The sequence below is a fragment of the Hemitrygon akajei genome, chromosome 7, assembly GCF_048418815.1.
Source record: "Hemitrygon akajei chromosome 7, sHemAka1.3, whole genome shotgun sequence".
NCBI lineage: Eukaryota > Metazoa > Chordata > Chondrichthyes > Myliobatiformes > Dasyatidae > Hemitrygon > Hemitrygon akajei.
This window is the reverse complement of record NC_133130.1, coordinates 163858179-163930267: the sequence shown is the minus strand read 5'-3', so window position 1 is coordinate 163930267 and position 72089 is coordinate 163858179. Positions and strand designations below refer to the sequence as shown.

At 45.7% G+C, this 72089-nt stretch overlaps 1 protein-coding gene across 1 annotated transcript; it reads left to right on the top strand.

Moving 5' to 3' along the window:
• Nucleotides 1–27729: 27729 nt before the first annotated feature.
• LOC140731132 (tumor necrosis factor ligand superfamily member 6-like) lies at nucleotides 27730–67161 on the top strand. Its single transcript, XM_073052454.1, has 4 exons — nucleotides 27730–28484; nucleotides 50098–50140; nucleotides 55015–55056; nucleotides 62237–67161. Exons 1-4 carry the CDS (start codon nucleotides 28332–28334, stop codon nucleotides 62620–62622), a joined length of 624 nt encoding a protein of 207 aa, XP_072908555.1. The 5' UTR covers nucleotides 27730–28331; the 3' UTR covers nucleotides 62623–67161.
• The last annotated feature ends 4928 nt before the right edge of the window (nucleotides 67162–72089 follow it).

The following is a 72089-nucleotide window of genomic DNA, read 5'->3' as shown; positions in this document are numbered from 1 at the left end:
ATCGGTAGAGGGAGAGGGAAGGTTTAGATCGGTAGAGGAGGAGGGAAGGTATAGATCGGTAGTGGGAGAGGGCAGGTTTAGATAGTTAGAGTGAGAGGGATAGTTTAGATCGGTAGAGTGAGAGGGAAGGATTAGATCGGTAGTGGGAGAGGGAAGGTTTAGATCTGTAGTGGTAGAGGGATGGTTTAGATCGGTAGAGGGGGAGGGAAGGTTTAGATCGGTAGGGGGAGCGGGAGGGTTCAGATCGGTAGAGGGAGTCGGAAGGTTTAAATCGGTAGAGGGCTAGATAAAGTTTAGATCGTTAAAGGGAGAGAGAGCGTTTTGATCAGTAGAGGGAGAGGGAGTGTTTAGATCGGTAGGGGGAGAGGGAAGGTTTAGATCAGTAGAGGGAGGGTTTAGATCGGTAGAGGGAGAGGGAGGGATTTGATCGGGAGAGGGAGGGATTTGATTGGGAGAGGGAGAGGGAGAGTTTAGATCGGTAGAGGGAGAGAGAAGGTATAGATCGGTAGAGTGAGAGGGAGAGTTTACATCGGTAGAGGGAGAGGGAGGGTTTAGATCGGTAGATGGAGAGGGAAGGTTTAGATCGGTAGAGGGAGAGGGTGGGTTTAGATCAGTAGAGGGAGTGGGAAGGTTTAGATCGGTAGAGGGAGTCGGAAGGTTTAGACCGGTAGTGGGAGAGATAAGGTTTAGATCGGAAATGGGAGAGAGAGGGTTTAGATCGGTAGAAGTAGAGGGAGGGTTTAGATCGGTAGGAGGAGAGAGAGGGTTTAGATGGGTAGAGGGGGAGTTAAGGTTTAGATCGGTAGAGGGAGAGAGAGGGTTTAGATTGGGAGAGGGAGAGGGAAGGTATAGATCGGTAGAGGGAGAGGGAGGGTTTACATCGGTAGAGGGAGAGGGAGGGTTTAGATCGGTAGATGGAGAGGGAAATTTTAGATCTGTAGAGGGAGAGGTTAGGTTTAGATCTGTAGAGAGAGAGGTAAGGTTTAGATCGGTAGATGGAGAATGCAGGTTTAGATCGGTAGAGGGAGAGGGATAGTTTAGATCGTTAGAGGGAGAGGGAAGGTTTAGATCCGTAGTGGGAGAGGGAAGGTTTAGATCTGTAGAGGTCGATGGAAGGTTTAGATCAGTAGAGGGAGTGGGAATGTTTAGATCTGTAGAGGAGAGGGTAGGTTTTGCATCGGTAGAGGGAGTGGGAATGTTTAGATCTGTAGAGAGAGAGGGAAAGTTTAGATCTGTAGAGGGAGAGGGAAGGTTTAGATCGGTAGATGGAGAGTGAAGGTTTATATCGGTAGAGGGAGAGAGTTGGTTTAGACCGGTAGTGGGAGAGATAAGTTTTAGATCGGTAAAGAGAGAGAGAGGGTTTAGATCGGGAGAGGAAGAGGGAAGGTTTAGATCGGTAGAGGAGGAGGGAAGGTACAGATCGTTAGATGGAGAGAGAAGGTTCAGATCGGTAGAGGGGGAGGGAAAGTTTAGATCTATAGAGGGAGTGGGTAGGTTTAGATCGGTAGAGGGAGTGGGAATGTTTAGTTCTGTTGAGGAGAGGGTAGGTTTTGCATCGGTAGAGGGAGTGGGAAGGTTTAGATCTGTAGAGAGAGAGGGAAGGTTTAGATCGGTAGATGGAGAGTGAAGGTTTATATCGGTAGTGGGAGAGAGTTGGTTTAGATCGGTAGAGGGAGAGAGAGGGTTTAGATTGTGATATGGAGAAGGAAGGTTTAGATCGGTAGAGGGAGAGGGAGGGTTCAGATCGGTAGAGGGAGTGCGAAGGTTTAGATCGGTAGAGGGAGTCGGAAGGTTTAGATCGGTAGAGGGCTAGAGAAGGTTTAGATCGTTAAAGGGAGAGAGAGGGTTTTGTTCGGTAGAGGGATAGGGAGTGTTTAGATCGGTAGAGGGGGAGGGAAGGTTTAGATCTGTAGAGGGAGTGGGTAGGTTTAGATCGGTAGAGGGAGTGGGAATGTTTAGATCTGTAGAGGAGAGGGTAGGTTTTGCATCGGTAGAGGGAGTGGGAATGTTTAGATCTGTAGAGAGAGAGGGAAAGTTTAGATCTGTAGAGGGAGAGGGAAGGTTTAGATCGGTAGATGGAGAGTGAAGGTTTATATCGGTAGAGGGAGAGAGTTGGTTTTGACCGGTAGTGGGAGAGATAAGGTTTAGATCAGTAAAGGGAGAGAGAGGGTTTTGATCGGTAGAGGGAGAGAGAGGGTTTAGATCGGGAGAGGAAGAGGGAAGGTTTAGATCGGTAGAGGAGGAGGGAAGGTACAGATCGTTAGATGGAGAGAGAAGGTTCAGATCGGTAGAGGGGGAGGGAAAGTTTAGATCGGTAGAGGGAGTGGGAATGTTTAGATCTGTTGAGGAGAGAGTAGGTTTTGCATCGGTAGAGGGAGTGGGAAGGTTTAGATCTGTAGAGAGAGAGGGAAGGTTTACATCGGTAGATGGAGAGTGAAGGTTTATATCGGTAGAGGGAGAGAGTTGGTTTAGATCGGTAGAGGGAGAGGGAAGGTGTAGACCGGGAGACGGAGAGGGAGGGTTTAGATCGGTAGAGGGAGAGAGAGGGTTTAGATTGTGATATGGAGAAGGAAGGTTTAGATCGGTAGAGGGAGAGGGAGGGTTCAGATCGGTAGAGGGAGTGCGAAGGTTTAGATCGGTAGAGGGAGTCGGAAGGTTTAGATCGGTAGAGGGCTAGAGAAGGTTTAGATCGTTAAAGGGAGAAAGAGGGTTTTGTTTGGTAGAGGGAGAGGGAGTGTTTAGAACGGTAGAGGGGGAGGGAAGGTTTAGATCTGTAGACGGAGTGGTAGGTTTAGATCGGTAGAGGGAGTGGGAATGTTTAGATCTGTAGAGGAGAGGGTAGGTTTTGCATCGGTAGAGGGAGTGGGAATGTTTAGATCTGTAGAGAGAGAGGGAAAGTTTAGATCTGTAGAGGGAGAGGGAAGGTTTAGATCGGTAGATGGAGAGTGAAGGTTTATATCGGTAGAGGGAGAGAGTTGGTTTTGACCGGTAGTGGGAGAGATAAGGTTTAGATCAGTAAAGGGAGAGAGAGGGTTTTGATCGGTAGAGGGAGAGAGAGGGTTTAGATCGGGAGAGGGAGTCGGAAGGTTTAGATCGGTAGAGGGCTAGAGAAGGTTTGGATCATTAAAGGGAGAGAGAGGGTTTTGTTCGGTAGAGGGAGAGGGAGTGTTTAGATCGGTAGGGGGAGAGGGAAGGTTTAGATCGGTAGATGGAGGGTTTAGATCTGTAGAGGGAGAGGGAGGGTTTAGATAGCGAGAGGGAGGGTTTAGATCGGGAGAGGGAGAGGGAAGGTATAGATCGGTAGAGGGAGAGGGAGGGTTTACATCGGTAGAGGGAGACGGAGGGTTTAGATCGGTAGATGGAGAGGGAAGGTTTAGATCGTCAGAGGGAGAGGGTGGGTTTACATTGGTAGAGGGAGAGTGAGGGTTTAAATTGGTAGAGGGAGTCGGAAGGTTTAGACCGGTAGTGGGAGAGATAAGGTTTAGATCGGTAAAAGGAGATAGAGGGTTTTGATCGGTAGAGGGAGAGGGAAGGTTTAGATCGGTAGAGGAGGAGGGAAGGTATAGATCGGTAGTGGGAGAGGGCAGGTTTAGATAGTTAGAGTGAGAGGGATAGTTTAGATCGGTAGAGTGAGAGGGAAGGATTAGATCGGTAGTGGGAGAGGGACGGTTTAGATCTGTAGAGGTAGAGGGATGGTTTAGATCGGTAGAGGGGGAGGGAAGGTTTAGATCGGTAGGGGGAGCGGGAAGATTTAGATCGGTAGAGGGAGGGTTTAGATCGTTAGAGGGAGAGGGAGGGTTTAGATCGGGAGAGGGAGAGGGAGGGTTCAGATCGGTAGAGGGAGTCGGAAGGTTTAAATCGGTAGAGGGCTAGATAAAGTTTAGATCGTTAAAGGAAGAGAGAGCGTTTTGATCGGTAGAGGGAGAGGGAGTGTTTAGATCGGTAGGGGGAGAGGGAAGGTTTAGATCAGTAGAGGGAGGGTTTAGATCGGTAGAGGGAGAGAGAAGGTATAGATCGGTAGAGTGAGAGGGAGAGTTTACATCGGTAGAGGGAGAGGGAGGGTTTAGATCGGTAGATGGAGAGGGAAGGTTTAGATCGGTAGAGGGAGAGGGTGGGTTTAGATCAGTAGAGGGAGTGGGAAGGTTTAGATCGGTAGAGGGAGTCGGAAGGTTAAGACCGGTAGTGGGAGAGATAAGGTTTAGATCGGAAAAGGGAGAGAGAGGGTTTAGATCGGTAGAGGGAGGGTTTACATCGGTAGAAGTAGAGGGAGGGTTTAGATCGGTAGGAGGAGAGAGAGGGTTTAGATGGGTAGAGGGGGAGTTAAGGTTTAGATCGGTAGAGGGAGAGAGAGGGTTTAGATCGGTAGAAGGAGTGGGCAGGTTTTGATCAGTAGAGGGAAGTTTTAGATCTGTAGAGGGAGAGGTTAGGTTTAGATCTGTAGAGAGAGAGGTAAGGTTTAGATCGGTAGATGGAGAATGCAGGTTTAGATCGGTAGAGGGAGAGGGATAGTTTAGATCGTTAGAGGGAGAGGGAAGGTTTAGATCCGTAGTGGGAGAGGGAAGGTTTAGATCTGTAGAGGTCGAGGGAATTTTTAGATCAGTAGAGGGAGTGGGAATGTTTAGATCTGTAGAGGAGAGGGTAGGTTTTGCATCGGTAGAGGGAGTGGGAAGGTTTAGATCTGTAGAGAGAGAGGGAAAGTTTAGATCTGTAGAGGGAGAGGGAAGGTTTAGATCGGTAGATGGAGAGTGAAGGTTTATATCGGTAGAGGGAGAGAGTTGGTTTAGACCGGTAGTGGGAGAGATAAGGTTTAGATCGGTAAAGGGAGAAAGAGGGTTTTGTTCGGTAGAGGGAGAGGGAGTGTTTAGATCGGTAGGGGGAGAGGGAAGGTTTAGATCGGTAGATGGAGGGTTTAGATCTGTACAGGGAGAGGGAGGGTTTAGATAGCGAGAGGGAGGGTTTAGATCGGGAGAGGGAGAGGGAAGGTATAGATCGGTAGAGGGAGAGGGAGGGTTTACATCGGTAGAGGGAGAGGGAGGGTTTAGATCAGTAGAGGGAGTGGGAAGGTTTAGATCGGTAGAGGGAGTCGGAAGGTTTAGACCGGTAGTGGGAGAGATAAGTTTTAGATCGGTAAAGGGAGAGAGAGGGTTTAGATCGGGAGAGGAAGAGGGAAGGTTTAGATCGGTAGAGGAGGAGGGAAGGTACAGATCGTTAGATGGAGAGAGAAGGTTCAGATCGGTAGAGGGGGAGGGAAAGTTTAGATCGGTAGAGGGAGTGGGAAGGTTTAGATCTGTACAGAGAGAGGGAAGGTTTAGATCGGTAGATGGAGAGTGAAGGTTTATATCGGTAGTGGGAGAGAGTTGGTTTAGATCGGTAGAGGGAGAGAGAGGGTTCAGATCGGTAGAGGGAGTGCGAAGGTTTAGATCGGTAGAGGGAGTCGGAAGGTTTAGATCGGTAGAGGGCTAGAGAAGGTTTAGATCGTTAAAGGGAGAGAGAGGGTTTTGTTCGGTAGAGGGAGAGGGAGTGTTTAGATCGGTAGAGGGGGAGGGAAGGTTTAGATCTGTAGAGGGAGTGGGTAGGTTTAGATCGGTAGAGGGAGTGGGAATGTTTAGATCTGTAGAGGAGAGGGTAGGTTTTGCAACGGTAGATGGAGAGTGAAGGTTTATATCGGTAGAGGGAGAGAGTTGGTTTAGACCGGTAGTGGGAGAGATAAGGTTTAGATCAGTAAAGGGAGAGAGAGGGTTTTGATCGGTAGAGGGAGAGCGAGGGTTTAGATCGGGAGAGGAAGAGGGAAGGTTTAGATCGGTAGAGGAGGAGGGAAGGTACAGATCGTTAGATGGAGAGAGAAGGTTCAGATCGGTAGAGGGTGAGGGAAAGTTTAGATCGGTAGAGGGAGTGGGAATGTTTAGATCTGTTGAGGAGAGGGTAGGTTTTGCATTGGTAGAGGGAGTGGGAAGGTTTAGATCTGTAGAGAGAGAGGGAAGGTTTAGATCGGTAGATGGAGAGTGAAGGTTTATATCGGTAGAGGGAGAGAGTTGGTTTAGATCGGTAGAGGGAGAGGGAAGGTGTAGACCGGGAGACGGAGAGGGAGGGTTTAGATCGGTAGAGGGAGAGAGAGTGTTTAGATTGTGTTATGGAGAAGGAAGGTTTAGATCGGTAGAGGGAGAGGGAGGGTTCAGATCGGTAGAGGGAGTGCGAAGGTTTAGATCGGTAGAGGGAGTCGGAAGGTTTAGATCGGTAGAGGGCTAGAGAAGGTTTAGATCGTTAAAGGGAGAGAGAGGGTTTTGTTCGGTAGAGGGAGAGGGAGTGTTTAGATCGGTAGAGGGGGAGGGAAGGTTTAGATCTGTAGAGGGAGTGGGTAGGTTTAGATCGGTAGAGGGAGTGGGAATGTTTAGATCTGTAGAGGAGAGGGTAGGTTTTGCATCGGTAGAGGGAGTGGGAATGTTTAGATCTGTAGAGAGAGAGGGAAAGTTTAGATCTGTAGAGGGAGAGGGAAGGTTTAGATCGGTAGATGGAGAGTGAAGGTTTATATCGGTAGAGGGAGAGAGTTGGTTTAGACCGGTAGTGGGAGAGATAAGGTTTAGATCAGTAAAGGGAGAGAGAGGATTTTGATCGGTAGAGGGAGAGAGAGGGTTTAGATCGGGAGAGGAAGAGGGAAGGTTTAGATCGGTAGAGGAGGAGGGAAGGTACAGATCGTTAGATGGAGAGAGACGGTTCAGATCGGTAGAGGGGGAGGGAAAGTTTAGATCGGTAGAGGGAGTGGGAATGTTTAGATCTGTTGAGGAGAGGGTAGGTTTTGCATCGGTAGAGGGAGTGGGAAGGTTTAGATCTGTAGAGAGAGAGGGAAGGTTTAGATCGGTAGATGGAGAGTGAAGGTTTATATCGGTAGAGGGAGAGAGTTGGTTTAGATCGGTAGAGGGAGAGGGAAGGTGTAGACCGGGAGACGGAGAGGGAGGGTTTAGATCGGTAGAGGGAGAGAGAGTGTTTAGATTGTGATATGGAGAAGGAAGGTTTAGATCGGTAGAGGGAGAGGGAGGGTTCAGATCGGTAGAGGGAGTGCGAAGGTTTAGATCGGTAGAGGGAGTCGGAAGGTTTAGATCGGTAGAGGGCTAGAGAAGGTTTAGATCGTTAAAGGGAGAGAGAGGGTTTTGTTCGGTAGAGGGAGAGGGAGTGTTTAGATCGGTAGAGGGGGAGGGAAGGTTTAGATCTGTAGAGGGAGTGGGTAGGTTTAGATCGGTAGAGGGAGTGGGAATGTTTAGATCTGTAGAGGAGAGGGTAGGTTTTGCATCGGTAGAGGGAGTGGGAATGTTTAGATCTGTAGAGAGAGAGGGAAAGTTTAGATCTGTAGAGGGAGAGGGAAGGTTTAGATCGGTAGATGGAGAGTGAAGGTTTATATCGGTAGAGGGAGAGAGTTGGTTTAGACCGGTAGTGGGAGAGATAAGGTTTAGATCAGTAAAGGGAGAGAGAGGATTTTGATCGGTAGAGGGAGAGAGAGGGTTTAGATCGGGAGAGGAAGAGGGAAGGTTTAGATCGGTAGAGGAGGAGGGAAGGTACAGATCGTTAGATGGAGAGAGACGGTTCAGATCGGTAGAGGGGGAGGGAAAGTTTAGATCGGTAGAGGGAGTGGGAATGTTTAGATCTGTTGAGGAGAGGGTAGGTTTTGCATCGGTAGAGGGAGTGGGAAGGTTTAGATCTGTAGAGAGAGAGGGAAGGTTTAGATCGGTAGATGGAGAGTGAAGGTTTATATCGGTTGAGGGAGAGAGTTGGTTTAGATCGGTAGAGGGAGAGGGAAGGTGTAGACCGGGAGACGGAGAGGGAGGGTTTAGATCGGTAGAGGGAGAGAGAGGGTTTAGATTGTGATATGGAGAAGGAAGGTTTAGATCGGTAGAGGGAGAGGGAGGGTTCAGATCGGTAGAGGGAGTGCGAAGGTTTAGATCGGTAGAGGGAGTCAGAAGGTTTAGATCGGTAGAGGGCTAGAGAAGGTTTGGATCATTAAAGGGAGAGAGAGGGTTTTGTTCGGTAGAGGGAGAGGGAGTGTTTAGATCGGTAGGGGGAGAAGGAAGGTTTAGATCGGTAGATGGAGGGTTTAGATCTGTAGAGGGAGAGGGAGGGTTTAGATAGCGAGAGGGAGGGTTTAGATCGGGAGAGGGAGAGGGAAGGTATAGATCGGTAGAGGGAGAGGGAGGGTTTACATCGGTAGAGGGAGAGGGAGGGTTTAGATCGGTAGATGGAGAGGGAAGGTTTAGATCGGTAGAGGGAGAGTGAGGGTTTAAATCGGTAGAGGGAGTCGGAAGGTTTAGACCGGTAGTGGGAGAGATAAGGTTTAGATCGGTAAAAGGAGAGAGAGGGTTTTGATCGGTAGAGGGAAAGGGAAGGTTTAGATCGGTAGAGGAGGAGGGAAGGTATAGATCGGTAGTGGGAGAGGGCAGGTTTAGATAGTTAGAGTGAGAGGGATAGTTTAGATCGGTAGAGTGAGAGGGAAGGATTAGATCGGTAGTGGGAGAGGGAAGGTTTAGATCTGTAGTGGTAGAGGGATGGTTTAGATCGGTAGAGGGGGAGGGAAGGTTTAGATCGGTAGGGGGAGCGGGAGGGTTCAGATCGGTAGAGGGAGTCGGAAGGTTTAAATCGGTAGAGGGCTAGATAAAGTTTAGATCGTTAAAGGGAGAGAGAGCGTTTTGATCAGTAGAGGGAGAGGGAGTGTTTAGATCGGTAGGGGGAGAGGGAAGGTTTAGATCAGGAGTTGTAGAGGGAAGGTTTATATCGGTAGAGGGAGTGGGAGGGTTTAGATTGGTAGAGGGAGAGGGAGTGTTTAGTTTGGTAGAGGGATAGGGAGTGTTTAGATCAGTAGAGGGAGAGGGTAGGTTTAGATCGGTCGAGCGAGAGGGATGGTTTCGATCTGTAGAGTGAAAGGGAAGGTTTAGATCGGTAGAGGGAGAGGGAATGTTTAGATCGGTAGAGGGAGAAGGAATGTTTAGATCGGGATGTGGAGAGGGAAGGTTTAGATCGGTAGAGGGGGAGGGAAGGTTTTGATCGGTAGAGGGAGAGGGAAGATTTAGATCGGTAGAGGGAGAGGGAAGGTTTAGATCGGTAGAGGGAGACGGAAGGTTTAAATCAGTAGAGGGAGAGGGAAGTTTTGCATCGTTAGAGTGAGAGGGAAGGTTTAGAACTGTAGAGTGAAAGGGAAGGTTTCGATCGGTAGATGGAGAGGGAAGGTTTGGATCGGTAGAGGGAGAGGTAAGGTTTAGATCGGTAGATGGAGAGGGAAGGTTTAGATCGGTAGAGGGTGAGCGAGGGTTTAGATTGGTAGAGGGAGAGGGAAGGTTTAGATCGGTAGAGGGAGAGGGAAGGTTTAGATCGGTAGAGGGTGAGCGAGGGTTTAGATTGGTAGAGGGAGAGGGAAGGTTTAGATCGGCAGAGGGAGAGCGAAGGTTTAGATCCAGTGATGGAGAGGGAAGGTTTAGATCGGTAGAGCGAGAGGGAAGGTTTAGATCCGTAGAGGAAGAGGGAGGGTTTAGATCCGGAGATGTATAGGTAAGGTTTAGATCGGTAGAGGGAGAGGGAGGGTTTAGATCAGTAGAGGGAGAGAGATAAGGTTTAGATTGGGAGATGGAGAGGGAAAGTTGTAGATGATATGAGGCTACCTAGGCCTGGAGGAGTTGTGTTGTCTTCATTCTGTCTCTCCCTTTGACTCTATTACCTACTCTTGGTGACCTTGCAATAGAAAACTTTCTGTGAATGTTTGATTTCATTTTGCACTGATCACTCTTTCATCTTCTCCAAGAGGATCGCAACCTGTGATTTTAAAGCTTGCATGCCTCCATGACTCAGAGAGCTATGCTGACTGGAGTCAGGGCTTTAGGCTTTGGCTTTGGTACGGTCACCCATGCTAAACAGGTCAAAGCGGGAGGCCAGAATATGGGTGGACCACTGGACCTCTTGGTTTGGTGGTTCAGCTCAAGGCTAACAATGCTCACTGGTCAAACACAATTGTTATGGAAACAGCAATGAGGAATCCTTCTACATCTGAGTGTGCTTGTGTTCCTGAGTCTCCACTCAGGACCTGCATGGCTGACAGTTGCGATAACTGAGAGGAAGCTACCGACAGAATGAAGGAAGCCCGGAACACCACCAGAGGTGGAGGACTTTCATTGCTGCCCTAAATGCCAATGGCATAAAGGGTGTGAGCAGAAGACCATCTCATTTATGTTAACTGTCTTCAGGTTAGAAGTTCCACTTGAGCTTGCACCTTTCTTTTCTTCAAATCACACGGTACAATGATCAATCCTCACCTAGTGTTCTTAATCTTCTGTCTGGTCTGCGTGGCCCAAAACCATTGAATGTGGACTTCAGGCAGGGTAAGTCAGGAGAACACACACCAGTCCTCGCAGATGGATCAGCAGTAGAAAGGGTGAGCAGCTTTAATTTTCTGTGCATCAACGTCTCTTAGGATCTATCCTGGGCACATTGATGCAATCATGAAGAAAGCATGACAGTGGTTCTACTTCATTAAGAGTTTGTGGAGATTTGGTACGTCACCAAGATCCCTCACAAATTTTGATTGATGTATGGTGCAGAGCATTCTGACTGGAAGGCTTCAATACACAAGACTGCAAGACACTGTGAAGGATTTTAGACTGTTGGTTCTGACTGTTTAATTGTAATTTCCTTTGCAGTTCAGCAATTAATTATTTGCTTGTATTTTATATAATTACTTTATTTTTATACAAGTAACCACTTCTAATGATTCCTAATCAGTACAGTATGCACATCATTTTAATATGCCTCTAGTGGTTATGCAAAGAATAATTCTGGAAGCCTTGCTCTGCATTAAGTGAGTAAGTGTTTTTCTCATTGGTTCACCTTTTAATACAGTACTGACTAACTACTTCCTAAATGGATTACTATGATCTATAGATTAGAATGGAATTTTCCTTATCTCTACAGGTTTAAAATATCTGTTTATTCTTAATTAAGTTATTCTTAATCTTAGCTTTCCCTGTTACTGTCTGTTCAGTTTCCTTTATTCTACAAACTCAAAATGATTGTGAAACAATCCTTGTTCATGACTTCTAAAAGAACCTTAGATTTAAACATCAACCTGACTCAGCCAGTTTCGTCAGAGGCACGGCCAACATCTTCGTGAGACAGTACCTCTAGAAGGTATCATCCATCACTAAAGACTCTCACCGTCTAGAACATGCCCCTGTCTCATTATCTATGCAGCTGATATGAAGATTGGTGTGTTGTAGATAGTGTAGAAGACTGACGAAGAATACAGTGGGATATAAGTCAGTTCCAGATATGGGAGGAGAAATGGCTGATGGAGTTTAACCCGGACAAATCTGAGGTGTTGCACCTTATTAGGTCAAATGTAAAGAGACAGTACACTGTTAAGGGCAAGACCCTCAACAGTGTTAATGATCAGAGGGATCTTGGGATCCAAGTTCATAGCTCCCTGAAAATGGCTACACAGGTTGATAGCGTGATTAAGGAGGCAGACGGCATGCTTGCCTTTATTAGTCCAGGCACTGAGTTCAAAAGTTAGAAAGTTATGCTGCGGCTTTATAAAACTCTAGTTAGGTGGCACCTGGATATTGCATCCAGTTTTGGTCGCCCCATTAATGGAAGGCTGTCGAGTCTTTGCAGAGGGTGCAGAAGAGATTTACCAAAATGCCTGCTTGGATTAGAGAGCATGTGCTATAAAGAGTGGTTGGAAAACTTGGCTTGTTTTCCCTGGAGTGGCAGAGGCTGAGGGGAGCTCTGCTAGAGCAGATTTTCCCAACCTTTTTTATGCCATGGAGCCTTACCAATAACTGAGGGGTTTGTGGACCACAGGTTGGGAGCCCCAGTGCATAAGATTATGAGAGGCACAGATGGAGTAGAAAGACAGTATCTTTTTCTCAGGAGTGAAATGTGTAATACCAGAAGGCATACACTTAAGGTGAGAGGGGTTAATGTCAAAGGAGATGAGCTGGTAAGCTTTTTACACAGAGACTGGTGGGTGTCTGGAATGTGCTTCCTGGGATGGTGGTAGAGGCAGAAATTAACTTTTAAGATATATTTAGATAGGCCCATGAATGTGAGGAAAATGGAAAGATATAGACATTGCATAGACTGAGAGATTAGTTAGGTTGCCCATTTGATTACAAATTTAATTGGATTGGCACAACATTGTGGGCTGAATGGCCTATTCCTGTGCTGTACTGTTCTATGTTCTACTGTAAGGAAGGAGGTACAGGAGCTGGAAGACCCACACTCAATGATTCAGGAGCAGTTTCTTTCTCTCCATCAACATATTTCTGAATGATGAACACTACTTCACTATTCCTTTTTTATATGCTATTTATTTATTTTGTAATTTATAGTGATTTTATGTCTTTGCACTTTACTGCTGCCACGAAACACCAAATTTCATGTTGTACTAGACAGTGATAATAAACCTGATTCCAATTTAATTTCCCAGTGCCAGACTAGCCACCTTCCTAGTTGGACATATTGGTGAAGGAAGTTCTCAACAAGAGTCCATTTCCTTTGCTCTCTCATTATCCCAGATATTTTGCTCACACTATGGGTTCCCTAGAAGCAGTATGATGCTGTCCTTGGAAATGCCCTTTGGTCAACTAGTGAGATTCAACTGAGCAAATTAAGAATCAATATTGATGCTGATCACATTGTACTGAAGTATTTAAACTATTACAAATAACAAATGTAAGCAACTCCTGATATGTGACTGACAATCTCTTCAAGGCTCTTCACAAACTGCTAGTAGGTTAACTTGGGAGAGCAACACACATTGTGATTGGAAATGATCACTATCACTGCCTTCGGAACATTTTTGGAGGCAGATTCATTTCTGCTACTGCACACACACCAATGTTGTTGATTAGCTTCAGATTATGAAGTGCTGATCATTGCTATTGTGATGTTCTTTCCATTCTGAAGTCGAGGTTTGAGAGGTTTCGCTGGGTTTGCATTGCTGCCTGCAGTTGGACTGAGACTGAGGAATTCTTCCACCTCCTCAGGAGGGTCATCCTGCCAGCAGAGATATGGAGCTTATACATCTGCATTCTGCAGTCCAATTACTGGCTCTGGGGCAGAGGCCAAGAAGGTTAGCTCCACTCTAGCAGGGGACTTGTTGGTGGTGACGATCGAGACAATAAAGAATGCGGACAAGGTTGAATCAGTCACCTGGTCTTTCTTGACCTCATCTTTCACAGGACCTGCTGGTTCAAGTCACGGCTTACATGTCATCATGGAGATAACTGGAAAGTGGTTTATTATTGTGGTGTACCGAGATGAAGTGAAACGCTGGTCTTGCACGCTATTCATACAGATCAGATCATTACACAGTGCATCGAGCTAGAACAAGATAAAATAATAACAATGCAGATTAAAGTTTAACAGTTACAGACAGCATGCAGAACAGGTAGACAATAAAGTACAAGATCATAACAATGTAGATTGTGAGGTCGAGTCCATCATTCCTCCCATATAGCCCTCCAATTTTCTTTCATTCATGTGCCTATCTTTAAATGTCCCTAATGTACCTGCCTCTACTATCACCCCGGCAGGGTATTCCACACTCCCACCACTCTCAGTGTAAAAAAGCTACTTCTGGCTATACTCCCCTCTATACTTATCTCCAATTACCTGAAAATTGTGGCCCTTCATATTAGCTACTTACACTCCTGGGAAAAATCTTTGGATCAATTTATCCTCATTACTTTATACATCTTAATTTGGATTTAATTAGTCAGCTAATTTGGATACCATTCACATAATCCTACTGGACCAGCTGACCTCACTAGAGTCCATATGGAGCACACCAGCAGACTGTATTCATCATCCTCCTCAAAAGTTCAATCACATTTGTGAGATAGGATTTCCCTGCGGAAAGCCATGCTGCAGGCCCTGATCAGCGTCAGGTGTACATAAGACTGTAAGACCAAAAGTCATGGGAGCAGAATTAGGCCACTCAGCGCATCGAGTCTGCTCCGCCATTACATCATGGCTGATCCCGGATCCCACTCAACTCCATACACTTGCCTTCTCACATATCATTTGATGCCCTGATCCACCACGAAATGATCAACTTCTTCTATAAATATATCCACGGACTTGGCCTCCACCACAGTCTGTAGCAGAGCATTCCACAGATTTATCACTGTCTGTCTAAGAAAATTCCTCCTTACCTTTGTTCTGAAGAGTTGCCCCTCAATTTTGAGGCTATGCCCTCTAGTTTTGGATACCCCCATCATAGGAAACATCCTCTCCACTTCCATCCTATCTGCTCCCTTCAATACTCGGTAGGTTTCAATGAGATCTCTGTGCAATCTTCTAAATTCCAGTGAGTACAGGCCCAACGCTGCCAAACGCTCCTCATATGTTAACCCCTTCATTCCTCGTGTACCTTCTCTGGACTCTCTCCAATAACAATACATCCTTTCTAAGATATGGGGCACAAAACTGTGGACAATACTCCAAGTGCAGCCTGACTAGTGTTTTATAAAGCCTCAGCATTATCTCCTTGCTCTTATATTCTATTCCCCTTGAAATAAACGTCAACATCGCATCTGCCTTCTTTACCACAGACTCAACCTGTAAATTAACCTCCTGGGAGTCTTGCACGAGGATTCTTAAGTCCCTTTGCTCCTCTGATGTTTGAATTTTCTCCTCAATTAGATAATAGTTTGCACTATTGTTCCTTTTACCAAAATGCATTATCATACATTTCCCAACACTGTATTCCATCTGCCATTTTTTTGCCCATTCTTCCAATTTGTTTAAGTCCTGCTGCAATCGCTTTGATTCCTCAGCACTACGTACCCCACCACCTATCTTTGTATTATCTGCAAACTTTGCCACAAAGCCGTCAGTTCCATTAAGTTATTGACAAACAAAGAACAAAGAACAATTCAGCACAGTACAGGCCATTCGGCCCACAATGTTGTGTCGACCTTTAAACCCTGCCCCCCCCATATAACCCTCCACCTTAAATTCCTCCATATTCCTGTCTAGTTGTCTCTTAACAAACAATGTGAAAAGTAGCAGTCTCAATACTGACCCCTGAGAAACACCACTAGTCACTGGCAGCCAACCAGAAAGGACCCCTTTTATTCCCACTCACTGCCTCCTGCCTGTCAGCGATTCCTCTATCCATACCAGCATCTTTCCTGTAACACCAAATTATTTTATCTTGTTAAGCAGCCTCATGTATGGCAGTTTATCAAATGTCTTCTGAAAATCTAATTAAGTGCATCCACTGCCTCTCTTTGTCCACCCTGCTTGTTACTTCCACGAAGAACTCTAACAGATTTGTCAGGCAAGATTTCCCTTTACAGAAGGCGTGCTAACTTTGACTTATTTTGTCATTAGTCTCCAAGTGCCTCAAAACCTCATCATTAACAATGGACTTCAAAACTTTCCTAACCACTGAGGTTAGACTAACTGGTCTATAATTTCCTTTCTTTCACATTCCTCCTTTCTTAAAGAGTGGAGTGACATTTGCAATATTCCAGTCCTCCTGGACCATGCCAGAATCAAGTGATTCTTGAAAGATCAAGACCAATGCATCCATTATCACTTAAGCAACCTCTCTCAGGACTCTGGGATGTAGTCCATCTGGTCCAGGTGACTTATCCACCTTAAGACCTTTCAGTTTGCCTCACACTTTTTCCTTTGTAATAGCAATGGTACATATGGACCTCTGACGTACTGCCAGTGTCTTCTACAGTAAAGGCAAATGCAAAGTACCCGCTAAGTTCATCTGTCATTTTTGACCCCCATTACTAACTCACCAGCATCATTTTCCAGTGGTCCAATATCAACTCTCACCTCCCTTTTACTCTTTATATAACTGAAAAACTTTTGGTATCATGCTTTATATTATTTATTGGTTAGTCTGCCCTCATATTTCAACTTTTCCCTTCTTTTAGCTTTTTCTTTTGTTTTTGTCTTTTGTCTGATTTTAAAAGCTTCCCAATCATCCAACTTCCCACTCACTTTTGCTACCTTATATGCCCTTTCCTTGGCTTTTGTGCAGTCCATAACTTCCTTTGTCAGTCACGGTTGCCTACCACTGCCATTGTAGAGCATCTTCTTTTGTGGGACATATCTATCCTGTGTTTTGTGAACTATTCCCAGAAATTTCAGCCACCTCTGTTCTGCCATCAACCTGCCAGTATCCCCCTCCAATTGACCTGGACAAGCTCTTCTCTGTTGCCTATGTAATTCCCTTCATTCCAATGCAATACAGATACATTTGAATTGTGCTTCTCCCTCTCTAACTGCAGTATGAATTCAATCATATTATAATTACTGCCTTCTAAGAGTTCCTTTATGTTAAGCTCCCTAATAAAATCTAGGTTATTGCACAACTTCCAATCTAAGACAGCCTAAGAGTGGACATAAATCCTGCCTCTTAGAAACTTGTCCAATAATTTCCCTACCGCTGCAAGAGTTAGTTACTTACTTACTGCCTGTTATACCACTGGTGTTTAGGGCAGCAATGAATGTCCTCCATTTCTGTCTGACCTTGGTCAACCAACTTTGCTGTTGATCTTGGCAGTGTTCAGAACTTCCTTCATCATGCCAGTTGATTCCTCTTGCTTTTCACTACTGTCAGTCATGCAAATCGTGGGTGGAGACTCAGGAATACCGTTGCACACAGATTAGGATTCTTCGTCACTGTTTCCGCAACTTTTCTTTTAAACCATTCAGGACTGTTAGCCCTGAGATGAGCCACCAGTGCTGAGAATCAGTGAACAACTCTTGGTTTGGCCTCTACCCTTTGACCTGTTTGGCATGGGTGACCCTACCAAGAGTCAAAGCACAAGGCCCTGACTCCAGCCAACATAGCTTTCTGAGCCATTGAGGCAAGCAAGCCTCCAAAACCTACAGCAATAGGATAACAGAAGATAACAGAAGTTTCTTCAGATACATGAAGTGTAAAAGAGAGGTGAGAGTGGATGTCAGACAGCTGGAAAATGATACTGAAGAGATCATCATCGGGACAAGGAAACGGTGGATGAACTGAATAAGTATTTTGCATCAGTCTTCACTGTGGAAGACACTAGCAGTGTGGTGGAAATTCCAGGTGTTGGGTCATGAAGTGTGTGAAGTTACCATTACTAGAGAGAAGGTTCTTGGAAAACTGAAAGGTCTGAAGGTAGATAAGTCATCTGGACCAGATGGTGTACACCTCTGGGTTTTAAAAGAGGTGGCTCAAGAGATTGTGGAGGTATTAGTAGAGATCTTTCAAGAATCACTAGGCTCTGGAATGGTTCTGGAAGAATGGAAAATTGCAAATGTCACTCCACTCTTTAAGAAGGGAAAGAAGCAGAAGAAGGAAAACTATAGGCCAGTTCATCTGACCTCCGTTTGCGGGAAGATGTTGGAGTCTATTATTAAGGATGAGGTCTTAGGGTATATGGAGGCACGTTACAAAATAGGCTGTAGTCTGCAAGGAAAAAATGCCTGACAAATCTGTTGGAATTCTTTGAAGAAATAACAAGCAGGATAGATGAAGGAGAATCAATGAATGCTGTGTACTTGGATTTTCAGAAGATTTTTGACAAGGTGCCACACATGAGGCTGCTTAACAAGCCCATGGCGTTACAGGAAAGATTCTCACATAGATAAGCCAGTGGCTGATTGGCAGAAGCGCAACGTGGGAATAGAGAGAGCCTTTTCTGGTTGGCTGCTGGTGACTAGTAGTGTTCCACAGAGGAACCAATTCTTTTTACGTTATATGCCAATCATTTGTTTATTGTATAGTACTTTGGTTTATGTGCTGTGTGTGATATATGTTTTGTGGATAAACCGTGGTCTGGAGGAGTGTTTTTTTTTAATTTTGGTTGACATACAGTCAGATAACAATAAACTTGAGCTTGAACTTCAGAAACAGTTAGTACCCCTCAACCATCTTGAACCAGAGGGTATAACTTCACTCAACTTCACTCACCACAATACTGAACTGTCCCTGCAACTTTTAAGGATTCTTCATCCGATGTTCTCGATATTTATTGTTGTTTATTTATTATTATTATTATTATTTAGCTTGTTTAGGTGGGCATTTACTGCTGGAGAACTTCAGGAGGTACACCAGTTTACACATGCATGCATCTTCTGTGGTGCTGGATTACAAACACTGTGGTGAAGATAATGACACTATCTCTCTCTGTGGGTTTTAGATAAACCTGCATTCATCAGACCAGTGCAGAATTCTCAGGGAAATCGTTGTTGACTTACCACCTAACGATTTAATAAAGTTTCACAAATGGCCAAATGTACAAAGTATGAATCAGACTCAAAGTGCAAAGTTAAGAGTACATTTATTATCAACGTATGTCTAAATTATACAACCTTGAGATTTATCTCCTTACAGGCAGCCACAAGATCAGAAACCCAGAAAAGAAGACCAACAAACACCCAATGCACAGAGAGAAATAAAAAGACAAATTTTGCAAAATGCAAAAGCATTTAGAATGAAAGTGAGTCCATAGACATGAAGCCTGGAGCAGCCAGAGCAGGCCCACAGCCTCAGTATATCACACAGCGGGGTGAATCGTCACCGAGTTCACAGGCATGAACCCCGAAGCAGACGAACAGTCTTACCCTCAGTATATCACATAGCGGGGTGAATCGTCACCGAGTTCACAGGCACGAACCCCGAAGCAGACGAACAGTCTTACCCTCAGTATATCACACAGCGGGGTGAATCGTCACCGAGTTCACAGGCTCGAACCCCGGAGCAGACGAACAGTCTCACCCTCAGTATATCACACAGCGGGGTGAATCGTCACCGAGTTCACAGGCACGAACCCCGAAGCAGACGAACAGTCTCACCCTCAGTATATCACACAGCGGGGTGAATCGTCACCGAGTTCACAGGCTCGAACCCCGGAGCAGACGAACAGCCTCGGCCTCAGTATATCACATAGCGGGGTGAATCGTCACCGAGTTCACAGGCACGAACCCCGGAGCAGACGAACAGTCTCACCCTCAGTATATCACATAGCGGGGTGAATCGTCACCGAGTTCACAGGCACGAACCCCGAAGCAGACGAACAGTCTCACCCTCAGTATATCACACAGCGGGGTGAATCGTCACCGAGTTCACAGGCTCGAACCCCGGAGCAGACGAACAGCCTCGGCCTCAGTATATCACACAGCGGGGTGAATCGTCACCGAGTTCACAGGCACGAACCCCGGAGCAGACGAACAGCCTCGGCCTCAGTATATCACATAGCGGGGTGAATCGTCACCGAGTTCACAGGCACGAACCCCGGAGCAGACGAACAGTCTCACCCTCAGTATATCACATAGCGGGGTGAATCGTCACCGAGTTCACAGGCACGAACCCCGGAGCAGACGAACAGTCTCACCCTCAGTATATCACAGCGGGGTGAATCGTCACCGAGTTCACAGGCATGAACCCCGGAGCAGACGAACAGTCTCACCCTCAGTATATCACAGCGGGGTGAATCGTCACCGAGTTCACAGGCACGAACCCCGGAGCAGACGAACAGTCTCACCCTCAGTATATCACACAGCGGGGTGAATCGTCACCGAGTTCACAGGCACGAACCCCGGAGCAGACGAACAGTCTCACCCTCAGTATATCACATAGCGGGGTGAATCGTCACCGAGTTCACAGGCACGAACCCCGGAGCAGACGAACAGTCTCACCCTCAGTATATCACACAGCGGGGTGAATCGTCACCGAGTTCACAGGCACGAACCCCGGAGCAGACGAACAGTCTCACCCTCAGTTTATCACACAGCGGGGTGAATCGTCACCGAGTTCACAGGCATGAACCCCGGAGCAGACGAACAGTCTCACCCTCAGTATATCACAGCGGGGTGAATCGTCACCGAGTTCACAGGCATGAACCCCGGAGCAGACGAACAGTCTCACCCTCAGTATATCACAGCGGGGTGAATCGTCACCGAGTTCACAGGCACGAACCCCGGAGCAGACGAACAGTCTCACCCTCAGTATATCACACAGCGGGGTGAATCGTCACCGAGTTCACAGGCACGAACCCCGGAGCAGACGAACAGTCTCACCCTCAGTATATCACACAGCGGGGTGAATCGTCACCGAGTTCACAGGCATGAACCCCGGAGCAGACGAACAGTCTCACCCTCAGTATATCACACAGCGGGGTGAATCGTCACCGAGTTCACAGGCACGAACCCCGGAGCAGACGAACAGCCTCGGCCTCAGTACAGTAAAGAGCAGAGAAAACGTCCCGGAGCAGCAAGCAGAACTGGCCCAACCCTCGCCTCCTGTCTGACACCCTGCCTTTTCAATCAATCTGGTTCAGTGTTTAAATCATCCAACATCCAGTCATCCCTTGCACTAGGACCTAGGTCCTGCCGAAATTGATACGCTCTGGGTCAGGGCCTGGACTCCAGCCACATTCCAGCCTTTCCAAATCAGCCCAGTGCTTAGATCGAGCAGACCTTGCCTTTGACTTAGGTGGATGGGCTCCAAAATTCCTCCGCTTTGCACTCCCCAACTCTGTCTCAACCATATCTTGACCTGGCTCTGACCATTTCTCCTCGAACATGCCTGAAGCTCCCTCTGATTTTGCATCACACCCACAGGCCTCGACCTTCAAGTCAGCCTTGCCTTCATTTGCATCTTCATTGTTTACAATGATTGTTTAGCACAATTTTCCACCTAAAAAGTGGTATTAATAAAATATTTTGTTGTATTTCTTGCTTTATGAGCCACCAGTAAGATGCCACCCATTTCCAGCCTGGCATCTTCAACCAAAGTGACATAAATGTAAAGAAAACTCCAGCATGGATGGCTTCAAAAGGAGGAGGGTTGGGCATGGGCCTCACAGCCCCATGAAAGCTCAGAGCTACAGAACCGTCAATAAAAGCTCTAAAGACCTCAACCCTGGGAGACAAGTGTAGACAGAGTCCATGGAGAGGAGGCTGATTGCTCTGATGTGCTGAGCTGTGTCCACAACTCTACAGTTTCTTGCAGACATGGGTAGAGCAGTTGCCAAGCCAAGCCATTATGAATCCAGATGGGATGCTTTCTATGATGCATCAATAAAACTTGACAAGACTCAACAAGAACATGCTGAGTTTCTGTAGCCTCCTGAAGGGGTGGAGGGATTGGTGAGGTTTCTTGGCAATGACGTCAATGTGGTTGGACCAGGACAAACTATTGATAATGTTCGCTCCCGGGAACTTGAAGCTTCAGATGTTGTTAACCTCAGCACCGTTGATGTAGTCAGGAGCAGGCCAACAGCCTCAACCTCAGTGCAGTGAGGAGTGGAGCAAATGTCCCCGAGCAGTGAGCAGAACTGGACAAACTCTTGCCTCCCCCCTTCCTGAAGTCAATGACCAGCCCTGTAGCTTTGTTCTTTATTGACCTACCCTCTTCCTAGAAAAATATTCACTCTCCATCAAGGGACAGAGTTGAAAAGACTCACTGCCCTCTGAGGGAAAATATTTTCCCCGATCTCAGACCTAAACGGGTTACTGTTAAAGTGACCTCCTAGCTCAGAAGTCCTCACATTCACACTTTTACTGCTGACTATGGCAATGAATTCCCAGATCCACTACCCACTGGCTAAAGAAGTTGCTCCTTATCTCTGTTCTAAAGGGACGCTGCAATATTCTGAGCTATACCCTCTGGTTCTAGATTCCCGTCTATTGGAAATATTCTCTCTACATCCACTCTTTCGAGGCCTTTCAATATTCAATAGGTTTCAATGAGATTCCGCCCCACCCACCCCTGTCCTTCTAAACTCCAGCAAGTACAGGCCCAGAGCCATCAAATGGTCCTCATACATTAACCCCTTCATTCCCAGGATTATTCTCCTAAACCTCCTCTAATCCCAGTATCTATCATAAATAAAAGAAAATCTCCTTTAAACTTCCCCTCCCCCACTCATTTAAAATCTATTCCCTCTAGTGTTTGACATATTCACCCTTAGGAAAAAGATTCTAACTGTCTACCCTATTTATGCCTCTCATAATTTTATACACATCATCAAGTCTCCCTTTGCCTCCAACACTTCAGAGAAAATAATCCAAGTCTGTACCAGTTTTCTTCAAAGCTAATGTTCTCTCATTGAGAACTGGGATGTTATCTGGATTAGGTCAAAGACTTCACCCATCTGGGACATTCTCACTTCTCCCCTCTTCCATTGGGCAAAAGGTACAAAAGCCTGAAAATTTGTACCACCAGCTTCTATCCCACTATTATTAGACTTTTGAATGGACCTCTTGTACTATAAAATGGTCTCTTGGCCTCAGAATTACTTGGTTATGAACCTGCATTTTGTTGATATCTGAACTGCACTTTTTCAGTAGCTTTTACACTTTATTCTGTCACAAATGAGAGAAAATCTGCAGATGCTGGAAATCCAAACAACACACACAAAATGCTTGGAGGGACTCAACAGGCCTGATTGTCAACTGTACCTTTTTCCATTGATGCTGCCTGGCCTGTTGAGTCCCTCCAGCATTTTGTGTGTGATACTTTATTCTGCATTGCTATTGTTTTACCTTATTCTAGCTCAGTGTACTGTGTAATGATTTGACCTGTATAAACAGTGTACAAGACAAGCTTTCCCCTGTATCTTGGTACATGAAACAATAATCAGTAAGTAGGTTACTGTAACTGGTCATTGTAAATTGTCCCGTGAGTAAGCTGGGGTTAAATCAGTGGTTCTTGGGCAAAGCAGCTTAAGGGGCCAGCAAGGCCTGTTTTACACTGTATCTTAATAAATTAATAAATAAATAGAATATCTGCCCCCCCCCCCCACCATGAGCTCCTATGCAAACTTGGCTCGGCTAGCCAGCTCTGCTACCAGCCACTGGACTCAGCGGCGAGAAAGCTCTCTTAAACAACATACATCTAGGGTCGGAATGATTTGCATCCATCCAAACAGGAAGGTTGGGATGTTTTGATTAATGGAATGCTGATTTCAGCAAATGTTGTGTCTAAATACTGCCCATATAAAATTATCAATCGGCAAGAAATATCAGATCGTACACCACATACAATTATAAAGAAAGTGTATTTACTAATTTCAGCTTCATCAATTGAATTGAATTGACTTTATTTCTTACATCCTTCACACACACGTGGAGCAAAAATCTTTACATTACATCTCCATCTGAATGTGGAATGTACAAATTATAGTAATTTGTAATAAATAGTATGTTCAGTAAGGTATACAACATAACAGTCAAGGAAGCCACAGCTAGTGGGAAGATAGTGGACTGGGAAGTTTTTAAAAACTTGCAGAAGGAAACTAAGAAGGTTATTAGAAAGGAAAAGATGAATTATGAAAGGAAACTGGCGACTAATATATAAGAAAATACTAAAAGCTTTTTTAAGTATATTAAGGGTAAAAGAGAATTGAGGGTAGATATAGCACTAATAGAAAATGAGGCTGGAGATAATGTAATGAGAGCTGCAGAGATGGCAGAGGAACTGAATGCGTATTTTGCATCAGTCTTCACAGTGGAAGATATCTGCAGTATATTGGACATTAAAGAGTGTCAGGGAAGTGAAGTTTGTGCAGTGAAAATTACAACTGAGAAGGTGCTCAAGAAGCTAAATGGTCTGAGGGTGGATAAATCTCCTGGACTCGATGGAATGCACCCTCGGGTTCTGAAGGAAGTAGCTGGAGAGATTGTGGAGGCATTAACAATGATCTTTCAAGAATCGATAGATTCTGGCATTGTACTGGATGACTGGAAAATTGCAGCTGTTACTCTGCTATTTAAGAAGGGTAAGAGGCAGCCGAAAGGAAACTATAGACCTGTTAGCCTGACATCAGTGGTTGGGAAGATGTTGGAATCGATTGTTAAGGATGAAATTACAGTGTACTTGGATACACATGACAAGATAGACCAAAGCCAGCATGGTTTCCGGAAAGGAAAATCCTGCCTGACTAACCTACTTCAAATTTTGAGGAAATTACAAGCAGGGTAGACAAAGGAGAGGCAGTAGATGTGGTGTACTTGGCTTTTCAGAGGCCTTTGACAAGGTGCTGCACGTGAGGCTGCTTAGCAGGATAAGAGCCCATGGAATTGCAGAAAAGTTACTAGCATGGGTGGAGCTTTGGCTGATCGGCAGAAAACAGAGTGAGAATAAAGGGATCCTATTCTGGCTGGCTGCCAGTTACCAGTGGAGTTCCACAGGGATTGGTGTTGGGACCACTGCTTTTTACGATGTATGTCAATGATTTGGATGGTGGGATTAGTGGATTTGTGGCTAAATTTGCCGATGATACAAAGATAGGTGAAGGAGTGGGTAGTGTTAAGGAAACAGAGAGCCTGCAGAGAGACTTAGATAGTTTAGGGGAATGGGCAAAGAAGTGGCAAATGAAATACAATATTGGAAAGTGTACGGTCATGCACTTTGATTGAAGAAATAAACAGGCAAACTATGGGGAGAGAATTCAAAATGCAGAGATGCAAAGGGGCTTGGGAGTCCTTGTGCAGGATACCCTAAAGGTTAACCTCCAGGTTGAATCAGTGGTGAAGAAAGCAAATGCAATGTTGGCATTCATTTCTAGAGGTATAGAATATACGAGCAAAGATGTGATGTTGAGGCTCTATAGGCTCTTATGAGACCACACGGAGTATTGTGTGCAGTTTTGGGCTCCTTATCTTAGAAAGGATATATTGATATTGGAGGGGGATCAGAGAAGATTCACGAGAATGATTCCAGGAATGAAAGAGTTATTGTATGAGGAATGTCTGGTAGCTCTTGGACTGTATTCCCAGGAGTTCAGGAGAATGAGGGGGCATCTCATAGAAACATTCTGAATGTTAAAAAGCCTGAACAAATTAGATATGGCAAAGTTATTTCACATGGTAGGGGAGTCTAGGACAAGAGGGCATGACTTCAAGATTGAAAGATGTCCATTTAGAACAGAGATGTGGTGAAATTACTTTAGTCAGAGGGTGGTAAATCTGTGGAATTTGTTGCCATGAGCAGCTGTGGAGGCCAAGTCATTGGGTGTATTTAAGGCAGAGATAGATAGGTTCTTGATTAGCCGGGGCACCAAAGGTTTTGAGTTGAAGGCAGGGGAGTGGGGATGACTGGAAGAATTGGATCAGCCCATGATTGAATGGTGGAGCAGACTTGATGGGCCAAATGGCCTACTTCTGCTCCTATATCTTATGGTCTTATAGCTTAGAAATATGATTGTGTCAGTGTGAATTAATCAATCTATGTCCTGGTGGAAGAAGTTGTCCCGGAGCCTATTGGTCCTGGCTTTAATGTTGTGGTACCGTTTCCTGAATGGTAGCAGCTGGAACAGTTTGTGGTTGGGGTGACTCAGATCTCCAATGATCCTTCGGACCCTTTTTACACACTTGTTGCTGTAAATGTCCTGAATAGTGTGAAGTTCACATCCACAGATGTGCTGGGCTGTCCACACCACTCTCTGCAGAGTCCTGTAATTGAGGGAAGTACAGTTCCCATACCAGGCAGTGATACAGCCAGTCAAGATACTGTCAGTTGTGCCCCTGTAGAAAGTTATTAAGGGAAAGAAAAAAAGGAAAATAATAAAAAGGGCCCATTACAATTAAACAAGTCTGAATGTGCATGTCATTGGAGCTGATTTGTCCAAAAGCTGGGAATGCCCGTTACTCATGGCACTGAATTCTCATCACCAAACACCAGTAAAACTTCCGATCTTGGGCTCCGTCTTGTGAAGCACTCCTTGTAATTGCATCTTCCCATCGGATCAAATCCCATTACCTTCTCTCCCGACCTTCTCCTCTCTGTACCTTCCACCAAGAAAACCACAAACCCCACCAGTGTCAGTCACAAATCTCTCTCCACCTAGTTTTCCAAAGAACTTTTCCCAATTCCACCATCCTGATTGGTTGACACAACATTCCTAAGTTGAACATCATAGCCTCTTATCTTTAGCCAAAACACAACCACTCCACGAGCAGGACACATTGCTTCTACAGAAGACTATTAAATGAAATGCCCTACAACATTAGCAGTAAAAATCTTAACCAAGGCATTACATACCAATAGTGTGAAAGGTCACCATGTGTAAGCAAAAAGGCTGAAGTTACGATTGGACCAGCCACCACAAATCAGAGGGCTGCAGGGGTAAGAGGACCCACCCCTGCTCCTGAGAAATTGTGGTGTATAAATGCTCAGAACGGCTTGGAGGAGCCCCATGCACCAGTGCACAATGATGATACTGAAGGCCGACTTTCCGTTTACAACAGCGATCAGCAGGAAGGTAGGCAGACAGTTGTGAGACCATTTGAGAACAGGGGCAATTATAAAGGGCCCTGATGAGGCTGTACCTAGAGTAGAGTGTAGGGTTCCTGACTGGGCTAAAAATTATGTATTTATCTTTAGGAGAGTGCAGTGAGGAAGGTTCATCATAAACACACAAGATTCTGCCGATGTTGGAAATCCAGAGCAACACACACAAAATGTTGGAGGAACTCAGGAGGTCAGGCAGCATCTATGGAAGTGAATAAACAGTAATTCAGGCTTCCTCCTTCATTTCTGGTCCTGATGAAGAGTCTTGGCCCAAAATATCTATTCCTCTCCATAGATGCTGTCTGGCTTGGTGGGTTCCTCCAGCATGTTGTGAAGGATTACCAACTTGGTTCCAGGGATGGGGGGAGGGACCAGGGAACATTAGCATATGTGAATGATTTCAGCAGACTGAGACTGTCTTCTCACGAATTTAAGGATATGTGATTGCATTGAAATTTACAATTGTACAGAGAGCAATCTTCCGCAGTTGAGGAGTCTGGCGTTAGGGAGAACAATTTCAAGATCAGGTCTGAGGCAAAGATAAGGAGAAATATCTTCACTTAGAGATGGCGAATGCTTGGAATCTTGATCTCAGGAGTCGTAGACTTCATTCTAAATAGAGATGGATGGAGTTTGGGAATTAAAGATGTCAGGGCAGATGCGGGAAAATGAGTTGAGGTAGATATTAAATCACTGCATACGCTGGAAATCCAGAGTTACTCAGAGAGTGCCGGAGGAACTCAGCAGGTCAGGCAAGATCTTTGGAGATGAAGAAACAGTCGAAGTTTCAGGCCAACACCGCTCTTCAGGACTGGAGAGGGAGAAGATGCCAGAATAAAGTGGTGGGGGAGGGGAAGAGGGTAGCTGGAAGGTGATACGTGAAGCCAGGTGGGTGGGAAAGATTAAGGGCTGGAGAAAAAAGAATCTGATAGGAGAGGAGAGAGGACAATAGGAGAAAGGGGAGGGAAATGGAACCCAGGGGGAAGTATTAGGTAGGTAAGAAGTAAAGGGTCAGAGTGGGGAACACAGGAAGAGGGGGAGGGATTTGTTTACCAGAATGAGAAATCAGTATTCATGCCATCAGGTTGGAGGCTGCCCAGATGGAATATAAGGTGTTACTCCTCCTCCCTAGGGGTGGCCTCATCTTGGCATAAGAGGTAGCCATGGATCAACAGGTCAGAATGGAAATGATAATTGAATAGTGATTGTTTGGTTGAAAGGTGGAACGGTCCTCTTCCTGTCCTTGAGTCTGTCTGAGTGAGATGAATTTGTACTCCCCGAACTAGATCAAGTTCAAGTTCAGCGTACACCTGTATACCACCACAGTGTTCCTCCAGACCAGGTGCACAACACATTTCACTCCACAAATAATAAGGTGTATTTATGACATACGTTAAAAAGTAAACAATATAACACTGCAGGCGCGTCATACGTGATGAGACCTGGGCGGTGGCGGGGAGAAGAAGCTGTTTCCCACTCTACGGTACCTTCTGCCTGCTGGTCAAAGAGATGCTGGACGGATGAAAGAGCTCATCGATAATGCTAAAGGTCCTGACTAACTTCCATGGCGAAGCGCGGGTTGTACACCGCGAGAACCGGAGATTTCCCCGCAAACCACAATTAACAACAATCGCTGAAATTTACACAATGCTTTGGCGATAAGGTGCAGGGAAGTCTGTCACTATAACCCGCACATCCTGCCCATGACACTACAGAGCGATTGTGAGCGCAGATAAAGTGCGTGAAGATGTTCGAGGGTTAAATAGGAGAAGGTAGCAGCCTCCCCCGGCGAAGCAATAATGTCAGCGATGTCGCTCGGGCAGGTTTACTCCCCGAGAAATCCCTGCCGGTAAGTCATCCCGCCGCCCCTGCCCATGAGCCGAATTTTCCGATGGCATTTACAGATGAAAGAAGAGGGAGGGAGGGGTGCAGAGGGGCAGGAAATAACCCCACGAACTACCAGATGTACCCAGGCTGATAGAGATAAGATGTGGGAGGTCACATATAAGCCTTGGCTGCGAAGTCCTATCACCGAAAGCGGCCGACAATGTGCTCCCGGGAAGACGCGATGCTGCCCGCGGCCAGAGAAGCCCCATGGGGCCCTCTACACAGGAACATCACCACAGTTAGCGTTCTCTCTCTGCTGCTGGGGCTGTTCTCCACCGCCATCTCCCTGGGAGCCCTGGTCGTTCACAAGACCGTGAGTACCGTCCTCTTTACTCGCTTCATGATCCCGCCGACTGCTCACACCTCTCCGGCTACTGGACCCGGTCTAACTACAGACCCGACCGGCCCACTGTAACCGCTGACCCGGACAGATCCGAGTCAAACATCGGACCCGTAGCAGCTGATCTGTTGTGACCACTGGAGCCGAGCTGATCCAATGTAACGCTGAGCCGGTCGGACCCGAGCTAGCTCAATGTAGTAGCTGACCCGGAATGAACAGGTGTAACTGCTGGCCCGGTACAAGCCTACCGCTGGCGCCTCGGGTCTCCCGGTCCTGCGGGGTTTTGCAGATGTTGCTTGAGCCAAATGTTTGGAGCCGAGCTAGCGGGATGCCGGGGTGTGAGGAGCGGGCCGGGTTACAGCGTGAGCTTTTGGTGGGGGCGATTACGGGAGGCGAGGGAGATGGGAAGGGGTTGGGGTGGGGGACGGCCCGGGATAGATCTGGTTTTTTCACTACCAGCCTCTTCATGCCTGTCACTTACCATGACTCGGACCCAGGATAAGACCCTGACCACTTTGATCATAGCCCACAGAAACTAAAAGATGTATGTATGACTCGCCTGCCAGTAGATGAGATAGATGCTGTCTGGCTGCTCCAGATGTGATACAAATGGTGCCTGTGTGACCCTGATGTGACAAGATGGTGATTATGTGGTCCAGATGTGATATAGGTAGTGTCTAGCTGGTCCAGATGTGATACAGATTGTGTCTGGCTGGCCCAGATGTGAACAAGCAGTGTCTGGCTCGTCCAGATGTGAGATAGGCAGTAACTCTCTGGTCCAGATGTGAGAGAAGTTGTGTCTGCCTGTCCCAGATGTGAGACAGGTGGTAACTGGCTGGTCCAGATGTGATATAGGAGCTGCCTGGTTTGTCCAGATGTGAGACAATTTGTGTCTGGTTGGTCCGGATATTGGACAGGTGGGGTCTGGCTGGTCCAGATCCAAGATGGGTGCTGTCTGGCTGGTACAGATGTGAGAATATGGTGTTTAGATGGTCCAGATGTGAGACAAGTGGAGTCTGCCTTGGCCAGATGTGTGACAGAATTGCCCTGCAGTTCTGATAGTGAAGTGGATTTTGAGGAAACCTTCAATATACTTTTCTGATATACTCATTTAAAACCTGTTACTGTGTGAGCCACATACCCCTATGGTTACTTCTACCTTAGTTTCACTAACGGGATTTTACATGTGATTGATTAATGACTATGCTGACTAATTTTAAGGTGTCAGAGATCACCTGTCCAACTGGTATACCATATTTTCATTCTTATGACCCAGGAAAGCTGCGATCATTAGCTGAACTAGTTAGATGACTCACTGTACAAATTGATAGTGTGGTTAAGAAGATGTACTATGTGTTGGCCTTTATTAGTCAGGGATTGAGTTCAAGAGCCGTGAGGTGATGTTGCAGCTCGATAAAAGCCTGGTTAGACCACACTTGGACTATCGTGTTCATTTCTGGTTGCTTCATTATAGGAAAGATGTAGGAGCTTGAGGGAGGGTACAGAGGAGGTTTACCAGGATGCTGCCTAGATTAGAGGGCTTGTCTTCTGAGGATAGGTTGAGGAGCTTTGGGGTGAAGGAAGATGAGAGGTGATTTGATAGAGGTGTACAAGATGATGAGTGGCATAGACAGAGTGGACAGCCAGAAACTTTTTCTCAGGGCAGAAATGACTACTACCAGAGGAGATTATGGTGACTGGAGGAAAGTATAGGGGGCATGTCAGAGGTATGCTTTTTTACACAGAGAGTGGTGGGTGTGTGGAATGCCCTGCTAGAAGTGGTGGTAGAGGCAGATACATAGGAGACATTTAAGAGACTCTTAGATAGGCACATAAACAATAGGGAAAATGGAAAGCTATGTGGAAGGGGAGGGTTCGATTGATCTTAGAGTAGGTTAAAAAGTCAGTACAACATCCTGGGTCAAAAGGCTTGTACTATGCTGTAATGGTCCGTGTTCTGTGTTATTCCATGTTGTTAAATAGCTGCAGTAACTTCAAATAACCTGCTCTATCTGTTTTCTTAATCTCTTAAGAGATGGCAGAGAGCTCAGTTGCAAATGAAACTGCAAGTTATGGTTAAGAACTCTGAAATAAACCTTAGTGTACTTTTAGAATGGAAAATGCCAACTAACCATTTCCCATTCTCTGCCCAGGGTGGAAGGTCACTAAGTAATCTGTTGTTTAATCAAGAATAATGTAGCCTAGGAGGGTTTAAAATTGCCCGGAACACCTAAACATTTTAAAACATCTCCTAGATGATAGCTTTCAGATAACAGGCACTCTTCAATGCTAGTTTAAGGCCAGAGGAATTCTTCCTTTAAGCCCACTCTATCTGGAGCATAGGCACCGACAGAAGCTCAACAGATTCTTCTGTCCTGGGTCAGGCCTTCACGTTGTTTCTAGGTGTAGTCTGACTCTGAACATCCTTCCTCTCCCAAGGATGAGATATCTGGAGCCCCTGTTGGTGCTTCTGTCACTCTGGGTTTTTACGGGATGAGGTTGCTAACCCCATCCCCAATCCTCTCCTTTCTCATCCAGGCTTGGAACCGTCCATGGCGGAGTTAAGAGGAATTCTGCTAACCAAATATTTCAACAAATTCCTGCACACTCTGCAGAATCCTCGTAGGTGTTGAACTTCTATACTTTGTTCTAAAATACCAAATATACATTATTTTAGCTTTTACGTGAAGTATTTCTTGCAAGAGAGATGATACAGATCTCAAAGTAATCCACATGCCGAGCTGCAACAGTTACATTTTGCATGGTTGCAAAGTGAAACTGTGACTCACCTTTCTCTGGAGTGTAACCAATAACTTGTTGCATGTGCTTCTCCTCAGCAAAATGCACCCTTGTACATCAGTGAAAGTGCCCAATGCAATGCCTCAATCTTCAATGAGGTGTCTGCACCGTACTGTTGGGGTGATTGTACTGAGAGGGGTGTTATACATTACCCTCCTGCAACCCCATAATGAAATGCCTGCACCGTACTGTTGGGGTGACTGTACTGAGGGTTGCATGTTAAGTTCCTGCAATCCCAGACTGTGGTTAACCTTCAGGTTATTGCTGTAATTCTAGTTAAACTCAAACTGAACTAGACTAAAACACACAGAGAAATGCTGGAGGAACTCAGCAGGTCAGGTAGCATCAACTGAGAGAAATAAAGAATTGCTGTATCTCAAAATATAAATAAATAAATATTTACCTTATCAATACTGCCCATAATTTTATATACCTCTTTCAAATCTCCCCTCATTGTCCTACACGCTTGGGAATAAAGTGCAAACCTATTCAGACTGTCTCTCCTTTTACAATTTTTCACCTCTATAATTACACTCAACTGAAAAACAAGTGATGGTGCGGAGACCCAGCTTCCCCATGAACAATTCCATTCACTTTGGTAAAGGAGTAAATAGGTGGAGGGGTTGGTAGTGCTGAGGAAGCAATGAGATTGCAGCAGGACTTAGACAAATTGGAAGAATGGGCAAAAGAGTGTCAGATGGAGTACAGTGTTGGGAAATGTATGGTAACGCAACTTGGTAAGGGGAACAATAGTGCAGACTATTATCTAAATGGGGAGAAAATTCAAACATCAGCGGTGCAGAGGGACTTGGGAGTCCTCATGCAAGACTCCCAGAAGGTTAATTCACAGGTCAACTCTCTGGTAAAGGAGATAAATGCAATTCTGGCATTTATTTCAAGGGGAATAGAATATAAAAAGTAAGTGATAATGCTGAGCCTTTATAAGACTCTAGTCAGACCACGCTTGGAGCATTGTCAACAGTTTTAGGCCCCGTATCTCAGAAAGGATGTGTTGTCACTGGAGAGAGTCCAGAGGAGGTTCACAAGGATGATTCTGGGAATTAAGTGTTTGGCAGCTTTGGGCCTGTTCTTACTGGAATTTAGAAGAATGTGGGGGGGATCTCAAAACCTACCAAATGTTGAAAGGACAAGATAAGGTGGATGTGGAGAGGTGTTTCCTCTGGTGGGGGTATCCAGAGCTAGAAGGCCCAGCCTCAGAATTGAGGGGTGACCTTTCAGAACAGAAGTAAGGAGCAAATTTTTTTAGCCAGAGAGTAGCAAATCTGTGGAATGCTCTGCCACAGACTGCGGTGGAGTCCAAGTCTGTGTATATTCAAACCGGAAGATGATAGCTTTCTGACTGGTTGGGGCATCAAAGGGTATGGTGAGACGGCAGGTGTATTGGGTCGAATGGGATCCAGGATTAGCCATGATGGGCTGAATGGAGGAATTCTGCTCCTATGTCTTATGGTCTTATTCTGTTTTCAGGACCTCTTCCCTTTTTCTACCTTTGTCAATACCAATATGTACCATGACTTCTAGCTGCTCACCCTCCCTTTTCAGGACCTTGTGGATGCGTTCAGAAACATCGTGAACCTTGGCACCTGGGAAGCAAGCTACCATCCTTTATTCTTTTTTAGAAGTGGCCGTAGGGGGGGTTGGAGTCTCCTGGAAATTCCACATCTGAAACCCAGAACAGAATACTGGCTCTCTAGAAATCCACCCCCCCCCCCATTCTCTCTAGATTTACTGTAAATTAAAAAAGGAAATAGAAATAACTAATGTACTTACCTACTTACCTCTCCCCTACTGGTCCTCATCTTTACCAGTCCTCATCTCTACCATTTCTCGCCGAAGCCAGTTGATTTCAGTTAGTTCTGGGATGAGAGTGGGTCAGTAGTGACAGAGCGCAATTCTGGCTTGAGAGTGAGTCAGGATGAATGTCTTTAGTCAGAGGGTGGTGAATCTGTGGAATTCATTGCTACAGGTGGCTGTGGAGGCCAAGTTATTGGGTATATTTAAGGCTGGGGTTGACAGGTTCTTGATCAATCAGGGCATGAAAGGTTCTGGGAGAAGGCAGGAAAATGAGGTTGAGAGGGGAAATGGATCAGTCAGGTTGAAATGACAGAGCAGGCTTGATCGGCCAGATCAGAGATCCAAAGTGTGAGATCTCTGGGATGGGAGTGAGTCAGCAGTGACTAAGCTCAGTTCTGGGATGTGAGAACTGAGGATGAGAGTGAATCGGTAGTGACTCACTCACATTCTCCAAATGAGTATATAAGGTATTGACTGGCAGCCGTTTGATGTTTTGAGTAGCAGCCAATCAGATATCCAAAGCATAAGGAAACATAGCTGACTTAGGTTTCCTACTTGAGTGCATACGGCATTAACACGCAGCAGTTTGGTGTTTTGAGCAGCAGCTAATCGGAGATCCGAAGTGTGAGAAAATGCAGCTAACTCAGGTTTGCCAATTGAGTACATAAAGCAGCAACTCATGGCAGTTTGGTGTTCTGAGAATCAGCCAATCGGCAATCAGGATTCACTGGAAAGAACAAATTAAAATAAGGCAGGGGCAAGTGTAGTGGCCATTGTTGGAGCAGACATCATTGCAGTGGATACTGCTAGAGTGGGGTTTTTGAGGCATCAGTAAGGAGAGCTTGAGTGAGAGAAAATTAAAAGCTGCAGGTAGATTTCCTGTCAGTTTATTGATTGTTTATCCTTCCTTATATTTGCTCAGTTGGAACAATAGAGATGCCAGGCAGGGTAGCGGAAGGTCCTCTTACAGGATGTGGGAAGGCAGGGAGACCACCAGTGTCCCTGATGACCACACCTGTGAGAAGTGCATCCAGCTACAGCTTCTGTGTTAAGCAGAGGAGCTGGAACTGAATGAACTCTGGCTCATTCAGGAGGCTCAGGGTGTGATAACTAGGACATATAGAGAGGTAGTTACACCCAAGGTGCAGGACACAGGAAACTGGGTGACAGTCAGGAAGGGAAAGGTGTTAAACAGCCAGTGCTGAGTACCCCTGTGGCCATGTCCCCCAAAAATAGCTATCCCACTTTGAATACTGTTGGGGGGACGATAACTCGCAGAGAAAAGTCACTGTGGTCAGGTTTATGGCACTAAGTATAGCTCTGCAGCACAGAAAGCAGGGGGGAGAAGAGCCGAGCTGTGGTGATAGGAGATTTGTTAGCTTAAGGTTCTGTGGCAGAGAGCGAGATTCCCAAATGGTATGTTAGTTCCCGGGTGTCATCTTGGACCGGGTCTTCAGCATTCTGAAATGGGAGGGTGAGCAGCCAGAGGTGTTGGTTCATATAGATACCAATGCCATAGGTAGGGCGAGGGACGAGGTTCTGCACAGGAGGTTCAGGGAGTTAGGTGCTAAGTTGAAGGACAGGACCTCCAGGGTTGTGATCTCAGGATTGTGACTGGTGCCACGTGCTAGTGAGGCCAGAGGAAGGAAGATGATACAGTTTAACACGTGGCTAAGGAGTTGGTGCAGGCAAGAGGGCATCAGACTTTTGGAAAGATGGGACCTGTACTAAAGAGATGGGTTTTCACCTGAACTGGAGGGGACTAATATCCTAGTGGGAAGGTTTGCTAGTGGGGTGGGGGTTTAAATTAGAAGTGTGTGTGTGTGTGTGTGTGTGTGTGTGTGTGTGTGTGTGTGTGTGTGTGTGTGTGTGTGTGTGTGTGTGTGTGTGTGTGTGTGTGTGTGTGTGTGTGTGTGTGTGTGTGTATCTGTGTCTAGTGCAGTAGTGTAATGGTGCTTGTAGTTAGTGCACGCTGCATGCTGTGTGCCGCATAGTGCCCTCTGCTTGCTACTCTCTGCTTACAGCTATTGCCGCTGGCTCGCCTTCTCAACAGAGGGTGAAAAGAGGAGCTGAGTGTGTAAGCCTCCTCCTGTCAGTACAGAGCCTCTCCACCACCAAGACTCCTGCAGTGCCTCGTCGGGGCCACACGCGGAAACTGGGTATCTTACGGTCCCAGGCTAAACTACAGGGGATCTCGGAGCAGCAGTGGGCCCCAGAGACGTGGTGTGCAGGCCCACCACTGTGTGAATACGCCCTGGTGCCCGTCAACCACTGTCCCAGCCCCACTGCCTTGTGGGAAGTCTGTTGAGACAAGGCTAAGGAAGCACACCCTGACAGAAAAGCAATGCGCTGGCGGTGTGCAAGAGGCGGGCCTTTACAGACCAAGGACCCGGCAGCATCCTGCAGCCAAGATGTTCACCCTTGCCACCGGGATTTACCTCATCATGGTGAAGATAGTGCTACTGGGGATGGCGGACTCCCTGTGGCACTTTAATATCTTTCTTGCGCTGGTCTCCACCTCTGACCACGGTGCACAATACCTGGATCTTACCTATGGTTGAAGTCTGACGGCGATGGGGCATCTGGCAACGGGAGCAGGTACGAATGGACTGGGAGCTCCTAGTCAGAACCCTGAACGACAGCGGCACAGGGTATTTGGTTGCTAGCAGCTGGGACTGAGTGGCATCTGTTTTCGGCAGACCCCTGTGCGACTGAGCAGCCCTATTTAGGGACCACACTGCTCACCCAATTGGGGAAGGGCCTAGAAAAGGTGGCCTAAAAATCGCCCATTCAATCACTCACCTGGATAGGTTACCGCGCCTATCGAGCTATTCCACTACTGCGGTTAAAATAAGAAACAATACAACCTAAAACTGGCAACATGGAATGTAAGGACTCTCCTAGACATGTATGGCATCTCTGACAGACCTCACTGGAGAACAGCCTTGATCACTGCTGAGCTGAGGCGCTACAACATCGACATTGCTGCCCTGAGTGAGATCAGGCTCCTGGATGAAGGCTCTTTAACCGAGGAAGGGATGGGTTACACCTTCTTCTGGAAAGATTTCCCCCCAGGTGGACAACATCTCCACGGAGTAGGATTAGCTATCAAGAACACCTTTCTAACAAGACTCACAGAAGCACCTTCTGGCATTAGTGAAAGACTAATGACCCTCCGTATCCCCCGGCAAAGAAACGTTATGCCGCGGTTCTCAGTGCCTATACACCAACTTGCCATCTGAGAATGAGGCCAAGGAATGCTTTTATCATACATTGGATGAAGCTCTTTGCCAGATCCCTAAGAATGATAAGATCCTTTTGCTTGGGGACTTCAATGCTAGAGTGGGACAGAACAACAGGATATGGAGTGGAGTGCCAGGGAGGCATGGTATTGGCAAGGTCAGTGCAAACGGCATGAGGCTGCTTACTCTTTGCTCTGAGCATAACCTTACCATAACCAACACCATCTTCCAGCAGAAGGCAAAATATAAGAACTCATGGATGCAACCTCGCTCTAAACATTGGCACATGATCGACCTCATCATTGTGAGACGTAGTGACATCAAGGATGTTCTCATCACCCGTGCCATGAGAGGTGCAGAGTGCTGGACTGACCACCGTTTGATTGTGGCCAAGCTCCGTATGAAAGTGTGTCCCCCCTTGCGGCTGCAAAAACCCAATAAAAAGTGACTAAATTGCAACCGCCTGAGAAACACAGAAGCAAGAAGTGAGTTTTGACACATTACAGCTGAGAAACTAAGGGAGCTGGAACCTTGTCTGAGTTCAGAAAATACCATGGAACAACAGTGGACCTATATCAGCTCTGCGCTCCATGAGGCAGCAGCCCAATCCATTGGCCATAAGAGCAGAAACCACCAAGACTGGTTTGACGATAACTCAGATACCATCCACAATTTGCTTAAATGCACAAAGCACACCGGGCAACTTTAGATAACCCTTCATCCACCAGCATCAGGCAGCATTGGCAGGCAGCTCGGAGGAAAGAGTAAAAAGCAATATGGGCCATACAAAATGAGTGGTGGGCTGAAAAGGCACATGAAATCCAGTCCTTTGCCGATAATAATGACATGCATAGTTTTTACAATACTGTCAAAACTACCTACGGCCTAATAAATCTATGTGTTACTCCCCTGAAAACAACAGATGGACTAACACTTCTGACGAATCAGAATACCATTCTGCTGAGGTGGGCTGAGCATTTTAACACCCTGCTTAATCAGGATTCTGACGCAGACCCCACCATCCTGGACGAACTGCCTGAACTTCCTCCTATCCACGATCTCAGTCTACCACCAACCTTCCAGGAGGTTCCATCAGTTGTCCATTCCCTTAAGAACAACAAGTCCCCTGGCACTGACAATATCCCTGCTGAGTTACTGAAGAACAGAGGGTACATGTGTATGCACACCCTCCACCAGTACATCACCAAGGCCTGGATTGACGAGAACATCCCACAGCAATGGAGAAATGCAAACATCGTTGTCATTTATAAGAACAAGGGTGACAAGGCCATCTGCGGCAATAGTAGGAGCATATCACTCCTTTCTGTTGCTGGGAAGGTCCTGGCTAAGGTGATGCTTCAGAGGCTCATCAGCAACATCACCGAGTCCCAATAAATTTGTTAACATCCTCTGCCAGTTCCATGATGGGACGACTGCTCGGGTGACCATAGAAGGACAAGAGTCCGAGCCCTTCCTTGTATGCACAGGGGTGAGGCAGGGGTGTGTGCTAGCACCAGTGCTCTTTAACATCTTCCTCTTGTGAGTTGCCAAGCTTCTCCACAACGAGATTGAGGATAGCAGCGGTGTGGCCGTATACGTCAGATTAGATGGCAACCTCTTTGACATCAGGAGGCTCCACGCAACCACCAAACTCTGTAGAGAACGGGTGCTGGAGCTGCAGTCTGCAGATGTCTGTGCTCCTGTGGCCCATACTCTGGAGGATCTTCAGACTGGCCTTGCTGTGGCGGTGAGAGCGTACAGCAGGATGGGGCTGACTGTCAATACCATCAAGACAGAAGTGGTTTGCCAATGGAGTACCAGTGTCCCACCCACCCTACCTGCCGTCACTGTTGGTGATGAAAAGCTGTCAGTAGTGCCATCTTTCAAATATCTGGGGAGCATTCTCTCTGAGGATAGCGGCATTGGCAACGATATCCAGAGCCGCATTAAACAGGCATCAGCTGCCTTTGGGAGACTTCGGCGTAGAGTCTTTCAGAACAGGAGCCTTCGTCCCTCCACAAAGGTCGCTGTATCCACCCTCCTTTATAGCTGTGAAACTTTGGTAACCTACAGCCGTCACATCAAGTCCTTGGAGCGCTTCCACATAAGCTGCCTTCAGCACATCCTGGGAATTACTTGGCGGGAGTGGGTGCCTCACACTGAAATACTAGTAAAGACCAACTGCAGAGGTATTGAGGCCACGATCACCCAGCGTCAGCTGCAGTGGCTGGGGCACGTGATAAGGATGCCCCCATGTCGGCTACCCCGCAGAGTGTTATACGGCCAGCTACATCATGGTCAACGATCAGCTGGAGGGCCGAAGAAATGCTATAAGGATCAGATGAAGAATGCTTTAAGGAAGTGCAAGATCAGACCTGAGGACCTGGAAGATGTTGCTGCTGACCGTATCACTTGGCAACAGCTGTGTAGGGATGGGGTTCGTATTCTGGAGATGGAAAGAACAACCATAAGACTGCAGAAGAGAGCCAGGAGAAATGCAGCCATGGTTGCCAACACTACCACCACTACCACATATACATGTCCCTCCTGCAATAGAGTTTGTGGGTCCAGGATAGGACTGTATAGTCATCAAAGATCTCACCGTTAAAGGAGTGGACATCGTCATCGGATTCCGATGGACAACCAGAGAGAGAGAGAGAGAGAGTGTGTGTGTGTGTAGGTGTGTAGGTGTGTGTGTGTGTGTGTGTGTGGGTGGGTGGTTGTGTGTGTGTGTGTGTGTGCGTGCGTGTGTGTGTATGTGTGTGTGTGTGTGTGTGTGGGTGGTTGTGTGTGCGTGTGTGTGTGTGTGCGTGCGTGCGTGTGCGTGTGTGTGTGTGTGTGTGCGTGCGTGCGTGTGTGTGTGTGTGTGTGTGTGTGCGTGCGTGCGTGCGTGCGTGCGTGTGTGTGTGAGTGCGTGTGTGTGTGTGTGTGTGTGTGTGTGTGTGTGTGTGCGTGCGTGCGTGTGTGCGTGTGTGTGTTTGTGGGTGTGTGTGCGTGTGTGTGTGTGCGTGCGTGAGTGTGTGTGTGTGTGTGTGTGTGTGTGTGCGTGCGTGCGTGTGTGCGTGCGTGCGTGAGTGTGTGTGTGTGTGTGTGTGTGTGTGTGTGTGTGCGTGCGTACATGTGCTGAGGACAGCTGAATTCCTGGGTGGGTGTGTTTGTTATCTGTGTGCCTGGAAGTGACTGATGAGTCCAACCTGGGCTAGGAAGTACCTCCTACACGTGGGGTAAGTGTGTGAAGTTTTGTTGTTGAGGTGCCTACTCCTTGTTCTTTCTACTGTTGTTTCTTGTGTGTAAAAAAAGAATGCAGGAAGTAGCATAGGAAAGGCAGATGAGCTCAGGGCTCAGGCAGGTGAGATCAACAGCTGGAATTATGGTGTTGTAGTCATTAGTGAGACTTGGTTTCAGAAAGAGCCGGAATGGCAGCTCAGTATTCCGGGGTTCCGTTGTGTTAGACGTGACAGAGCAGGAGGGATTAAAGGAGTAGTGGTGGTGTTACTAGTCAGGGAAATGTCATGGCAGTACTCTTTCGGGACAGACTGGAGAAGATGTCTAGTGAGTATTTATGGGTGGAACTGAGTAATAAGGGATCCCAGTGCATGTCGATGAGGGTAAGCAGTTTAAATGATTCAGCAAGATCTAAATGTACCAAAGGGCCTGGTTCTGTGCTGTAGTGTTCTATGACTCTGTGAGCTCACAGGGGCCATGTGGATTGGAGTCCTGATGCTCCAGAAAGTGAATTCCACACTCTGGGTGGTGGCAGGGCCGTTGTCCATAAGATCAAAAGACATAGGAGTAGAATTAGGCCATTCAGCCCATCGAGTCTGCTTCACCATTCCACCTTGGCTGATCCCAGATCTCACTCAACCCCACACACCTGCCTTCTCGCTGTATCCGATCAGGAAACTATCAACTTCTACCTTGAATATGCCCACAGACTTGGCCTCTACTGCAGTCTGTGGCACAGCATTCCACAGATTCACTACTCTCAGGCTAAAAAACATCCTTCTTACTTCTGTTCTAAACGGTTGCCCCTCAATTCTGAGGCTGTGCCCTCTAGTTCTGTATGCCCTCACCATAGTAAACATCCTATCCCTATCCACCCTAACTAAATGAGATCCCGCTGCATTCTTCTAAATTCCAGTGTGTACAGGCCCAAAGCTGCCAAATGGTCCTCATATGTTAACCCCTTCATTCCCAGAATCATCCTCATGAACCTCCTCTGGACTCTCTCCAATGACAACACATCCTTTCTGAGATAAGGGGAACAAAACTGTTGACAATATTCCAAGTGCAGCCTGACTGGTGTCTTATAAAGTCTCAGCAATAACTCCTTCCTTTTCTATTCTATTCCCCTTGAAACTAATGCCAACATTGAATTTGCCTTCTTTACCACAGGCTCAAACTGTGATTAAACTTCTGGGAGTCTTTTATGAGGACTCCCAAGTCCTGTTGCACCTCTGATGTTTGAATTTTCTCCCCATTTAGATAATAGTCTGTACTATTGTTCCTTTTACCAAAATGCGTTATCATACGTTTTCCAGCACTGTATTCCATCTGTCTTTTTTTGCCAATGCTTTCAATGTGTCTAAGTCCTGCTGCAATCGCATTGCCTCCGCAACACTACCTACCCCTCCACATATCTTTGTATCATCTGCAAACTTTGCCACAAAGTCATCAGTTTTATTATCTAAGTTATTGACAAACAATATGAAAAGTAGCGGTCTCAATACTGACCCCTGGGGAACACCACTAGTCTCCGGCAGCCAACCAGAAAAGGCCCCATTTATTCCCACTCGCTGCCTCCTGCCTGCCTGTCATTCTTCTATCCATGCCAGAATCTTTCCTGTAAAACCATCGGATTTTATCTTGTTGCCACTGACACTCACATCCTGATCTAACAAGGAGGGTTCAGACTCCATTTCCTTGAGTAATAAACCCTCTCTGCAGCTCACACAAAATGCTGGAGGAACTCAGCAAGCCAGGCAGCATCTATGGAAAAGAGTGAACAATTGACGTTTCAGACTGAGACCCTTCATCACGACTTCATCTGTCTGCAGCTGCTCACATTGCTGCATAGCTCAGTGTTAGGTAAGCCTGTCAGTTGTTCACAATTTGGAGACCCATATGGTCCTCCGTTGGTCGCTGTTGATCATAGATGTTGCCTCCTAGCTGTCAAAGCTGATGAATCCAAAGGAATGACAGAGACATAAGAACATAAGAAATAAGAGCAAGAGTAGGTCATCCGGCCCATCAAGCCTGCCCCTCCATTGGCTGATCTGGCCATGGACTCAACTTCATCTGCCTGCCTTTTCCCCATAACCTTTAATTCCCCAACTACTCAAAAATCTATCCAACATTGTCTTAAATATTTTTACTGAGGTGGCCTCCACTGTTTCATTGGACAGAGAATTCCACAGATTCACCACTCTCTGAGAGAAGCAGTTCCTTCTCACCTCTATCCTAAACCTACTCCCCCGAGTCTTGAGGCTATGTCCCCTAGTTCTACTCACCTACCAGTGGAAACAACTTTCCTGCCTCGATCTTACCTATCCCTTTCATAGTTATAGATGTTTCAACAAGATCTCCTCTCATTCTTCTGAATTCCAGTGAGTATAGTCCCAGGCAACTCACCCTTATCAAACACCTTCTGGAAATTCAAGTAAATAACGTCCATCTGTTCCCCTCTATCCACTGCACTCATTATGTCCTCAAAGAACTCCAGAGAGTTTGTCAAACAGAACCCACTGTTGCTGAATCCATGCTGCATCTGCCTGATGGATCCATTTCTTTCCAGATGCCTCACTATTTCTTCCTTAATGATAGCTTCAAGCATTTTCCCAACTGCAGATATTAAGCTAACTGACCTACAGTTAACTGCCTTTTGCCTACATCTGAACTGTGGCATGACTTTTGCCGTCTTCCAATCCGCCAGGACCCACCCAGAGTCCAGATAATTTTGTTAAATCATTACTAAAGCCTCTACTATAACATCTGCCGTTTCTTTCAGTACTCTGGGATACATTCCATCAGGACCAGGGGACTTACCAACAACCTTCAGGCCCACAAGTTTGTTCAGCACTACCTCTTTAGTGATAGCTATTGTATCAAGGTCCTCACCTCCTATTGCATCCATAACATCTCTCTTTGGCATATTAGATGTGTCTTCATCATGAAGACCGACACAAAATAGTCATTCAAAACCTCCGCCATTTCTTCATCACCCAATATCAATTCCCCCTTCTCGTCCTCCAAGGGACCTACATTCACTTTAGCCACTCTTTTTTGCTTTATATAATTATTTAAGAAATACTATCCCAGTTTCCCACTACTCTTGGCAACTTCGTATGCACAAGATTTTAGTTTGTTGCATTCTTTTATTTCCTTAGTTATCCAAGGCTGGCTCTCCCCACCCGTAGAAACATAGAACCACAGAACATTACAGCACAGAAACAGACCCTTCGGCCCCTCATGGCTGTGCCGAACCATTTTTCTGCCTAGTCCCACTGACCTGCACCTGGACCATATCCCTCCAGACCCCTCTCATCCATGTACCTGTTCAAGTTTTTCTTAAATATTTAAATTCTTTCAAAATTTTTCCTTTGAATGCCTCACTTACCAATCACATCCTTGCCAGAGAACAACCTGTCCCAATCCACACTTTTTAGATCCTTTCTCATTTCTTCAAATTTAGCCTTTTTCCAGTTTAGAACCTCAACCCGAGGACCAAATCTAACTTTATCCATGATCAAGTTGAAACTAATGGTGTTATGATCACTGGAACCAGTGTTCCCCTACACACACTTCCGTCACCTGTCCTAACTTGTTTCCTAATAGGAGATCTAATATTGCATCCTCTCAGGTTGGTACCTCTAAATATTGATTTAGAAAACTTTCCTGAACATATTTTACAAACTTTAACCCGTCTAGACCTTTAACAGTATGGGAGTCCCAATCAATATGTGGAAAATTAAAATCCCCTACTATCACAACTTTATGTTTCCTGCAGTTGTCTGTTATCTCTCTGCAGATTTGTTCCTCCAATTCTCGCTGACTATTGGGTGGTCTATAATACAACCCCATTAATGTGGTCATATCTTTCCTGTTTCTCAGCTCCACCCATATGGCCTCGGTAGACAAGCCCTCTAATCTGCCCTGCCTGAGCACTGCTGTAACATTTTCCTTGACTAGCAATGCCACCCCCAGCCCCCACCCTTCATCCCTCTACCTCTGTCACATCTGAAACATCTAAACCCTGGAACATTAAGCTGCCAGTCCTGACCTTCCTGCAGCCAAGTTTCACTAATGGCTATAATGTCATAATTCCACATGTCAATCCACACCCTCAGCTTGTCTGCCTTTCCCACAATACTCCTCGCATTGAAATAGACACACCTCAGAAGATTATTACCACCACACACAAACCTTCTATTTGTGACTTTGCATGAACTTTTAACATCATTTATTTTCACCCCCGCTCCACTATCTGCTCTGTCACCCTGATTCCCATCCCCCTGCAAGTCTAGTTTAACCCTCCCCAATAGCACTAACAAAACTCCCTGCAAGGATATTGGTGCCCCTGTAGTTCAGGTGTAACCCATCTCTCTTGTACAGGTCCCACCTGCCCCAGGAGAGATCCCAATGATCCTGAAATCTGAAACCCTGCCCCCTACACCAGTTCCTCAGCCACGTGTTCATCCTCCAGAGCATCCTATTCTTACCCTCACTGGCACGTGGCACAGGTAGCAATCCTGAGATTACCACCCTCGAGGTCCTGCTTTTTAACTTCCTACCAAGCTCTCCATACTCACTCTTCAGGACCTCCTCACTCTTTCTTCCTACGTCATTGGTACCGATGTGTACCATGACATCTGGCTGCTCACTCTCCCACTTCAGAATGTTGTGTACGCGATCAGAGAGATCCCTGACCCTGGCACCCGGGAGGCAACAAACCATCCAGGAGTCTCTGTCACGACCACAGAACCTCCTGTCTGTACCTCTAACTATCGAGTCCCCTATCACTACTGCTCTCCTCTTCTTCCACCCTCCCTTCTGCACTGCAGAACCAGACTCAGTGCCAGAGATCCGGCTGCCGCAGCTTGTCCCAGATAAGTCCCCCCCCCCCAACAGTATCCAAATCGGTATACTTGTTGAGGGGAATGGCCACAGGGGAGCCCTGCACTGCCTGCCCTTTCCCCTTCCCTCACCTGACAGTAACCCAATTACCTGTGCATTGCTCCTTTGGAGTAACTACCTCCCTGAAACTACTATCTATAAACTCCTCATTCTCCCGAATGATCCGGAGGTCATCCAGCTCCTGCTCCAGTTCCCTAACACGGTTTGTTAGGAGCTGCAGCTGGATGCACTTCTTGCAGGTATCATTGTCAGGGACACCAGACGTCTCCCTGATTTCCCACATCCTGCAAGAGGAGCATTCGAGCATCCTGCCTGGCATTCTCTCTACTCTAAATAAAACAAAACTTACTGGTACTTACCCTCTTCACGCCAAAGTCTGTCGAGCCAAAGCCGTCCCACTCTGCTCCCTCTCACTCCGCTTCCTGCTGGATATGGTGGTCATCTTTTTAAACCTTTGGCGCTCTACGTCACGCGCCTATGCAGTCTAGCTTCTTTTCCCCCAGCACGGTAAAAAAAAGGCTTCTCTCCGAGATTCCTTACTTCACTCTCAGCCTCTTGCTCCAATTTAAAAGAGACCGTTGAAAATTTCTCTCCTTTTTAAACCTTTGGCGCTCTACGTCACTCACCTGCGCAGTCTAGCCTCTTTTCCCCTTACTGTCCTTGCTTTTAACTGATATATACTTTTGTTGAGCACTGTGAAAAATCTCTTTGAAAGACTTCCACTGTTCCTCAACCATCCCACAATACAGCCTGTGTTCCCAGTCTACACTAGCCAAATCCTCCCTCATCCCATTGTAGTCTCCATTGTTTAGGCATAATACCCTGGTTTCAGATTGAACTATTGCACCCTGCATTTGTATGTGAAACTCAGTCATACAGTGATCACTCTTTCCAAGAGGATCCCTAACAACCAGATCACTAATTTTGCCTGTCTCATTGCACAGGACCAGATCTAAGATAGCACGTCCCCCTGTAGGTTCAGTAACATGCTGTTCAAGAAAGCCATCATGGATGCTTTCTACAAAGTCCTCCTCAGGACTGCCTTGACCAACTTGATTCACCCAGTCTATGTGCAAGTTAAAGTCCCCCATGATAACTGTTGTTCCATTCTTACCTGCCTCAGATATTTCTGTTCATTGCCTGTGCCACTGTAATGTTATTCAATAGCCAATAGACATCTCCTACCAATGATTCTTTGCCTAATCTCTACCCAGATGGATTTAACATTCTGCTCCTCAGATCTTATATTGGTCTTATATTTATCTCAGATCTTATATTCCTCACTGTTGCCCTGATATCATTTTTAATTAAGAGCGTTACTCCACCTCCCTTACCTTCTTGCCTATCCTTCCATATTACCTGATATCCTTGGATATTTTGAAACATAGAAACATCGAAAACCTACAGCACAATACAGGCCCTTCGGCACAGAATACTGTGTCGAACATATAATTACTTCAGAAATTATCTAGGGTTACCCATAGCCCTCTATTTTTCTGAGCTCCATGTACCTATCTAGAGTCTCTTAAAAGACTCTATCGTATCCGCCTCCACCACCGTCGCCAGCAGCCCATTCCACGCACTCTGCACAAAAAACTTATCCCTAACATCTCCTCTGTACCTACTTACAAGCACTAAAACTATGCCCTCTCGTGCTAGCCATTTCAGCCCTGGAACAAACCCTCTGACTATTCTCACGATCAGTGCCTCTCATCATCTATCACCTCTCATCCTCCGTCACTCCAAGGAGAAAAGGCCAAGTTCACTCAACCTATTCTTGTAAGGCATGCTCCCCAATCCAGGCAGCATCCTTGCAAATCTCTTAGTAAGGTGACCAGAATTGAGCACAGTCCTCCAGACCAGAGTCCTATATAGCTGCAATATTACCTCTCAGCTCCTAAACTCAATCCCTTGATTGATGAAGGCCAATGCACTGTATGCCTTCTTAACTACAGAGTCAACCTGCGCAGCAGCTTTGAGTGTCCTATGGACTCAGACCCCAAGATCCCTCTGATCCTCCACACTGCCAAAAGTCTTACCATTAATACTATATTCTGCCATCATATTTGACCTACCAAAATGGACCACTTCACACTTATCTGGGTTGAACTCCATCTGCCACTTCTCAGCCCAGTTTTGCATCCTATCAATGTCCCGTTGTAACCTCTGACAGCCCTCCACACTATCCACAACACCTCCAATCTTCGTGTCATCAGCAAACTTACTAACCCATCCCTGCACTTCCTCATCCAGGTCATTTATAAAAATTACAAAGAGAAGGGGTCCCAGAACAGATCCCTGAGGCATATCACTGGTCACTGACCTCCATGCAGAATATGACCCATTTACAACCACTCTTTGCCTTCTGTGGGCAAGCCAGTTCTGGATCCACAAAGGAAGGTCCACTTGGATCCCATGCCTCCTCACTTTCTCAATAAGCCTTGCATGAGCTACCTTATCAAATGCCTTACTGAAATCGATCTACACTACATACTGCTCTACCTTCATCGACGTGTTTAGTCACATCCTCAAAAAATTCAATCAGACTCGTAAGGCACAACCTGCCTTTGACAAAGCCATACTGACTATTCCTAATCATATTATGTTTCTCCAAACGTTCATCAATCCTGCCTCTCAGGATCTTTCCCATCAATTTACCAACCACTGAAGTAAGACTCACTTGTCTGTAATTTTCTGGGCTATCTCTACTCCCTTTCTTGATTAAGGGAACAACATCAGCAACCGTCCAATCCTCCAGAACCTCCCCCATCTGCATTGATGATGCAAAAATCATTGCCAGAGGCTGAGCAATCTCCTTCCTCTCCTCCCACAGAAGCCTGGGGTACATCTCATCAGGTCCCGGTGACTTATCCAACTTCATGCTTTCCAAAAGCTCCAGCACATCCTCTTTCTTAATGCCTATATGCTCAAGCTTTTCAATCCACTGTAAATCATCCCTACAATCACCAAGACCATTTTCCATAGCGAATACAAAAGCAAAGTATTCATTAAGTACCTCTGCTATCTCCTCCGGTTTCATACACACTTTTCCACTTGATTGGTCCTATTCTCTCACGTCTTATCCTCTTGCTTCCCAATTTAATTCCTAATCCTCTCCACCATGAAACCACGTCTCTGTAATGGCCAATAAATCATACCTCTTTGTACTGATTTGAGCCACAAGTTCACTGAATTTGTTTCGAATACTACAGGCATTCAAATGAAGTGCCCTCACACTCATGGTGCTTTTAAAATCTTGTAATCTTTCACTCTTTTGCACTTGACTTTTCTTCGCTCCACTCTTACTTTTATTTTTATCTTCTGTTTTTTCTTTTATCTTTATCTACACTTTTCTTTTTTACTTTATCCATACTTCTCCAATCTGTTGAACCCACCCACCTACCATTTGGTTTAAAGCCCTATCCACAGCCCTAGTTATTCCATTTGCAAGGATCCAGGTTCTATCCCGTCTCATTGGTACAGCTCCCTCCTTCCCCAGTATTGGTGCCAATTTCCCACGAATTCAAATCCACTTCTCCCACACCGATCCTTGAGCCATGCTTTCAATTCTCTAATCTTTTTGACCATGTGCCAATTTGCACGTGGCTCAGGTAGTAATCCAGAGATTACCACCTTTTTGGTTCTGCGTTTTAATTTTGTCCCTAGCTGCTCAAATTCCCTCAGCAGAACCTCTTTCCTCATTCTACCTATGTTGTTGGTGCCCACGTGGACCATGACAAAGGGATCTTTCCTCTCTCACTGCAAATTCCGCTGCAGCTCAGATAAGATGTCCTGAATCCAGGCACCAGGCAGGCAACACAGCCTTCGGGACACTCTATCCCTGCGACAGAGAACTCTGACTATTCCCCTGACTGTATGATTCCCAATTACCGTTATATTACTCTTCTCTTCCCCCTCTTGAATGGCTCCCTGAACTACAGTGCCATAGTTGGGTTGCTCGTCCTCCCTACAGCCCCCACTGTCGTCCACACAGGGAGCAAATATCTCAGACCTGTTGGCTGAGGCTCCTCCAGCACTGGCTCTTGGATCCCACTACCCGCCTCACTCACAGTCACACCTTCTTGTTCCTGATCACAGAGCAAATTTGAGGCAGCTAATCTGATGGGTGTGACTACCTGCTGACACAGAGAATCCTGGTAACTCTCCCCCTCCCTGATGTGCCGCAGTGTTTGAAGCTCAGATTCCAGGTCATCAACTTTGAGCCTGAGTTCCTCGACAGTCAACACTTGCTGCAGGTGTGGTCACCAGCAACCACATTATGCAGCTACAGCACATCACCTGATCCTGCATCAACCCTACTTTATTTAGTTAGCTGTAATTCAGTGACTTTTTATTTAACCACTAGAAAAGCCTTATTTGCTGTTTACCTGTGCATCCTCGCCAAAGCCTCAAGTTCCCACTCCGACACCGGTCCCCTCACACAGTGGCCACTCTGCTTTGACCCTGCTTTACCTTTATTTGCTCCTTTTAATGAATCACGAATGGACTGGTCTGCAACTAATGCGCCGAGCCCTGCAAAACACTCCTTTTCAAACTCTTCTCCCCGTCCTGTGCGTAGCTCTCTCTCTCTCTACGGATCGATTGGTCCGCTGCTAATGAAATATAAATCGGCATCAGCAGCGTCTCAGGAGTTGCAGTCGGTGTTGAGCTCAATGTTGGGCTGCCTGCGGGACTCCAGCTCTGGATTTACACTCAAAGCCTTTCCCATGGGTGGGTATAGTCTCCTAAATGAGATGGCAACCACCACTGACAAGCCCCGTCTGCCTGCACGACTAGTTTTCAGGTACCAGTAAGCCACCTTTGGCCCTTCTACAGTTAGTAGAAATGGTTCCATTGGGCTTAGTAGAAAAGCCACACGTGAAGGCCAGGAGCTGGACTTGGTTCTCAGAGGCTGTTTGAGATGCACGCTGTTGAGAGTATTTACTTGGTAGTGGGAGTTAATCTCATTAGGAAAGACATTAGATGAAAACTTTACTGATTCTAATTTAGGAATGGCCACAGAAACAAGTAAGTTTTGTTTGCATAATACTGGGGCTAGCACTCTCTGCTGAGCACTCTAGGTGCACCACATTGGGAGATGGAGATCTGTGTTCAATGCTCTTTTAGGCAGATGTAAAGTATCCCACAGTCTTGTACCAATGAACATCATTGCTTGGTCACTATGCTAATGCTTACTGACCTTGCTTGTCTATATGCCCACAGTTACTGTAATCCACTTCACAAACATGGCACTGTGTCCAAAGCAGTTTAGACATTGGAACGGACCATTTAGCTGCAAGTATTTCGTTTTTACTTGTGAAGTTGTCTTTAACTTAGAAAGCTAAATCAAAAACACAAAAGAACTGCAGACACTGGAAATCCAGAACAACACACATAAAATGCTGGAGGAACTCAGCAGGTCAGGCAGCGTCTATGGAGAGGAATAAGGAGTCGATGTTTTGACCTGAGACATCTCGTCCAGTCAAATCAATATTTGACGCTAAAGTATTTTTAAATTAATAATTTCAAATCAGCCTGTCCTTTTTGCCCTTTAAAAAAAATCTAAGCTTCAAAAGTTTTCTTCTGTCTCTTCACAGGACTTGGGACGTACTGACCCTTTGCAAGGAGATAAACCATCAGGTACATTCTAATTGGACCATTGAATCTGTAAAGAAATGCCTGTTGCTTGCATGAAAGTGGAAAACACTGTTAAACCAAGTTGATGTTATAATTGAATGCTTGCTCTATGACCTTTAGAGAATGAGTTTTTGACGATGCTGTGCACTGATGTGGTGTCAATTACAGGATTGATTGCTTGAAGTTTCGGAGAAATTCTCAGCTTGCTGGTGGTTGTTTCAGAGATTGTCTGACCAAGCCCAGTGTTCTGCCTTGCTGACACTTCAATCTGCCCACTGTGCTTTTCAAAAACAGTTGCTCTGGGAGAATATTTTCATTGATCAGGAACATGGAACATTATAGCACAGTACTGGCCCTTCAGACCATGATGTTGTGCCAACTTTTTAACTTACTCGAAGATAATCATTCCCTCTGACATGACCCTCCACTCTTCTGTCATCTGTGAACCTTTCAAAGTTTCTTATACGTATCTGTCTCTACCACCACCCTTGACAGGGTTTTCCATGCAACCCCCACTCTCTGTGTACAGGACTAACCTCTGACATCCCTGCCATACTTTCCACCAATCACCTTAAAATTATGGCCCCTTGTATTAGCTCCCTGGGAAGAAGTCTCTGGCTGACCACTCTATACCTTTAATCATATTGTACACCTCTATCAAGACTCCTTTCATCCTCCTTCACTCCCAGGGGAAAACCCTAGCTCAGTCTAACCTCAGAAGACATGCTGTCTAATCCAGGCAGCATCCTGTTAAATCTCCTCTGCACCCTCTCTAAAGTTTCCATAACCTTCCTATAATGTGGCAACCAGAACTGAGCACAATATTCTTACTGATGTAGGTCTCTGGGCCTCAGTGACATAACTGAGACGGGCCAAGATGTCCAGGCATGGTGTCTGTACAACTCTCCTGCACATACATATGCTCCCAACAGTTTCCTTCCAAACAATGTCTGAGTGGACACTTTTATTGAGTGTGGTCAATGTTGTCCCATCCATTGATGATCTGTGCAGCATCTGTTTGTTGGAATTTGGCCTTCCAACATCAGCCGTCCCACTTGGCCTCTCAGGAGAAAGCAACCAGGTCGCTCTTCTGCAAATCTCCGTGTGAAATGCCACCACTCTACACCAGGAGGTGGAGAGAAGGAGAGGGGGTTTCTCAGCAAGGCGTGAGAGTGCAGCATCAAAGAAGTGGCACTATCCTGTCCCACTACTCCTAAGCATTTGACCCAGGCCAGAATAAGCTTTCAGAAGCTCCATATGAGTGGTCTCACTCTCAGCTTTGCTCCCAGGTTGCGCTGAGCACTGAACCAAACTGTTATAAGTGCTGATCCAACTAAACTGGTCAATAGATCACAGTACTTAAGAAAAGTGCTGAACTTTGACTGCCTATATAAATTCACATTCTATCAAAGCTGACTGTAACATCAAGCTAGTAAGCAGCCAATGTGACCACTCCATTTGGTTAATATTAACCAGATGAAGCAAGAAATCAGATTGTTAATGTTAAATAAGTTCCAGTTGTTTGTGATCGGTCAGTAATGCATTTCATTGGCTAATCGGGCACCACTGTAGTGTAGCAGTTAGTGTGATGCTATTACAGATCAGGGCATTTGGAGTTAGGAGTTCAATTCCAGCACTGTCTATAAGGAGTTTGTACATTCTCCCTGTGGAATATGTGGGTTTCCTCCCACAGACCAAAGACATACCAATTAGTAGGTTAATTGATCATTGTGATTAGGTTAATGTTAAATGGGGGGGGGGGGTGCTGGGCAGTGCCACTCATTGAGCCTGTTCCTCACTGTATCTCCAGATAAAAAATAAATAAATTTCTTTCTATTTGCCTCTTGTGAGACACTGGCTTCCCTTACTAAAGACCAAGAGGTTGGGGGATGTGGCCTTCAGAGCAAATCCTTCCTAACTTGGTGCTCATTGCCAGCTTTGCTGAGAGTTAGCTTGTATCCCAGCCAGTAAACTATACAGATTATGGGGAAAAATTAACATATCTGAAAGGCTACCTTGGTATTTTCACAAACTAGAAGTTTATAGGCTTAACTTGATATTTTCTGCTTGCGATACCATCTGAAATCTTTGGCTCATATCTACAGAAAGGTGCCAGACAAGGGTCAGTGACATCCTGAGGGATCCCATCCAGCCTGCTCACGGACTGCTTGTCCCTCTTCCATCAGGGAGGAGGCTTCCATTCTCGGATCACCAGACTCAAAAACATTTACTTTCCCCACTGATCAACACCTCCACCCACTAGCTCACCCCTCCACACCCCCAACCACCACTGCTCTATCAGTTCCTGTCAGTCACCGTATGTACAGACACTCCTGTACCTAGTGTCACTTCATGGACATCAATCAGTGGATATAAGCTATCTTATGTATTTCTGTTTACTGTGTTTTTTATTTTGTTCTTTATCTTATTGTGTTTTTTGTGCTGCATCGGATCCAGAGTAACAATTCTTTTGTTCTCCTTACACTTGTGTACTGGAAATGACATTAAACAATCCTGAATCTTCAATCTTCAATACGTTCTCTCACCCCCAGCAGGCAGCCGTAAAACTCTTCTCAGATTTCCCCATGTTCTGCATGATTTGGAAAAAGTCTCTGAACCTGGCATTAATTGCAACAAGTGAGACATTGAAGTAATTAACTATCCAGCAGTGATCCCATTAACACTGGCTGACGTTAGACGTGTGTGTGTGTGTGTGTGTGTGTGTGTGTGTGTGTGTGTGTGTGTGTGTGTGTGTGTGTGTGTGTGTGTGTGTGTGTGTGTGTGTGTGTGTGTGTGTGTGTGGGTGTTTATGAATGATCTGAGAGCAGAGCACTGTAATATCTCCATGTGAGAGTGAGAATGAGTAAGTGCTTGGTGAATTCAATCACATTACTATTTATTGCCACATTGGAGACTCATTTTGAAACTGTCTTCACCAAGAAGAAGAAGAATCAATTGAAGCCCCAAGCCTTTCCCAAAAGCCTTTAATTCCTTTCTTCCCAAATGTCACTCATTTCAACTGAACTGTTTATTATTTATTGTAATGCCTGCACTGTTTTTGTGCACTTTACGCTGTCCTGTGTAGGTCTGTAGTCTAGTGTAGCTTTCTCTGTGTTGCTTTTTACGTAGTTCAGTCTAGTTTTTGTACTGTATCATGTAACACCATGGTCCTGAAAAACATTGTCTCATTTTTACTATGTACTGTACCAGCAGTTATGATTGAAATGACAATAAAAGTGACTTGACTTGACTTGACAGAAGAATTTATCTTTGAAGCAGATTGTTGCTGAAGTTATTGCAACCCCAGCTTTAAGATGCTATCTGCCAGTTTACAACCTGAAGCCCTTGTGTTCCCACGGACAGATATGGTTGTCTTTGTCTCTGTCTCAGGTGAATCCTGGACTCTTACTGGACAGAAAGAGTCTGTTTCATTCTGCCCATGCTGATCAGTAACAGTTTCTAGGTGATTCCCACTTCCCAGCTGTTGGTCGACAGTGGCCCAGGCCATGAGTTTCATTACCATAAGACATTACCACATAGGCGCAGAATTAGGCCATGCAGTCTGCTCCACCATTCAATTATGGCAGATTTATTATTCCTCTCAACCCATTCTCCTGCCTTCTCCCCATAACCTTTGATGCCCTGACTAATCAAGAACCTATCAGCATCTGCTTTAAATATACCCAATGACTTGGCCACCACTGCTGTCTGTGGCAATGAATTCCACAGATTCACCACCCTATAGCTAAAGAAATTCCTCCTCATCTCTGTCCTAAATGGATGACCCTCTATTCTGAGGCCGTGCCCTCTGGTCCTCGACTCGCCCACTATAGGAAACATCCTCTCCACATCCGCTCTCTCTAAACCTTTCAATATTTGAAAAGTTTCAGTGAGATTCTCCCTCATTCTTCTAAACTCCACCAACTACAGACCAAGAGCTATCATATGTTATGTTAACCTTTTTATTCCCACGATCATTCTCGTGAACCTCTTCTGGACCCTCTCCAATGCCAGCACATACCTTTTCAGATAAGGGCTCAAAGCTGCTCTCAGTTCTCCAAATGCAGTCTGACCAAAGCCTTATAAAGCCTCAGCATCACATCCTTGCTCTTATATTCCAGTCCTATTTCCCTGGAGGAGCTGGTTTTTAAATGTACTGAGGTTCTTGTCTCCTATCTCTCTCCCACAGTGTATCCTTGACCCTTACCTTCCCCTGTGAAGACTTCCTCTAACAACCTCTGCTGGGCTCTGTTACTGACTGCTCTGTAGACTGAGATCAGCTCTTTGTATGCCCTCTGCTCTGATCTACGTGATTTTGCATGTTTTAATCACTTTACACCTCAGTTAACAGTCTCTTCCTGAATCTGATTGAAAACAAGTGCAGCAGGCAGACATCTAAAATAAGAGTGCCCTTCGGCTGGGCAGGCAGCTCCTGTAGAGACGGGAACTGAGCTGGTGATTGAGAAAACTCGCAGCAGCTCGTCAGATTCAAACATTAACTGTCTCTGCTTTTTTTTACACACACACACACACACACACACGCACACACACACACACACACACGCGCACACGCACGCACACGCACACACACACACACACACACACACACACACGCGCGCGCACACACACGCACACGCACGCACACGCACACACACGCACACACACACGCACACGCACGCACACGCACACACACACACACACACATCCCCCCACCCCCCACCCTTAAGCAGACACTGCTCATATATAGAATTCTCCATCTCAGATTCTCAGCCATCCTCAGCAGGCCCCGGAAGTTTAGATGAACAAATGCAGTTTAAAGCTTTAAATAAAACACAGATCATATCAGCTGATTCAATCGTGTCCTCTTTTATTCACAGTGCCCACAGAAGAACCACTTAGAAGGGTCACATTCTTTCAAGGTAAGTCACATTACACAGATTCTGTTAAGATTGTGAATCACATGTAACTTGCAGTGAGATGTGGAGGCTGCGTGTTTTCTGGAACATATCACTTATAGGCTCAGAGTTCCCGAACTACATTCACTGGCCACTCTACTAGGTACAGGGAGGTAACCCGATATGGTCCCCTGCTTCTGTAGCCCATTCATTTCAAAGTTCGACGTTGTCCAACTTTGGGAGCCGGTTGCGCCCGATCAGTGAGTGGGAGCACGAGAAGAAGCATCGATATTATTTAGGACTGCAGATGAAACTTAAGAAAAGCCAGCGCTTCGCGGCAGTTTTCCAAGTTGGACTGTGCCCAACCAGTGAATGAGTTTTGTTAAACGGGTGAATAAAAATAAGGCAGGGGTAAGGAGAGACTGCTGCACATGAAAATCTCAGGAGATCAGCCATTTCTGAGATACTGAAACCAGCCCACCTGGCAACAACAATTATTCCGTGGTCAAAGTCACTTAGATCACATTTCCTCCCCATTCTGATGTTTGGGCTGAACAACAACTGAACCTCTTGACCACGTCTACATGTTTTTATGCATTGAGTTGCTGCCACATGATTGGCTGATTAGATATTTGCATTAACGAGCAGGTGTGCAGATGTGCCTAATAAAGTGGCCGCTGAGCGTATTTGCATACAGATGGAGAAATTCTCACGGAGAGAGAGTCAAGTTTCTCAAGCAATACTCATGGTGTCATTGTAATAGAGTCATAGGATCATAGACCTGTACAGAAGAGAAACAGGCCCTTTGTTCCATCATGTCTATACTGTCCACCATACCTGTCTACACTAATCCCACTTGATTCATCATCCCTCTGTTCCCTGATCTTTCCAATACCTGTGCAGATGCCACATCAATATTGTTATTGTTCCTGGCTCACCACCTCCTCCAGCAGGCAATGATATTGTACCTAACTTTTCACCTGCTTTAAGATGAAAGCCTCCCCTCCCACATAGCCCCCCATTTTACCATCATCCATGTACCTCTCTAAAATGTTCCAATCACCACCCTTCACAGGGTGTTCCGCACACTTACCACTCTCTGTGTAAAATAGCTATCTCCGTCACCCCGCTATGCGTTCCTCCAATCACCATAAAATCATGTCTCCTTGTATTAGCCATTTCTGCCCTGGGAAGAAATCTCCTGTTATCCACTTGGTCTAGGCTTCTTAGCACCTGCACGCCTCTCTCATGCCACCTCTCATCCTCCTTCATTCCAGAGAAGAGCAAAGTATAAAAGAAAACAAGCATATCAAACACAAGAGATTCTGCAGATGCTGGAAATCCAGAGCAAAACACACACAAAATGCTGGAGGAACTCAGCAGGTCAGGCAGCATCTGTGGAGGTGAATGAAGAGTTGATGTATATCAGGCATCACTTCAAAACACAAATCATACTTGTATTAAATGAGGCATAGAATATCAGATAGGAGAGGTTTGGACACAGTCCCTGCAGGGTACTTCATTCCAGTGGGAAGGGCATGGTGCATGGGAAGGGATGAAGAGAGCATTTCACCCAATGTTGTGGGTCTTGAGACCTGTAGCTGACAAAGAACTGGAGTGTCTGGGGGAAAAATGATCAGCTGTGTTGGAGAGAAGGGTTAGATTGGTCTTAGAGTAGGTTTAAAGGTTGTACAACATTGTGGGCTGAAGGACTTGTACTGGGCTGTATGTTCTATGTTCTATGACGTGTGATTGAGCAGAATTAACATGGATTAATCAGAGTCAGGTTTATTATCACTGATTTATGACATAAAATTTGTAGTTTTGCAGCAGCAGTCCTGTACAAAGACATGAAAATGTATAAATTACAAATTTAAAAACGATTTCATAAATGAATGAATAATGAGGCATGTATGTTCATGAAAGGGAAATTATGTTTGACATATCAATTGGAGATTTTGGAGAGGGAGAGAGGAGAATGGTTGCGATATTAGCCCTGTTCAAGGGGTTGGTCATTACTTGAAGATGTAATCCACACGTGTAGATTCATTTGGGCCAAAAACAAGTTGCTTTTGCACACAGGATTCTGCACCTTGCTGAGCGTCAAGGAGCAAAAAACCACCTGTGCATCATTTGAATGACTGCGAACTAGCTAATGTTAACTTTGTTATTGGGTAGGTTTCCAGGATGAAGAATTCTTAGCCCAAAATGTCGACTATTTATTCCCCTCCATAGACGCTGCCTGGCCTGCTGTGCTCTGTGTGTGTTCCTCAAGATTTCCAGCATCTGCAGAATCTTGTGTTAATGACAGGTAGCAGTAAGCTGCTTTTGCATACCAGAGCAGGCCTGTGTCCTCAGCTCTCTCATTGTAGACTGCGAAGGAGGTGGAAAAAGTTTGCTTTTTACCGATGTAGATTATTAGAAATGTTTCAGATGTAGATCAACTGTAATGAGCAGAGTTCTTGGATGTTAGAATATGTAACTCAATTCTGTTCATGAATTACTCATGATGAGTTTCGCTTACATAGCATTACCTCAGCAACCCTCGAAATTTCAATAAATTCAGTATGATGAACAGAGTTTGGCAGTGAAGTCAGCGAAGACATCATTTTTATCATAAAATATTAAATATTAGCTTTATTTGTCAAATGTACATCAAAATGCCCATGGTAGCATAACAGTTAGTGTGACACAATTGCAGTTCGAGGCATTGGAACCTACAAACTCCTCACAGACAACAGCAGGGATTGAACCCTGATTGGTGACACTGTAAAGCATTGTGCTAACCACTGTGTTACCGGGTCACCCCCCTGGACCTGGACAGGGTTAGAAGTCAGGGAAAGGGAAACTTTGATTGTTGAATGCCCTCATCAGCCTGTCTGAGAGCTTTGTGACTGAGAACGGTACTCAGTGAGGAAACAGGCACTGAGGGTGGAGCCAGAGTTCAGATGGTCAACCAAAGACACATTCCTGTAAGCTGTAATATTTACTGCAATGTTAAGTGGCCAGTTTGGTGCTGCCTGTAACCACTGCTCTTGTGTTTGGGAAGTTCTCTGTCACCACAGTACGGAATGCAGACGCTGCTTTGCACATTGGCTCATGACAAATGGACATAGCAAAGATGACAAACCTCCCGATAAGTCACTTTAAATCACTCTGGGACAGATTACGTAGAGCAGAGATCAAACTGTAAGTTATTAAACAGAATGGGAGGAAGAGTTGATGTTTGGTCTTTAGCAGTGAATGTCTGCACGGTGGTGTTAGCCACCTCCACTGTTCCACTGTAAGAACTTGCTGCTATTTACCCACACGTGGGTAACACAGAGGCTGGAGCAAACCTTGGCTCAGATGCTGATTTTGTTTCTGAAGTGGATGTCGGAGACGATGTTTTCTAAAGTGGGACCAAAGGGCACAGCCTCAGAGTGAGAAACTTCCATTTGGAACAGAAATTAAGAGGAATTTCTTTAGCCAGAGGGTGGAAAATCTGTGGAATTCATTGCCACGGATGGCTAGGAGTCCAAGTTATTGGGTATCTTAGACAGTTTCTTGATTAGTCAGGACAACAGAGGTTATGGGGAGAAGGCAGGAGAATGATTAATAAATCAGCTATAATAGAATGGCAGAGTAGACACAATGGGCCAAATGAAGGAAGTATGCCCTGGCTTGGCTCTGGGAAGTTTCTGAGTTCTGCTATCAATGGAATTGGCACCACTCCTAGAAAGTTGCTGTAGTTGGATGTTAGACCCACATGTCATAGGAATAGATACAGCAGTAGACATCTTGGTTTGACCTTAGTTTCTAATACAGAGGGAAGAGCTGTGCTAAGTCATGGGGCCACACAATACTCACTGAATTTAAAACATAACCGCGACACCTCCTCTCTTTGCTTACATGTGAAAGTTGCTGTTTCAGTTAATATTGTCTACGCAAGTGTAGGAAACATTACCAGAAGATGTCATGGGTACCTTTGAAGCCACGTGGGTGAGACGTCATGGGAAAGGCAGGTCAAAACCATCGCACCCTGCAGCTGTTTTCCACTTGCCCTAGAGTTCCGGCAGTTGGGATCTTCTACAACATTATAGCCCTGTAAATTAAGAACTTTAAAACTCACCCAAGATCTGGTAAAAGTGTAAACGTTCCCCAGTTGGAAACAATGTACAGGCAATGAATTACAAAGTGAAAGTTCAAAGTTCAAAGTAAATGTTATTATCAAAGTACATATATGTCACCATATTCAACCCTGATATTTATTTTTCCATGAGCATACTCAGCAAATCTATAGACTAGAAACGATAATAGGATCAATGAAAGATCAGCCAGAGTACAGAAGACAACAAACTGCGCAAATGCAAATAAAAATGAACAGCAATAAATAATGAGAACATGAGATAATGAGTTCTTAAGACCATAAAATATAGGAGCAGAATTAGGCCATTTGGCCCATCAAATCTGCTCCACCATTTCATCATGGCGGATCCAATTTTCCTTTCAGCCCCAATCTCCTGCCTTCTCCCCGTATCCCTTCATGCCCAGGCTAATCAAGAATCTATCGACCTCTGCCTTAAATACACGTAAAGTCTTGGCCTCCACAGCTGCCTGTGGCAAAGAATTCCACAGATTCACCACTCTATGACAAAGAAATTCCTCCTCATCTCCATTGTAAAAGGACACTCTTCTATTCTGAGACCATGTACTTTGGTCCTAGACTCTTCTACCGTAGGAAACATCCTCTCCACATCCACTCTATAAAAGCTTTTCACCATTCAATAGGTTTAAATGAGGTCACCCCTCATTCTTCTGAATTATAGTAAATACAGGCCCAGAGCCATCAAACGTTTGTCATATGACAAGCCATTCAATCCTGCACTCATTTTTGTGAACCTCCTTTGAACTCTTTCTGGTTTCAGCACATCCTTTCTAAGAAAAGGGGCCCAAAGCTGCTCACAATATTCTAAGTGAGGCCCCACAAATGCTTTATAAATTCTCAACATTACACTCTCACTTTTATATTCTAGTCCTCTTGAAATAACTGCTAACATCGCAAGGGTATTCCCAAGTCCTCTTGCGCCTCAGGTTTTTTTTTGTATTTTCTCTCCATTTAGAAAGTAGCTAACCCTTTCATTTCTTATTTCAAGTGCACAGTCCTACACTTCCCAACACTGTATTCCAACTGCCATTTCTTTGCTCATTCTCCTAATCTGTCTGTCCTTCTGAAGCCTCTCTACTTCCTCAAAACTACCTGCTCCTCCATTTATCTTCATATTGTCTGCAAACTTTGTAACAAAGCCATCATTTCCACCATCCAAATCCTTGACATGTAGCATAAAAAGAATTGGTCCCAACACAGGCCCCCGTGGAACACAGGCAGCCAGCCAGAAAAGACTCCCTTTATTCCCACTCTTTCTCTCCTGCCAGCCAGCCACCGGTTTATCCATACTGGAATCTTTCCTGTAATACCATGGGCTCGTAGCTTGTTAAGCTGCCTCATGTGTAGAACCTTGTCAAAGGCCTTCTGAAAATCCAAGTACACAAAATCAATGGATTCATCCTGCTTGTTACTTCTTCAAAGAATTCCAACAGAGATTAAGTAAGATTATTGGTGAGATCTCACTTTGGGACAGTTTGACATTTTTTTAATATATTGTCACATGTAGTGAGATTGAGTGAAAAGCTTGTCTTCCATACTGTTCATAGAGTTCAAATCATTACATAGTATATTGAGATAATGCATTGACACAGTCAATAGAAAAATAGAGGGCTGTGTGGGAGGGAAAGGTTGGATTGATCTTGGAGTAGGTTAAAAGGATGGCACAACACCGTGGGCTGAAGTGCCTATAGAGTGCTATATATCCTATGTTCTATGTACCAAAGTAAAATAACAGAACGCAGAATAAAGTGTAACAGTTGCATAGAAAGTACAGTGCAGGTTGACTATAAGGTGCAAGGTCATAACAAGGTAGATTGTGAGGACAACAGGCTGCATGAAAGCGTAGCAGTTAACATGACACTATTACAGCTCCAGCAACCCGCTGTCAATTCCCACGGCTGGCTGTGGTGTTCTTCCCATGACTGTGTGGGTTTCCTCTGGGTGTTCCAATTTCCCCTCTCATTCTAAAGACAAATCAGTTAGGGTTAGTAAGCCATGGGCATGCTACGCTGTGCCGGAAACAGGGTGACTCTTGCGGGCAGCCACCAACTCATTCTCAGAATGTGTTGGTTGTGGACACCAACAACTCATTTCACTGTGAGTTTCAATGTATCTGTGACGAATAAAGCTTATCTAATCAAATCTTATTGTACGGGGGGCTCTTCAATAGTCTTATTATCAAAGTCAAAGTAAATTCATTATCTAAGTGTGTATATGTTACAATTTAGAACCATAGAACCACAGAACATTACAGCACAGAAACAGGCCTTTTGGGCCTTCTCGGCTGTGCTGAACCATTTTTCTGCCTAGTCCCACTGACCTACACCTGGGCCATATCCCTCCAAACCCCTCTCATCCATGTACCTGTCCAAGTTTTTCTTAAATGTTAAAAGTGAGCCTGCATTTACCACTTCATCTGGCAGCTCATTCCACACTCCCACCACACTGTGTGAAGAAGCTCCCCCCTAATGTTCTCTTTAAACTTTTCCCCCTTCACCCTTAACCCATGGCCTCTGGTTTTTTTCTCTGCTGGCCTCAGTGGAAAAAGCCTGCTTGCATTCACTCTGTCTATACCCATCATAATTTTATACACCTCTATCAAATCTCCCCTCATTCTCCAGGGAATAAAGTCCAAACCTATTCAACCTTTCTCTGTAACTCAGTTTCTCAAGTCCCAGCAACATTTACTACCCTGAGATTCATTTCCTTGCAGGCATTCACAGGAAAATAAAAAAATATATAATTTATGAGAACTATACACAATAAAGACTGACAAGCAACCGATGTGCAAAAGAAGACAAACTGTGCAAATAAACAAAAATAATAACACTGAGAACATGAGTTGTAAAGTCCTTGAGAGTGAGTCTGCAGGTTGTGAAATCAGTTCAGAGTTGTGGTGAGTGAAATTATCCACGTCAGTTCAGTGGCCTGATCGTTGAAGGGTAATAATAGTTGGGTTAAAGTTTCCCTGAGTATGTTAAAATTGTTAAAGGATTTTTGATGACATTTCTGATTTTCCTCAAAAGAAACACTAACCTGTAACCAATCAATTTTCAGGGCTGAGGAATTTGACAGAAAACCACACTAAGCTGATATGGATTGGAAGCAAGGCAGACAGCAGCTCCCATAACATAGGGGAGAAAGGGAATTACAATGTTTACACCCAGGTAACATTCCAGGGAACATACTGCAATGAGAATCTTCTGCTGACTATAACTTTGTGTAAGAAGGAACAGAAGGTCAGAGACAAGGAATTACTCATGACCAGTGTGTCACCCTGTGAAACTCGGGGAAACAAAACGTGGACCAGAACTCTCTCCCTCTCCGCCATCTTCTACTTCGAGAAAGGAGACGAGATTTATGTCAAAACCACAAGCATGAAATATGTTGAATTCAAATACATCTATAATAATATCTTTGGTATTTATAGATTACAACACTAGGACAAATGGTGGGTGATTTAAGAGTGGCCTTAGTTTCTGTATTATTTATTTCTGTTTAGTTTCTGTTTCTTTGTTTGATTTGACAATCTTTTGGTTATCAATCTTGCTGCCTACCTCCCTATTTATCTATTTATATATCAGTGAACTTTTTTATTCTTTTCAAGTAATATTTTTGTATGTTGTGCTCCATTCTTTGTTAATTCTTTGCCTGGATTAGAGAGTATATGTAATGGAAAGATTGAATCAGCTAGGGCTTTTCTCTTGGGAGTGAAGGAGATGAGAGGTGGCTTGATAGAGGTGTAAAAGATGATAAGGGGCATTGTTAGAGTGGACAGCTGGAGACTTTTTTCCCAAGGTGGAAATGGTTAATATGAGGGGACATAATTTGAAGGTGGCTGGAGGAAGGTGTAGGGAGGATGTCGGAGTTAGGTCTTTTACACAGAGAGTGGTGCATGTGTGGAGGGCGCTGCCGGGCTGGTGGTAGAGGCAGATACATTAGGACATTTAGATAGGCACCTGGATGATGGAAAAATGGAGGGTTAGATTGATCTTAGAGTAGGTTAAATGTTTGGCACAACATTGTGGGCTGAAGGGCCTGTACTGTGTTTAGTGTTCTGTGTTCTACATAATTCCACAGGTCAGGTCAATGCTTCCTCCCTGTTAGTTGATCACAGTCTGTACTCTGTTCAGCTACACACATAATACTGAAGGAACTCAGCAGGACTGGGTTCTGATGAAAGGTCTTGGCCCAAAATTGTTCCTCTTCCTTTATTCCTGTCCAGAGATGCTCCCCCCGCTGCTGAGTTCCTCCAGCATTATGTATGCATTGACCTGGGCTTCCAGCATCTGCAGAATCTCTTGTGTTTATCTCTTCCTCCTCCCTAACCCTGGTCTCTTTCCCCACTCCCAACCTCCAACCTAAAGGAGGTATATCAGAGGATGAAAACCTGAGGAGTAGAAGTGAGATTAATCAAAGGGGAAAAAGAGTGATAGTAACACACACAAAATCCTGGAAGAGTTCAGCAGCTCAGGCAGCATCTTTGGAGCGGAATGAACGGTCAGCCTTCATCAGGACTAGTCTGCTGAGTTCCTCCAGCGTCCTGTGTTTGTTGCTCTGGATTTCCAGCAACTGCAGAATCTCTGGTGTTTATAGTTGGCTACTGACCCTGAACTTGTACTCAACCTGTGTCTGTGAGGGACAGATGTAATCAAAGAGAAACCAACCTTGTTTAATCAGGAGCCAGAGCTGTGCCATCAAATCTGTCTGCCCATCATCCTCTGCCCAATATCCAAAATGACTCAAATACTAATTTTATACCCTATACTTGCCTCCCGTCACCCGCAGGACAGGTGAAGAGGGTGATTTATTGGTCTCATGGAACTAATCAGATGTCACTGACTCTGTGCCTGGTATTGCAAAGGCAGCTGGCATCGCTCTGCAGTCTGATTCATGAGGATGGGAAACCAGTGGAGGATCAGAGTCATCGATAACAAATTCCACAACTGATGTGTTCAGATTGTGTTTACAGCCTGCTTGGCTTGTCCATCCCCGAGTTCTCCTGCTGACACAGATGATCAGATTACAGTCTTTCAACCATTTGTTTAAGGGCATCATCTTAACCTCCCCACCTTCTCTGCGCACTGCGCTCACATCACCTCAATACCTCTTCCTCATCCCCTCACCTCCACCTCCCCTCTCCACCCCTCACCTTCCACCCCTCTCACCCCAGCACCCTTCTCCACCCCACCTCCCATCCAACCACCACCCCCTCCACCGCCACTCTCTACTTCCCCTCCTCACCCCAACCCCCACCACCCATCTCCACCCCTCTTCCCCTCTCCACACCCACCTTTCTTCTCCAACCCTTACCTCCCCTCCCCACGTCCTCTACTCTCCCCCCTCTTCTGTTCTCCCCATTTCCTTTCCCAAGGGCAGTGTTGGAAACAGTTATTTTTATTATTTGTAACTACTGGAATATCTGCAATGGTCTAACGTATAAATAAGCTGGCATTGGATAACGAACACATTTCTGACTTCGACTGATGACCATTTGCTGGTGGTCATTGGTTCCAAAGCAAAGAGGCTCCAGCAGTCTCTGTTTTCCAATCATTGGCACACCGATCATCCCGAACGGATTACACCGGATCTGTCCGCTGGTATTGTTGGTTTACACCGAATCTGCTCACCAGTATTGTGGTGTTACGCCCGATCAGCCCACCGCGATCGTTTGCATTCGTTAGAGCTCGTGAATTTAACCAGGAATTCACGGGGCAGGAATGACATGGACCTTCCCGGTGCTGCGGATAAGTAAACCGAACACAGTTGCGGTTTTAATCACTACTCTCTCGCTACTTTATGTATCACGGATACAATTCCCTTCATCAGAGACTCAGTCAGACATTTAATCCCGGAGGGTGAAGGCACGGAAGTTCAAACACAACTCCTCTCGGTCACGAGTTCCAGCTGAGTTTGTCCGGAGATGTTGGATCAGGTTTGTGGAGAGCCATTCACGGTCGCTGCCTGGTCTGGTCCGGACAGTTTGGTGGCATTCTGAACAGACACAATTCAGGCGCCGGCACTTTAACTCACAGAATCTTCAGCGATTCACCTTGGGTTGGGAAAAGTGAATCTCTTTATTCGTCTGCAATACTGGGTTACTGTTAATGCATCTGGTTTACTTTACGTTGATTTAATCGATTTTAAAATGTTTTAGATATTTCCAGAAGTGTTTGTTTAATTGTTACAATCACTCAGGCATGATGGAATAGACTCGATGGGACGAACGGCCTAATTCTGTTCCTATGGCTGATTGTCTTATGGTCTTAGTACTTGTGAATAGTCCTAAATCTCATTACGTTACGCATTTTATTAAACTTCGGTAACTGGTTAAATGGTCTCCACACTTCCACCAGTGGACAAGTGACCAGGAGAGGCACAGCTTCAGAGCAGATCCCACACTGGGCTCAGGCACCACTTCCCCGGAAGTGGACTCAGGAAACCGCATGGGGATACGTCATCTTTTCCCGTGGAGCCATGCTGCTGCAGCAACTTTGGGGTGCCACGTTAGTATAGCAGTTTGCACAATGCCATTACAGCTCAAAGGTCAGAGTTTGGACTTCAGTTCTGGTGTCCTCTGTCACGAGTTTGTCCGATCCTCCTCCTGAATGCATGGCTTGCTCCCAGCTGCTCTGGTTCCCTCCCACAGTCCAATCGGTATCAGTTAGTGGGTTACTTGGTCATTGTAAATTGTCACATGATATGGCTCGGGCCAACTGGCTTGAAGGACCTGGAAGAACCTGTTCTGCACTATATAAATAAAAAATAGTCAGATCACGGTTAGCTTCAGTCTCTGAGAGTCCAACTTTGGTTTAGAGGAGGAAGCTTCTCAGTGAGCGTGGGGGGGGGGGGGGGGCAGAGCAGAGTCGGGGAAACACTCTCTCCAACAAGCTCAGTTATCCAAAGAATTTGAACAAAACTAAATGAAATCGGAACAAATCTGAGGTAATTGTGTCATCTATGTCCACACAGAAAGAGAGTTTGTGCTATAAATACAAAGTTCATATATGTCACCATATACACCCCTGAGATTGTCTTCTTTGTGGGCATTCACAGTAAGTTCAAGGTACAAAATAACAGTAATAATAATAACACATAAGACAGAGGAGCAGAAAACGGTCAACCCATCATGGTATGATAAAGTAAGTTCATAGGTTCAAAGGTCCAATTTATTGTCAGAGAAATGTATACAATATACATCCTGAAATGTTTTTTCTTCACAAACATCCACAAAAACAGAGGGATGCCCCAAAGAGTGAGTGACAGTTAAACGTGAGAACCCCAAAGCCCCCCCAACTCCCCCTCTCACGTGTAAGCGGCGGCGCGCAACAATCCCCCCTCCCCCCACCGGCAAAACAAAAATCACACCCGCTACTGAGCACAAGCGTGAGCTAAGCGATAGCAAAGACACAGACCTTGTAGTCACCCCAAAGGCTATCGCAATTCATCCGGCATTCATCTACCACAGGTTCTCTCTTTCTCTAATAAGGGAGAGGGAGGTGTTCCCCATTTTCACAGGAAGCAGGAGACATAACAACAACCCGCTGGTTTATGACATTAAAAAGTCCGCTTTGTCGCTTTTTAGGTTGTGGGAACAGTTCAGTGTTGGGGTGTGAAGTTGAGTGAACTTACCCCTCTGGTTCAAGAGCCTGACGGTTGAGGGGTAGTAACTGTTCCTGAACCTGGTGGTGTGGGACCTGAGGCAGCACATAGCCTGAGTGGTGGGGGTACAACTTCTGACTCCTCGTAAATGCTTAAGCAATCAGATAACAGAATCTCTTTGGTGATTTTTTTTTTCTGTATTTCAAAATGGTTTAAAATGTTGCTCTCTTGAAAGCTTTGTCTTTAGTGTTAGACAACTGTCATGAGAGATTTTGAATGTATTTCTTATTTCAGGATGTGATCCATCTGGTTTTTACTGTCTATGATAAAAACATCCTGTATTTAAAGTTAAACTTGTCTGATTCTATAAATTATTTATGCTCTGCTTGACCCTTGTCATGCTTTTGTGAAATAAAGAAGTGGTGAACTTGTGTTACCTCATCTGATCCGGTCGTCATTATTATGCATCATGCTGTATGTCACGGGCAATCACGGTCTTTCTGCAACCATGATTATTCTTGGCATAATTTTTCTACAGAAGTCCTTTGCCATTGCTTCCTCTGGGCAGTGTCTTTGCAAGACGGGTGACTCCAGCCATTATCAATACTCTTCAGAGGTTGTCTGCCTGGCGTCAGTGGCCGCATAACCAGGGCTTGTGATAGGCACCGGCTGCTTCCACAGCTGATCGGGTGGGGGGCTGAGCAGAGATACACTTTGTCCAAGGGTGACCTCCAGGCTGGCAGAGGGAAGGAGCACCTTACACCTCCTTTGGTAGAAACATATCTCCACCCAGCCACTCAATCTGATAGAGGTTTATAAGATTATGAGAGGCACAGATAGAGTAGACACAGTATCTTTTTCCCAGGGTTGCAATTTCTAATACCAGGGGGAATGCTTTTAAGGTGAGAGGGGGTAACTTCAAAGGAGGTGAGGGGCAAGTTGTTTTTTTTAAAAAGAACACCAAGACTCACCCCGACAGCCAGGGCCAGTGAAGTGACCAGGAGGCGGCAGGCAAATGGGCCAGGAGAGCCTGTGCACTGTTAGAACATACAACATGTTCATGATGGATGCTCGGCCTGGTGTGGTGCTAGAGGCTGATATATTAGGGACTGTTAAGATAGGTTTGTATAGGCACATGGGTGTGAGGGAAATGGAAGGAAGTGGGCATTGTGTAGGCAGAAGAGATTAGTTTAGTCGGCCATTTGATTACTAATTTATTTGGTTCAGCACAACACTGTGGGACAAAAGGCCTTTTCCTGTGCTGTACTGTTCTACTCTGTACAGCCTCTCCTAGCCCGCTCGCCTGCCACCTTGTGGTCGCTGCACTGGTGTGAGTTGGTATCGGCACAGTGGCGGCGAGAAATAGCCATTCCTTCAGCATCCAGCAGGTGGGGTGAGAGGGCCAGAAAGCAGGAATATCACTGCCCAGGACTGGGAGGAGGAAGTTCTGAATCGGACCTCCTACCACTCACGTGCTCTCACACTCTTCCCCTTGAGATCGAGAGATGAATGATCCTCTCGAGCAGCGAGAGGGCCTCTATGATGGCCCAGAACACTGGGTGGACATTCACTATATCCCACAGTGACCAGTCTAAACTAAATAAAGCCACGAGCTTTGACCTCCTTGATTCACAGGCTATACCAAAGTTCCAGGTATATTTATTATCAAATTATGTACACTATATACAACCTTGATTTGTCTCCTTCCAGCAGCCACAAACACCCAATGTGCAGAAAAAAAATTATGCAAACAATAAAAGTAAGCAAATAGCTTACAGAATCAAAGGTCATGAAAGTGAGTTTACAGCCACAGCCAATTCAGGAGCTTCATCTCAGTGCAGAGATGAATAAACCTCATAGAGCAGCGAGCTGAACCGACTGTTCCCTCTCCTCCGGCCCCATCACCCTCTCCTTTTCAACCTGGCCCGTGCTTAAATCAGCCAAACCTCAAGCTGTTCCTTAATGTCGGACCCTGGCCCTACGGCTTTGATATGCTCTCATGCCTAGGCCCGTCTGCCTTCGATGCAGCCTATATCTGACTTTTCCAATCTGGCCTGGTGTTTAAGTCAGTCAAACATCAGCCTGTCCCTTGCTGTCAGACCTGGGTTCTGCTGCCTCAACTCTGCCTAGCCTTGGTTCTGTTCTTTTGACCATCCAGGTCTGCTCTAGCAATGGCCAAACATTTGATCATTCCCCACTCTCGGGCCTGGGCCGAGCCACCTCAGTTTGGCCCATACATACCACGCCTCAACCATCCTGCACCTTTGGAACTTCAGTTCATACTGCAAAAAAGCCAGGTTATACAGTTGGTTCAAAAGCTCGGCTCCGGAAGGGAAGTTACAAGCTATTGTTTGTGGTGATCGCTTTCCAGAAAAAAAGTGTGATTAATCGAGTAGTAGCTTTGTTTTGCTTCCCGTTGGTAAGTAGTTGCTGTGATTCACCAGCACTGCCATACTGCCATCTGACAGATGGGCAGAATTAAGCCGTTCAGCCCCTCGAGCCTGCTCGAGGTGTCTCCAATTTTGTTCCAGGTGTAAATATGTCCGAAGAGGCTTTCCTTTATCCTGGGGAGGGCATGTAGGGAATATAAGACCATATGACCACAAAACATAGGAGCAGAATTAGGCCATTCAGCCCATTGAGTCTGCTCTGCCATTCCATCATGGCAGATTTGTTATCCCTCTCAACCCCATTCTCCTGCTTTCTCCCTGTAACCTTCGATGCTCTGACTACTCTTGAACCTATCAATTCTGCTTTAAATCTATTCAATGACTTGGCCTCCACAGCTGTCTGTGGCAATGAATTCCACAGATTCACCACCCTCCGGCTAAAGAAATTCCTCTTCATTTCTGTTTTAAATGGACATCCCTCTATTCTGAGGCTGTGCCCTCTGATCCTAGACTCGGCAACATGAGGAAACATGCTCTGTACATCCACTCTATAGACATTCCAATATTCAGTAGGTTTCAATGAGATCCCCTGTCATTCTTTTAAACTCTACTGACTTTAGGCCCAGAACCTACAAACACTCCTCATATGTTAACCTGGGATCATTCTTGTGAACCATCTCTGGACCATCTCCAAACCTACCACATCTTTTCTTAGATAAGGGACCCAAAACTGCTCACAATACTCCAAGCACAAGCTGACCAATGCCTCATATAGCCCCAACATCACCTCCTTAGCTTCAGTCGTTCACGAAATGCCAGCATCATTGCTGAAATCCAGTAATGTTTAGTGACTGGCGGTTTGCTGCGCTCTCTGCTGGCGAAGCCATGAATTGCAATATCAGGAGCACCGAGTGTTATTTAAATAGTAAAAAATTGCGGCATGCTGCTGTGCAGAGGGACTAGGGAGTGCTTGTGCATGAATCACAAAAAGTTGGTTTGCAGGTGCAGCAGGCTATCAAGAAGGAAAATGGAATATTGGTCTTCATTGCTAGAGGGATTGAATTTAAGAGCAGAGAGGTTATGCTGCAACTGTAGAGAGTGCTGGTCAGGCCGCACCTGGAGTACTGCGTGCAGTTCTGGTCTCCTAACTTAAGGAAGGACATACTGGCTTTGGAGGAGGTGCAGAGGAGCTTCACCAGGTTGATTCCAGAGATGAGGGGGTTAGACTATGAGGAGAGATTGAGTCACCTGGGACTGAACTCACTGGAATTCAGAAGAATGAGAGGGGATCTTATAGAAACATAAAATTATGAAAGGGATAGATAAGGTAGAGGCAGGAAAGTTGTTTCCATCAGTAGGTGAGACTAGAACGAGGGGACATAGCCTCAAGATTCAGGGCAGTAGACTTAGGACAGAGATGAGGAGGATCTGCTTTTCCCAGAGAGTGGTGAATCTGTGGAATTCTCGGCCCAATGAAGCAGTGGAGGCTACCCCGGTAAATATACTTAAGACAAGGTTGGATAGATTTTTGCATAGTTGGGGAATTAAAGGTTATGGGGGAAAGGCAGGTAGGAGGAGATATGAACATGGCGAGATCAGCCATGATCTTATTGAATTGCAGAGCAGGTTTAATGGGCCAGCTGGTTTATTCCTGCTCCTATTTCTTATGCAGAAGCAAGCATTCAAACTCTTAGAAACATAGAAACATAGAAATCCTACAGCCCTTGGCCCACAAAGCTGTGCCAAACATGTCCTTACCTGAGAAATTACCTAGGGTTACCCATAGTCCTCGATTTTTCTAAGCTCCATGTACCTGTCCAGGAGTCTCTTAAAAGACCCTATCATATCCGTCTCCACCACCGTTGCCAGCAGCCCATTCCACGCACTCACCACTCTCTGTGTAAAAAATATACCCCTGTCATCTCCTCTGTACCTGCTCCCAAGCACCTTAAAACTATACCCTCCCATGCCACCCATTCCACAGTCAATGCTTCTTTTCATCTTATACACCTCTATCAGGTCACCTCTCATCCTCCGTCACTCCAAGGAGAAAAGGCTGAATTCACTCAACCTACCGTATTCTCATAGGGCATGCTCCCCAATCCAGGCAACATCCTTGTAAATCTCCTCTGCACCCTTTCTATAGTTTCCACATCCTTCCTGTAGTGAGGCAACCAGAACTGAGCACAGTACTCCAAGTGGGGTCTGACCAGGGTCCTATATAGCTGCAACATTACCTCTCCGCTCCTAATCTCAATCCCATGATTGATGAAGGCCAATGCACCATATGTCTTCTTAACCACAGAGTCAACCTGCACAGCTGCTTTGAATGTCCTATGGACTCGGACCCCAAGCTGATCCTCCACACTGCCAAGAGTCTTACTATTAATACTATATTCTGTCATCATATTTGACCTACCAAAATGAACCACCTCACACTTATCTGGGTTGAACTCCATCTGCCATTTCTCAGCCCAGTTTTGTATCATATCAATGTCCCGCTGTAACCTCTGACAGCCCTCCACACTATCTACAACACCCCCAACCTTTGTGTCATCAGCAGTCTTACGAACCCATCCCTCCACTTCCTCATCCAGGTCATTTATAAAAAACGCGAAGAGTAAGGGTCCCAGAACAGATCCCTGAGGCACACCACTGGTCACCGACCTCCATGCAGAATATGACCTGTCCACAAACACTCATTGCCTTCTGTGGGAAAGCCAGTTCTGTATCCACAAAGCAATGTCCCCTTGGATCCCATGCTTCCTTACTTTCTTAATAAGCCTTGCAAGGGGTACCTTGTCAAATCCAAATACGTAACAGCTACTGCTCTTCTTCATCAATGTGTTGAGTCATATCCTCAAAAAATTCAAGCAGGCTCATAAGGCATGACCTGCCTTTGATAAAGTCATGCTGAC

Excerpts from the sequence above, each read along its gene's own strand:
- LOC140731132 (XM_073052454.1), top strand. The coding sequence starts at position 28,332 with ATGTGCTCCCGGGAAGACGCGATGCTGCCCGCGGCCAGAGAAGCCCCA. Across the intron at positions 50,141-55,014 it reads GCAAGGAGATAAACCATCAG|TGCCCACAGAAGAACCACTT; the intron begins GTACATTCTAAT and ends TTTTATTCACAG. Across the intron at positions 55,057-62,236 it reads AAGGGTCACATTCTTTCAAG|GGCTGAGGAATTTGACAGAA; the intron begins GTAAGTCACATT and ends ATCAATTTTCAG.